The sequence below is a fragment of the Onychostoma macrolepis genome, chromosome 01 (genome assembly GCF_012432095.1).
Source record: "Onychostoma macrolepis isolate SWU-2019 chromosome 01, ASM1243209v1, whole genome shotgun sequence".
Classification (NCBI taxonomy): domain Eukaryota; kingdom Metazoa; phylum Chordata; class Actinopteri; order Cypriniformes; family Cyprinidae; genus Onychostoma; species Onychostoma macrolepis.
Genome location: NC_081155.1, coordinates 19,627,892 through 19,684,009, shown reverse-complemented (window position 1 = coordinate 19,684,009; position 56,118 = coordinate 19,627,892). Strand labels below are relative to the sequence as shown.

Genomic DNA, 56,118 nt, shown 5'->3' with positions numbered 1-56,118 from the left:
TAAACAAACCAACTAAAGTACCGTATCCAGACACAATATTTTAAACTAACCATTCGGAGACGTCCTGCTGTAGCCGCTGAATTGCAACTACTTCATCCGGTGCTTCTCCACCCGGATCAGATTCTGGGTCAAACTGAAAAGCTTGAAGGACTGTGTTTCTACGAGCCATTGCGATACATCCACTGTCAACATTAGCGCATGGTAGCGCAAGCTGGTTAAGGCCACACACCTACCCTCCACCTTGCCCCGCCTCTCTCCTCCTCATTAGCATTTAAAGCTACAGACACAGAAATGGCACGTCCTAAGGAAAGCTCATTGTGAGACTGGCTCGTAGTGGCTGAAATTCTGCACCAAGGCTGAATTTCGGGAAAGAAACATCAGATACAGTACTAGGGACCACTTAGGCCTATATAAAAGCATCCAAAAAGCAGCATGTCATGGATGGGACCTTTAAATAAATTCAATGCACACAGACTGAAGTAGTTTAAGTCTTTGGTTCTTTTAATTGTGATGATTTTGGCTCACATTTAACAAAAACCCACCAATTCACCATCTCAACAAATTAGAATATGGTGACATGCTAATCATCTCAACTCAAAACACCTGCAAAGTTTTCCTGAGCCTTCAAAATGGTCTCTCAGTTTGGTTCACTAGGCTACACAATCATGGGGAAGACTGCTGATCTGACAGTTGTCCAGAAGACTATCACTGACACCCTTCACAAGGAGGGTAAGCCACAAACATTCACTGCCAAAGAAGCTGGCTGTTCACAGAGTGCTGTATCCAAGCATGTTAACAGAGAGTTGAGTGGAAGGAAAAAGTGTGGAAGAAAAAGATGCACAACCAACCGAGAGAACCGCAGCCTTACGAGGATTGTAAAGCAAAATTGATTAAAGAATTTGGGTGAACTTCACAAGGAATGGACTGAGGCTGGGGTCAAGGCATCAAGAGCCACCACACACAGACGTGTCAAGGAATTTGGCTACAGTTGTCATATTCCTCTTGTTAAGCCACTCCTGAACCACAGACAACGTCAGAGGCGTCTTACCTGGGCTAAGGAGAAGAAGAACTGGACTGTTGCCCAGTGGTCCAAAGTCCTCTTTTCAGATGAGAGCAAGTTTTGTATTTCATTTGGAAACCAAGGTCCTAGAGACTGGAGGAAGAGTGGAGAAGCTCATAGCCCAAGTTGCTTGAAGTCCAGTGTTAAGTTTCCACAGTCTGTGATGATTTGGGGTGCAATGTCATCTGCTGGTGTTGGTCCATTGTGTTTTTTAAAACCAAAGTCACTGCACCCGTTTACCAAGAAATTTTGGAGCACTTCATGCTTCCTTCTGCTGACCAGCTTTTTAAAGATGCTGATTTCATTTTCCAGCAGGATTCGGCACCTGCCCACACTGCCAAAAGCACCAAAAGTTGGTTAAATGACCATGGTGTTGGTGTGCTTGACTGGCCAGCAAACTCACCAGACCTGAACCCCATAGCGCTGGGCTTCCATACCACCTCAGCAGTGCCACAAACTGATCACCTCCATGCCACGCCGAATTGAGGCTGTAATTAAAGCAAAAGGAGCCCATACAAAGTATTGAGTACATATACAGTAAATGAACATACTTTCCAGAAGGCCAACAATTCACTAAAAATGTTTTTTTTATTGGTCTTATGAAGTATTCTAATTTGTTGAGATAGTGAATTGGTGGGTTTTTGTTTTTGTGAGCCAAAATCATCACAATTAAAAGAACCAAAGACTTAAACTACTTCAGTCTGTGTGCATTGAATTTATTTAATTCACAAGTTTCACAATTTGAGTTGAATTACTGAAATAAATGAACTTTTCCACGACATTCTAATTTATTGAGATGCACCTGTACATACTAGACATGACTAGCTAATTGTCTCCATGGAAGCATGCCATGAATTTCCCAAATTTGTCTAATTTGCCTGTCATTGGTTGTCTGTTATTTATCTGTCAACATTGGTCAAATGTTGTCATCACATAAAATTTTGACTCAATATTGAAAGCAGACTAAAGCATGCTTCAAGTTAATATACATCCTCATCTTCTCAAATAGACTTATATTTACAGTGAAGGTTTCTACGGCACCCAAGATGGATAAGTTATTGTTTTTTTAGTCACTGAAAAATGAAAGCTTGGGTTATTGCGCACATTCGGTTACAACATCCTTTCTCTTTACACCATCTCATGTTCACCAATAGGTGTTGTCATGCACCACAGTTTATTCATTTAATCACAAATAGCATTTCTTTTACACAAATTGTACATTGATGTAAACACTCTATAGATTAAAATACATACTTCCAGTTATTACACTAGATCAATAATCATATCTTTCGTCCTGAGCTTTTAAAATAAATTTAACAAAAAACTAAAGATGTGTTTCAAGGGACACAGTATGTAGATTTGAGCTGCAAATTTCATATGCATAAACCATCATCTAAAAACTTCTCTACGCTAACTGCTATGGCTATTTCAAACCCCGTCCATACAAAAGGACTTAAGAGATTCACATTTGTGATCTGGTTTTTCTCCATCTTAAAAAAAAAAGTATCAACTTAAAAACAACAAATATAGACAACCAAATTTTAAGAGGAAAAATAAACTTTGTTCCAGGCAATTTACCCCTCTTACGTAGTAATTCAAACACATTTTACATTTAAATACACAAAAATCTTATCATACCAATAGTCGTACATAACCTCTTCCACATTAGAGGGGATATACGAATTCAATTTACAATCTATTTTCACTTCGAGTGCTAGCAAACACAGAGCAAAGCAATGCGTCGCCCATGCAAAAGGAATGATTTTAAACTGATTAAGTGGCGAGTGTATGAAAGCGAGTGTCTTTCGGAAAGTATGGACTGTTGGACCGGCATTGTATAAAATACCCAGATGTATCAATTTTAGCAAGTTGGACAATAAGTAATTTGAAGTAGCTGAACTCCAGGTCTGCGGACTAAAAGATCTGATCTTGGATCTGCTGAATTCCGGAAGTGCAAGAGATATTTTAATAGTGTTTGCATCATATTTAAGAACATTCACTATATGTTCTTTAGTCAGTTTGTTTATAGCTGAAAATTCTCTATATTAGAATATAACGTTACTAATGATGGAAACGCATCGTCAGTTTTGACCGATAACCTTTGTGACCAGCCTCACAGTTTTGCCACAGTAACATTCTTTGATACCAAATGAAGAGCATTTCTACATACAAAATATAAAGACAAGCTTGCATCCATATAGACTTTTAAGACGTTAAGTGACATACCGTGAAACCAGTCAAATATTCTGATGGTAGGACTGCTTTTCTTTTTTTAATTACAGATTCTGGTGCGCTGTGGTTCTTGTGGCCACATACTTGAGTGGACGTGCAGCCTTTCTTGGATTGGTCCCACTGTCTCTAATAACTATGAACTACTTGGGACAATGTCCTCTGGTGTTTAACGTTATAGTAACTGCCACATATATCCAATCAGAGATAACTGTTTCTTGTTGCCATGCATCCTGGTGTGTAATGTTCCGATAAGTGTGATGTCTTCTGCTCAGGTACTGTTACCATCTTTTTGATGCCTAATTTGCAATGGAGGTCCTAATGATGCATTACTGTTTTCTGTATTATAGTGACGTATCTTGATGAATGCTCTGCAAACAGCAAAGTAACTGGTAATACGGACTACCAGGTGAAGCCACCATCTCAAAGACAGACTGAAAGGCCCTGCGGTCTAACTCCTCGTCGATCTGGTGCCGGTAGAAATCCATAGCTACCAGACAAAAGAGGCTAATGTCCACTGTGTCAGACTTCCCCATGCGACTGATGACATGCGGCAGGCTAAAGGGAAGTAAGGCATTAAGGAAAACAAGGATGAAGAGAAAAAACAAAAGAAAATATGGAATAGGAAGTGTGCTTTTACCAATACAAGGGTGCAATACCTGCACCAACTGAAAATCATATGCGTTTAAGGATACAGGGCGGAGATCCACTGGCTGGTTGAGGCACTGACAAAGAAACAAGACAGGCTCCACATTGCCATGGCGACAGGCGTCCTCTGTGTGAAGTTCGACAGCGAGAGTAGCACCCAATCACGAACCATGGAGGACTGCCCAGTTGCATGAAGTGTCTGAAATACCTGCATCAAGAAATATATGCACTTACATGAATATATGTGACCTTGGACCACAAAACCAGTCTTAAGTCGCTGGGGTATATTTGTAGCAATAGCCAAAAATACATTGTATGGGTCAAAATTATAAATTTTTCTTTTATGCCAAAAATCATTAGGATATTAAGTAAAGATCATGTTCCATGAAGATATTTTGTAAATTTCTTACCGTAAATGTATAAAAACTTCATTTTTGATTAGTAATATGCATTGCTAAGAACTTCATTTGGACAACTTTAAAGGCGATTTTCTCAATGTTTTGATTGTTTTGCACCCTCAGAATCCAGATTTTCATGTCACATATAGTGAAAGCCAATGGGGTCCAAAACAACACTGAACTGTACTGATTTTATTATAATGTACAAAAATGTTTCAATTAATTTTTTTACAAAATATCATCCTTCATGTTCCACAGAAGAAAGAACGTCATACAGGTTTGGAGCGAAATGAGGGTGAGTAAATTATGACTTAATTCTAAGAATAAAGATGCGAACACATTTACTGATGTTCGGTGAATTTTCACAGGCGAAATCTCATCATTTCTTTGGAAATTTCACATGAGTGAAAAATGTCCCCTTGCAGATTTTGCAACAGGTTTTCACAAGCTTCTTTGCAGTGCAGAACTGCAGTGCACTTTTAAGAATCAAAAGCATTTAAGATCACAGAGTACCCGAAACATTATAGGGTTAGTTCACCCAAAAAAATGTCCTCATGACGTTCCAATTCATTTTCGGAACACAAATTAAAGATATTTTTGTTGAAATTCGAAAGCTTTCTAACCCTGCATAGACAGCAAGGCAACTGACACATTCAAGGCCCAGAAAGGTAGTAAGGACATTGTTAAAATAGGGTAAATGTACCTATTAAGCTCACCAAAATCTACATTGAGACATTTTTAGTGCCCAAGATATTGGTTTCGGTACAAAAAGTTATGTTAAAATCAAATATTAATCTCTCGCACAAAAATATTTAATTTTATTTTAAATGACAAAAGCATCATTACATCATTAAATTCCAAAAGTCTGTCCCTGTCCCCATTAAACTCACATCATGTTTTATTAAAAGAATCCATACAAAATCAATAAACTTAACTTAAAGTGACAACCATCAGTTAATATTTGAAGTCTGTTTATGAAGTAGACGTTACATAGACGTTCAATGTGGAAGAGCTTAAAGAGAGCACACTGAGCTTAATTGGAGCAACAACAATTTTTAATAAATTTAATGTAATATTTATTAAAATGACAGGATTTTTGCTAAATAAATAGTCTAGGTTGTGTATTAAGTTCATACATATTTTAATATGAACAACTATTATTAACAATAAAATTATACTTTTTCTTACTGATGTCACACTGAAGCTGTGTGATTTTCATAGTAGTGCAGCCTTTAAGCTCAAATCTTTAAAAATTACAGCACTGTAAAATGACAGACCAGCAATAAACTGTCAATTAATAATATTATGGATGTTAAAGTACAAGCCAGTAATACCTGTGAAGTAGGGCTGCACGATATATTGCATGCGATATTTAATGCACATCTTGTCAGTAAAGCAGGTTCTGTAATGGTACTCTTGTGAATGCATGTTGAAGTTTGACAAGGAAGAGAAGAAATTGTTGAATAAAGTCATTTTTGTTTTCTTTTCACAAGCTTCATAACATTATGGTTGAACCACTGATGTCACATGGACTATTTTAACGATGTCCTTACAACCTTTCTGGGCCTTGAACACATCAGTTCTGTTGCCGTCTATGGAGGGTCAGAAAGCTCTCGGATTTCATCAAAAATATCTTAATTTGTGTCTTACGGGTTTGAAACGACATAAGGGCGAGTAATTTATTCATTGTTGGGTGAACTATCCCTTTATGTAAGATATCAAAAAAATTCTGCACCCAAAAAGTGGCACTTGCCTTGTATACCACTGTAGCCATGAATTGAGGGTAAGGCTGCTGATTGGACAAGAACTCCCCAATGACTTTGTTCATGACGTCCTGCAGTGGGAAAAAGTCATCCAGGAACTGAGGAAGGATCCGGGCTACCACACGCGCCTCACTTGGAAAGCCTTTGCGAATCCTGCAGCAAGAATTTTTCACAGATGAATTAGTGGAATGCAAAAAATGGTTTTAGCTAGGGCAAGTTTCTTCAAAAAGAGACAAACATACCTGTCAAATAGAACGGATACACGCTCCATCGCGACAATGACCGATTCGCTGTCAGGAGCTGTGGGGTCTGCATCAGCAGGGAACCCAGGACTTCCCTTCTCCTTCCCTGTTGGGTAAAATTATGGCCACCAGTAAGAGGAACAGCTCCATAATGAATCAACTCAGATAAAACATCTCCGGTTACTGTCGTAACCTCAGGTTCCCTGAGAGACATGGAGGTAAATGCCTTGGGGACTTCCTTCCTTCCTAACCTACCTGAAATCTTATTGCACAACGCCAGAGAAGTTGCAACTCTCACTGGCCAATGCCAGCCAAGACTGCTAATAGGGGCGGGGCTCCCACTGCTATAATGCGCTGTTTTGGCAGCATAAGCTCAGAATCTTCCGACTGAACCAACAGCACAGCAGACCTGAGACATGTCTTGTTCCCGTCTCTCAGGGAACCGAGGTTACAACAGTAACTGGAGACGTTCCCTCTCGAGAGCGGTCTCTCGACATGGCGTAAATGCCTTGGGGACTGTATAGAACAACGCCGTGGAAGCAGCGAAGTAAGAAGGCTCAACCTCGGCGGAGCTAACATGAACAGTTCTTCAAACACTAATAATAATCCCCAGCAATCATATACGACCCTGTGACATGTCTCGAGAGGATTGAATGTAGGTTCCCGCTTAGGGATCCAATCAGGTTACACAGAATCCCTGCCTGACGGCAGATCTCTTAATAAGAGAGCGATGCAGCGCCGTTGCCTTACTAAGGCTAAAGCATTATAGTCAACAATGCATACATACAAGCATGTAATGTAACAGTGTAACCAAGCATGTGAACGGTAAGTTCGGGCACAATACTATAACAATATATACACTTAGAAAACTGTCGCATCCGGGGCGCCACAGTCTTAATATGACGATGGCCATGCCCCTGATCCCTCTAAATGACCTAGTCGAAACCACCAGCACAGTCGAACGCTAGTGGTTGCAGGTAGAACCAAGGGTCGTACTCACCGACAGGATCTGTGAGGCTAATGACCACACGTCCAAATTGTAAAACCTGGCAAAGGTATTCTGCGAAGACCATCCAGCCGCCATACAAATATCTTTGATCGAACTGCCCTTAGTCCATGCCCACGAGGAGGAAACCACCCTCGTTGAATGGGCTTTGACACCAATAGGACACTCCACTCCCCGGCTCGAATATGCCAAGGCAATAGCTTCGACCACCCAATGTGATAGCCGTTGCTTGGAGACCAGCTGCCCTTTAGTGCTGCCTCCGAAGCATACAAATAGCTGCTCGGATTGCCGAAACTGGGCCGTGCGGTCGATGTAAACTCACAAAGCCCGCACTGGGCACAACATCTGATTAGGTGCGGCATCCGATGAAGTCGCTGACTATGGAGTGAAAGCAGAAAGCACCACCACTTGCACACTGAACAGTGTCGAGAGCGATTTCGGCACGTAGCCTAATCTCGGCTTGAGTGTGACGTTACAATCACCTAGTCCAAACTGCATGCAGTCCGCATTCACAGAGAGTGCTTGTAAATCCCCCACGCGCTTGACCGATGCGAGGGCGAGCAGCAGTGCGGTTTTAAGCGAGAGCTCTCTCAAGCCGACAGTCTGAAGTGTCTCGAAGGGCGGAAGAGCTAGCACCCCCAGCACCCCCAGCACCAAAGCCAAATGCCAGGATGGCACTGTGTGGGGGGGTGGGGGGTTTAGTCTTCTCGCACCTCTCAAAAATCTGATAACTAGATCGTGTTTTCCCACTGAGCGCCAGTCGATGGCGGCGTGAAAGGCTGATATAGCTGCAACATAAACCTTAAGCGTGGAGGGCATACTGCCGCCGTCCATCCGTTGTTGCAAATAATCCAGAATGTCAGACACGGGGCAGTTTTCTAGGTCTCGATCATTTGATTCACACCATCTCTCAAAGACTGCCCATTTACAGGCGTACAGGCGCCTTGTAGAGGGGGCTCACGCCTCCGTAATTGTGTCCACCACGCGGCGAGGCAACGAGCCCTGGTTTAACGGTTCCCGCACACCATCCACACATGACGTTTCCACCATTCGGGGTTGGGGTGCCATACCGAGCCGTCCGCCTGAGACAGTAAATCACATCTCAATGGGGTTGGCCACGGGGGAGCCGTAAGTATCTCCAGCAGATCGGGAAACCAAGGTCTGTTCGGCCAGTACGGCATGATTAATAACACTGACGCCTTCTCCTCTCTGATTCTGTGTAGCACTTGTGACAAAATCTTCAGCGGTGGGAAAGCATACAGACGGGCATTCGGCCACGGCACCATGAGTGCGTCCCCACATAGGGGAGAGTGTGACAGAGAGAAGAACAGAGAACAAAATGAGTGTTGTCCTCCGTCGCGAACAGATCCACCTCCGCTTTTCCGAACTGTTCCCAGATCAGCCTCACTGTCCTGGGGTTCAACCTCCATTCTCCGTGAGGAACCCCGTCCCTCGATAGCATATCCGCGTCACTGTTCAGGCATCCCAGAACGTGTGCCACTTGAATGGAGAGCAGATGGTGATCGGCCCACAGCAAATGGCGTGCTGCCTGTTTGCAAAGGGCTCCGGAGTGTATCCCGCCCTGGTGGTTTATGTACGATACTACCGACATGTTGTCCGTGCACAACGCGGGCATGGCCCGTTTTCCATGACTTTCTGGACACCTGTGTTTTAAGCCATATCTGGAAGGGGGCACATATACAGCAGACTGTGGTGACACACTGTCGCGGCCGCCGCCATCCGTCCCAAGAGCCTCTGATATTCCTTCAGTGCCACGGGACGACCCAGTCTGAATGCATTCAGAACGGACATTAAACCTTGCATGCGCTCCTGACTCAGACGCGCTCTCATCGAGATCGAGTCCAACTGCACCCCAAGATACATGACTGGCTGGGGTGTAACACCCTTTATTGTTTGTTCACACAGAGACCTAGACTCTGTAGGTGAAGTAGTAAAGCATGTTCGTGGCTGTTGAGCACATCCTCCTAATGGGCCAACACCAGCCAATCGTCCAGATAATTTAGTATGCGTACTCCGCTCGTTCTCAGAGGGGAAAGCGCCGTATCCACGCATTTTGTAAAAGTATGTGGCGCCAGTGCTAGCCCGAATGGCATCACTGTGAATTGATACGCCGTGCCTTCGAATACAAATCTCAGAAAGCGCCTGTGACGAGGGGCGATCTGGATATGAAAATATGCGTCCTTCAGGTCAAGATCGCTTCCCCCGAGGCGGAATACGCTTTATCCACGACATGTGCGGTCAAGCGGCAGGGCTTTGATGGCAGCGTAGCACCCGCCTTCAGGGAGGCAGAGGAGGGGCAGAGGTGAGCGGCAATGGATTCCTCGACGGGCGGGATGCGCGTATATCCTCAGGCTTCCGCTCCGTCGACTCTGGTGAAAATCTCTGACCCGCCAGCGTGAGTATGAGCCGACTGGGGCGCAGCCCAAGCCTTAACAACCTCATCGTGCAGGTCGGGGAGGAACGGGGCTCGCTTCCTCGGAGCAGCAGCTCGGCGGCCCGAGTGAAGGAACCACGAATCCAGCTTGCTCTTAGCTGGTTCGTCAGTGGACTCCCACTCTAGACCGAGATCGCTCACGGCCTTAGTGAGAATCCTGACAAGCTTGTCCTGGAATGCGGCATGTCCCTCTACTTCAGAGCGCTCCTCTGGACATCGCCTCGTCCAGATCGTCATCGTTCTCCACCGCACCGAACAAGACATTCTCCGAAGTGCCAGGGGCGAGTTGAAGACTTTCCTCCGCGAAGCACACCGGAGAGCAGGGGGGGGTGAATCGCGCCTTTCTGCGTGGTGGCCCACGTGCGGCTGTCGTCCCAGCAGAGGCTCATTGGCAGCGGTGGGACGTTGCCGAGAGAAATCACCGAAGGCGACGTTCCTTCGGGCCCTAAGCACCCGCACTGAGAACTCCTCGCAGTGCGGGCAGCTTGACCCGTTGAGTGCTGCCTCCGCATGGGCGAGACCCAGGCACAGGATGCAGAACTCGTGAGTGTCCGGGAGCTTGATGGGTCCCGAACACAGTGTGCAAACGTTGGACATGCTGGAACGCCGAGAGGGAAATCCGTCTTCTTGCGTCTTCTCCACAGCTGTCTTCAGTAGGATGTGTGAAAGAGGAAGATTATGAGCTTATGCCGCCAAAACAGTGCATTATATAGTGACGGGAGCCCCACCCCTATTAGCCGTCTTGGCAGGCATTGGCCAGCGAGAGTTGCAACTTCACTGGTGTTGTGCCATAAGATTTCAGGTAGGTTAGGAAGGAAGGGAGTCCCCAAGGCGTTTATGCCATGTCGAGAGACCACTCTCAAGAGGGAACTAGATTTCTATACAACCCTATATTTTTATACAAAATCTCAGAGTTCGAACATTAATTTTAATGTTAATCTTCTTATCTAGTATTTTCACTACGGTTTCACAGGAACAAAATTAAACAACCTGTCACATAAGACACTTTTATGCTGAATTCATACTGAGGACTGGGCTACTATGTGCTCTGTTAGTAGGTGAGCATTTAAGGTGAGTCTGTTCTTATGGCTGTTGGTGTTAGTAGGGTGGGTAAGTATTAAAGATGAAGCTGAAATGTGTCCTGCCTTCCTCTCCAGCCACACCTGTGTACATGCAGGTGAGCATGAGACCCAGGGCAGCCATGGCACGGTGTGGACTGGGCATGTTCACACGTTCAACGCTCAGCTTGACTAGTGTCTCTGCGTCCATGCGTGACAACTGCTCAGACAAAAGCAACCGCTCCAGACCTCGCAGAATGCAGTGGTAGATAATGGACGGTGTGGCCTCCTCACTAGCAGACAGCATCATACAGCATATCTGGAAATGTAGAAAAGGTACAAGATCAGAGAGAGGAGGATAAGTGACGTATCAGTGTCCATGAATAGGAAAAATCTTTTAAAAATGTAGCACAAGTTCTTTCTCTTTATATTTGCGTTCGTTTTGAAAAAATTTTTACCATACAACACCATTTCCAAGAAGAGTTTAAATTTAAAGGGATATTTCACCCAAAAATGAAACTTTCTAATGAAACCAAACGGTTGCTGGTAGCCATTGACTTCCACAGCAGTTTGTTTTCCCTATACTATCAAGTCAATGGCTACCATACAGTTTGGTTTCCAACATTACTCAAAGTAACTTTTTTTTGAAAGAAAGAAACTAACACAGGGTTGGAACAACTTGAGGATGAGTAAATGATGACAGAATTTTCATTTTTGTGTGAACTATCCCTTTAATTAAACACTTGTGGTATGTTGTAACCATCAAGTAAAATGTAAAAATATGTTTTACTTAAACTTTACTTTATATTTATTTAATTATTTGACATGACTTTCCAAAAACTGAATTATATTTCTGAACTACTGAATTCTGATATTTGTAAAAATAAAAAATAATAATATTGTGTGTATATATATTTATATGACATGACTTTCCAAAAACTAAATTATATTTCTGATCTATTAAATTCTGACATACATATACATATACACACACACAAAATATACCTTGCCCTGTTGCAGGAAGGTCAAATTATAATATAATATCTTGTTTTGATGTTTCTGCATGCTTGTTCAACCACATGGCATTGTTGGTTGCACCACATGACTTTATAAATCATTTTTTTCTCTAAATAAATGTTATGGCAAACTACTTACCAAACTACAATAATTTTCTGAATGAATATACTTATTAGAGGTCGACCGATTCATCGGTTTTGCCGATGAATCGGCACCGATAGTTGATTGCCACAACTATCGGTTATCGGCAAAAATCCATGCCGATAGTTTTCCGGTTTGCAACCGTTGCCGGAATGGCTGAGAAGGGTCCGCTGGCATTATACAGTACGAGAGCGGCCTCTAGAGGCGGAAATCACTGACAGCACGTGTTGTTTATTTTGACACGTGACACTGCGTGCTGCACAGAGCGGGAAACTCCAGCCGCGCATTTAAATACAGCCGACAGAAAAGCCTGCCGCAGAACAGAACGCCATTCACATATTTTTCTATTAAATTACATTATATTTGTCCCAAATCGTTGTGAATGTATATAATGACTTCACCCTAGGCTATAAATTATGTATTGTGCATTTTTCAGCAAAACGTTTGTCTTTCTGTGGCTCTAATAAAGTCTGTATGCTTCATGTAGAGAGCTGTAATAGATCGCGCGTTCTTTCCACTTGCTCTGTTTTTTTAAACACCGAACTTCAAACTCATTTATGCCACATTGTTCATTCTTGAAGCAAACTTATGTCCGTTTGGTGATTTAAATAAATTGTTTTAGACCGCCACTTGATCTGAACGCAAAGCGTCTGGTGTGTGTGTGCGTGTGATACCTCTGAGTTCTCCTAGACGCAGCGCGACTAACTTTTTTTTTTTTTTATTAGATAATTATCAAGTGTTAAAAAATAGAAGCAAATAAAGTGTGTGAGTACACATACAATATCCATATGTATGTAATTTTAATGCTATGGCCTTGTGTAGATATTTAAACATGGCCATCTTTAAGCATGACTGTTGAAATTAAATGGTAACATTTAACAATAAAAGTCCATTCGTAGCATTAATGAAAACTGTAGAAGTATTGTTCCTTGTTAGAGTGTTTTCATTTCAACATTCACTATTAGCTACCAATAGGCTATATTTTTACATTTTAAAGTTTCTTCTTTTAACATTAGCAAATTATGAAATAACTTTAAAGATCAATATAGTAAATAATATTAATATTTTTATTCATTTACAAAGTATGGTTCAGTACTGTTGCTGCTTTTTTTTTTTTTAAATAGTAAAGCACTAGCTCTCTTTCAGTATCCATTTTGAAAACTATCGGTTGATTAATCGGTATCGGCCAGTGTGGCCCAACCTAGCTATCGGTATCGGTAAAATCCACTATCGGTCGACCTCTAATACTTATAGATGGGGGGTTTTAATGAAATTGACTCATATTCAAATGTTGATAAAAACAGAATGCATGAAGCTAGCGGTGGCAACTGGCAACTCTTTTTTTTTTTAAAAACACTGGCAGGGAAAGAGTTACTATATCAACAAGTGTGGCCTCTACCCACCTGAATAATCCCAGCATTGAACTCGGACCCTACATCCAGGGGGTAGTTCTCCATCATGTAGAAGGCCACCGCACACATCACCAACACATGCTGCTGGTTGTGTAGATTCACACATCTGAGAGACACACACCAACAGTGTTAGGCATAAACACACTCATCTATTTTCAGTGAGGCTATCTGATGCTAATTCTAGCCCTGGTCTTTAATGAGGGATCTCAGATCTCAGTAAGACACCATACATTACAGCTAATGAGGAGCTGATGACCATGCAGTGTGCAGGCGTGTGTTGTGATTGCCAGTGTGAGCCTATTATTGAGTCTCCCAGCATGCCACAGAGACTTTGGCATTAACTTTGACTGCATGGGGCATAACCTCTTAAGAGAGATGCTAACAGTATGAAGTCTTTCATCCAATGCAGGACGCAAGCCGTTAACCTCTCATCCCATATTCTCTTAAATAAAACAGCAAATATTAAGAGTTAGTGGAACACTAATGATTGGTGTGGAGTAGGGGTTAAAGCTCAAGGCTGGTAATAGGAAGACTGTTAATTCAATCCCAGCAAAGACAGAGCGTAAAGCGTGTGTATGTATTCAGGTTGTAGTGTTACTCACTGTGCTATAGCTCTAAGGTTAGAGAGCAGGTATTCACTGACGGTAGGTATAAGCTGGCGTGCCGTATCATCCAGTAGGTCGCACTCCAACACGTACAGAACGCCGTGAAGAGCACCAATCCGACTGGGCAGATGAGTGCTGCGCAAGGTGCTCTCCAACAGACGGCACACAGGCTCTGCGATGGCTTTATCCTGACACAAATACAATAGTCCAAACTGTTAAATAGCTGTAACTGAATTTATTTATCTAGCTGTTGCATCAGTGCATATATATGCTCACCATGCCAAGCACTGCGGCTGCTTTGCAGATAGCTGGCACAAGGTACTGGTTGAGAATCTCGTCTTCTGGTGGATGGACCTTCTGCAGCTCAGTCAGAGTGGAGAACATCATATCAAACTGATTCCTCTCGGTAAAGAGATCAGACACTGCCAGCAGCTTGAAGACACAGAGAGACAAAGAAAGGATATGTGTTAACTGCATAGGAAGAGCAGAGGTAAGTGTATAGAAGAAAATTTGAATGTGTACGATCTTAAAACACAATGTTCTAACTATCAAATGTTTATTTACTCTGCTGGGCAACAAATGTTGAAATATGTCTATTGAATCACTAAACAAATACACAGTATGACTAATAGTCTGATTCATGAACAAATTACTCCTGTGACCCAGTTCTTGTAAAGAATCACAAAACAACTCCGGAGTTATTAGTCTGAATCGGTCTTAATAAAATAAATGCTGTACTTGATGAAACAGCGGTTACTGAATTTACATCTGACTCATTTCAGTTATGTCTGATTTGAAATGAGGCAAGAACTGTTTTGTAAACTTTAGCTTTGTGAAACGCAAGAAATTATTACTGACTGGTTAGTTCATGACAACATTCAGCAAAATATTTCACTTAAAGATTTCTGTAAATTCTAGCTTAATTTAAATGATCATGAATTCAATGTTTAAAACATTAAACAAAGTATGCAAGTTTCACCGCTAGACGTCGCTTTAAAATATGTTGTCAAAATAGCACTTTTTGTGTAAATTTCCTAATTCATTGATTTTAAATGTTCATTTTGTGTACATTTAGTAAAAAGCAGTGAGTGGCACTAAATCTAGATTTCTTTTAACAAGTGTTAATTTTGGTTGGCGCCAATAGCTTCATGGGCAGCACGCAACATATAGCGCTGTTGCACTTTGGGCGTCCCAAGTTCGAGTCCCGGCTCACAGACCTTTCCCGATCATGTTCCCCCCCCTCTCTCTCTCTCCCACTTCGCTTCCTGTCCACTTAATTTTGTATTCCAATAAAAGGCAAAAACGACAAAATAAATCTTAAAAAAAAAAAAAAAATGTTGATTTTGCAGTAAATTGGTAGGTATTTTGCAACAATAGCTGTTCTATCCAGATCATGGCTGTTTCATTGGGGCCAAAAAAAAAAAACACCATTTTACATTTTTTGTGAACAAATGGAAAAATATCAATATATATTGATTATCATGAAAATTTGAAAAATATTGAGATGTACAAATTTAGCTCTATTACCCAGCCTTACTGTACTACAGCTTAAAGGCTGATGAATGGACTCACCGATCTGACCACCTCACTGAGGAGCACAACGGGAGTCTTCCTGCTACTGGGGCTGCCAGGGAGGATCCACTGACTGTAGAGCTCCAGAAGGAACTGAGAGCAGGAATGGATATCAACCCCAGCACGGTGCTTCCTAGACAGGACAAGAAGAAAGACAATGCAGAGTGTGAAGTCTGAAAGGGTTGCTGATTTTAAGGAGCTATTCTGTAGTAACTTTGCAAGTCTGACCTGGAGTTGATTGGCGATAATGGTGGTGAGGAAGGTGCTGGAGCATCTGCTTCATCTTCCTCATCCTCACCCCATTCTTCCTCCCTCAGAGGGGTGATGTTATTTCCCAACCAAACTGAGTGAATTGACACCTACAAAGTGTACAGGATTGATATTGTAAGTAATGATGTGCCTGAAGCCGAATACCATATTTGGAAAGGCAAGGATTATGGCCTTAAAATGAATAACAAAATCCATCCATAGAAAAAATATTTGTCATACACTCCTTGTGTTTGCTGGACAACAGGTAAGCTAAAAAATAGCGCAATATTATACATCAACCTCTAAAATTACTACGCAACAGTGAGTGTGTGAAGTGAATGAGTGTAAACTCTAAATAAAATATGTTTATAAAATCAAGGTTTGTAGAGTAGTCCGTTCACTAACTTGACCCAGTTTGTAGTCCATGTTGCCAATCTCCCTCTCCGTGTTAATCTGCAGCAGGAGTTTCTCATGGCTGATGAGGGTTCCTGAATATTGCAGATACACACACACACACACACAAAGGTCATGAATATGTCAAGATACACACTGCACATATAAAACAAGAGGATCTTTCGGCTGACCACTGACCTGCCGTTGAGGATGATAAGGATGGCACGGGGTCCCAGGCCTGATAGGGGAAGTGTGTGGCAATGTTTTCTCTCTTTGACACCATGGCCTGAATCTCACGCTCAACCATGCCTCTAATCACACTCAGCTTACGACCAAACCTACAAAACACACACTTAAACTTATGATCACATCTAAACCTAGAGTCCCAACAAATGAATGAAATAAATGTATACAAACCTTGTGTCCAGAGCTTTAAGGATTTTGTTGCGGGGTTGCTGTTCAGGGCAGCTGACGGCTGGATTTCCTGCTGTCGGCAGAGTCATGGCACTCAGCACCAGAGAGGTGATGGCCTGAACCGCCAGTACATTTATCTGAGTCCTCTCCATATCCTCGTGTGACACAAACAGACACATCTTATCTATCACTCACAGTATCCAAAACATGGACGAGTGTTTTGGCAGAAGTTAAATGATTTACCTCTTGCTGGGTTTCCTCTTCTTGGTCCATCGTGATTGGCTGAGTGACCAGCACTCCCAACAGAGTGGCCCACGTCTCCTCAAACTGTGTCCGACTGCTCCAGCCTGCAAGACCACATGAATGAATCAAACTGCTTAAAAATCATGTATTATAAAAAGGACTACACGTTTGCCTGACATCAACACAGTGACAGATTGTATAAAGCTATCGAAGTTTGACTAATTTCATTGTCTACTAATTAATTTAAACATTTCACAATCCAAATGGTGCTAAAAATGTTGTTTCTCACTTATGTAAAAATGTATGCAAAAATACACTAAATAGGTATTTTATATAGGACAGATTTTTTTTTAACAATCAGATGGGTTTATGTATTTTTAATGTTTGAAAGATGAAAGGGATGCTCACCAAGACTACATTTCACTGATCAAAAATCCAGTAAGAGTAAGGTCGTGAAATTTTATTACAATTTAAAGAACTGTTTTTTTTTTTTAATTTGAATATATTTTGTAACTTATAATGTAATTTATACCTGTGATGGCAAAGCTGAATTTTCGTGTCACATGATCCTTCAGAAATAAATCTAATATGCTGATTTGGTGCTCAAGAAACATTTCTTATTGTAAATGCTGAAAACAGTTTTGGAAATTTTTTTGGAAACCATGATACTTTTTTTCAGAATTCTTTGACCAACAGAAAGCATTTATTTGAGGAAAAAATGTAACAATGTAAATGTCTTCACTGTCACTTGTGATCAATTTAATGCATCCTTGCTGAATAAAAATATAAATTTTTTAATACTGAAAAAAAAATCTTACTGACCCCAAGCTTTTGAGCGGATGTTTTCAATTGTTAATTGGAAAGAACAGCTTACCTATTTAATGTATTGTAAATACATTTGCATACATTATTTATAATATATATATATAGAGAGAGAGAGAGAGAGAGAGAGAGAGGGAGAGAGAATCTATTTTCTCCATTTTTTTTTTTTTTTGCATGAAGAAACGAGGTGACAGTGATGTAATGAAGAAATCAAAGATTCTGTGAGATAACTCAAAATCGCATTTCAGAACCACTTTTAAAGAGACAGAGGACTCTGAAACTAGTCTCTCGTACCCAGAGTATTAATGCGGTAGAGGAACTCTCTGAAGACATCTTTCTCCTGCAGGAACTCTACAGGGATCTCAGGCAATGCTGTGCCAAATTCTCCACTCGGCCTGGGGGACCAGCCCAGCTTCCAGACCTATTAAATCAAGCACATCAATACTTTCATACACTTCTAAACACACATATACACAATGAATGCATAAACACTCGATCACACTCTCTCACCAGTGGTGGGATTCTGGTGTAGCTGTTCACGATGGGCAGCCTGGCCAGGCTGATGATGACATTCCGTAGGGTAGGTGTAAGGAATGCTGGGAAGTTCTTGTTTCTATGGTGACCCAGAGCCAGCACACTCTGCAGACCTTCAACCAGCTCGGCCATGATCTCACAACACCGCCATTCAAGTTGTTCTAAAAAAAAAAAATTTAAAAAGCGAACAGAGAAATTAACACTTGCTGCTGTGGTCATCATGGATCAGTGTGTAACATGTATGTGTCAGCTTACTATCTGCAGAGTCCAACTCGTCTTCTGACTGCTCTGATGTTTTCCGCTCTGGCCTCAGAAGCTGGTCACCAGGACCAACAGCAACTACATAAAACATCATAATCACAAAATAAGAATAAATTTTCAAATTTATAGCACTTTTACAAGGTTTCAGTAGGCTGTGTTTTATAGAGTTTTTTAACACACACCTGCGTGGATGAGGAGCTGTATACAGTGGATGATGGAGCAGGTGTGTGTAATGTAGGTTTGGGAGGCAAAGTGTGTCCACACCGCCGGCTGCTGGAGAGCCAGACACAGACATGACAGACTCATCTGCATGTCCACACTCAGAGGCAGCTGATCCTGCAGCAAACGCCAAACCACCACCTACAGAGATAGAAAGAGAAATATGAGCTGAGTGCCTTTTATTTATATAGAGCTCCATGATTTCTGCAATGAGGAAAACAGAATCATAGAATCCAGTTATAGAACTTTAATGTATAAGATGGTATATCATCTAATTTGGGTAAGGCTGCACCCTTAAAGGGATAGTTCACCCAAACTACCCCATAATTACTCACCCTCAAGCCATCCTAGGTGTATATGACTTTCTTCTTTCAGACGAATACAATCGGAGTTATATTAAAAATGTCCTGGCTCTTCCCTTTATAATGGCAGGAATGGAGCCCAAAGAAGTGTGTCCATTCATCATAAAAAGTACTCCACATGGCTCTGGGTGGTTAATAAAGGCCTTCTGAGCTTACACAATGCCTACACTAAGCCACTCCCTCGTACAACAGCTAGCCGAAGCTAGAGATCACTGTTTATAAAGTTTTAAATATGGTTATTTTTCAAATGCATCACTTCAGGAGGCCTTTATTAACCCCCTGGGCCGTGTGGACTACTTTATGATGGATGGATACACTTTTTTGGGCTTACAAATGTTCAATCCCCATTCACTGCCATTATAAAGCATGGAAGAGCCAGGATATTGTTTTATTATGTAGCAGCCAGAGCTTCTAACAGCAGCTGCAGAGATGCCATGACTTTACCAATTGCCGAATGGCTCTTTTACTGAGAAGGCAGGACTGTTCCACCAAATTGTATAATGCACTTTCTCCCATTCATAAGTAACAGGAGTGCACTGTCTTTGTATATATAACTACTTCTGTACTTTATTTACTGGCATCGCCCAGAAAGTATTGTGATATCATGTAGGCCTGTATCTGTTTATATTAGCGATCGTCCATTCTGTCTTCTAAGATGTCGGCATTAGCCATTAAACAATCCATATTGGTCAACCACTAGAATATTTCATATAAAAATCATCCTATTTGGAAAGGACGCATCAGTCTTACCTCTATGGCGAGGGTGCTGAAGGTGGTAATGAGTGTCTCTCTGTCTTTGGGAATGTGCAGTGAGGATGGCAGTTTGGACAAAGACATCAGGTACTGACTCAACACGCCACACAGACTCAACACCGTCTGATAAAACCCAGGCTCACCTGCAACCACACACATAAACGCATGCAATGAGAGAGTGTGTTCATTACCACTTTATTATAATTTGCAGAATATGCCACAAAGGATAATTCCTATGTACTTACACCTACGAATGTTTAGACACACCTACTCATTTTTTATTATTACTATTTTCACCATATTGGAATAATAATAATAATAATAAAGTCATCAAAACAATGAGATACCACAAATGTAAGGATAGGGATTTTGCAGTGACCACAGCAATGTTAAACTTTGCCTTGATTATAGTATTGTACACATTTGTATGTTGATCAGCGCCACCTAATGTAGAGGAGCAGATTTGATTGTCATATTGCTAAGCTAATAATGAATTAAAATGAATGTAAAATTATTATATTTTATTCAATTAATATTATTATATTCAATTTGATTAGGTTCATAAAACATCAATGTGAGCATTAAGCAAAATCTATATAAATATATATAAACAAACTGATAAAAAAGCCCTTGAATTAGCAAAACTAATAAATTTTTTGTGCATGAGTAGGCATATTGTTTGGAGTAAATAAGCTCAATTCTGATTGCGACTCACTGTAGACTTGATTAAGCTTCTGCCAATAGTCGGCACACGTTTTGGAGGAGGGTAGGAGGGGCTGATGAGGGGAGGGGAGGAGCTCTACAACACCAGCCAATCGCTCGAAGGCCACCTGTTGAACTGTGTCAAATAAAACCGTCCCATGATCCTTACACACCCTCTGTACGCCAACACTCAGACATGATGCCAGCAGACACAAGTTAAAGTCCTGCAAATACAATAGCACAACTTCAGTGTCTGTTCGTGTTAAATAATGAGAGATATGAGGAGATTCCCCCCTTCCATGTTAAGCGCTTTGAGTACCCAGAAAAGCAGTGTATAAATGTAACAAATTATTATTATAATATGCATGTATTTGGTCTTTACCTTGCAGGTCATGATTGCGTTTAGGTCAGATTGAGGAAGTTTTGTCAGCAGCTCTGTAGTTTCATATAGAGCTCCTTCACCTCTCAAACAACACTGAGATTTCACAAGAGCAACATACCACTCCTGCAATACACACACACACACACAAAATGTTTTTGCCAAGAAGTTTTCAACAATTTTCACCTAGAAAGCATCATTGTAAGTCATACTTTATCGGGATCCACATTTTCAGGGGGAGGGGGCGGGTCCCCATCCAGTGGGTGTGAGGTAACGGGGGCGGCAGGGCCCGTGGTATCTTCAGCAATGGTGGCTCTGAACCTGTCCAGCAGAGAGTAGAACCGCTGATGCCTGACATAAGAAAAAAAAGGATATTTTAAAAATCAGAGTTGGGAGATCTTATCAACAGCGACAAAACAAGTAGACTGATGATGTGCCTTACCTTTGCGCAAGGCCACTGGTCTGCAAGTACTGCTGAATCCTGTCCAGCTCCTCCAGTGGCAGCTGAGCGACACTATTCTACAGCAGGAGGAGAAAACATGACCCTCAATAATCATTTAGTGCAGTTTAGTGCAAAAAAACGACGACAGCTGTGGTTAAACGCGATAAAACGAGCGGACTGGACAGAAACGATCGTCAAAAATGCTCGCGTTTGCAGCACATACTTCTTATCAGAAAAGGTTCAATAAAGTATTGTATTTTGTTGTTATGGGCACATCTGAAGATTTCTTGCATCTCACGAATATGTCGTGTATTTAATAATGTCTGTGTGCACGTGTGTAAAACAACAAACTGACGATTTATAATCATTTGTAATTGCATATACATTGTCGTGATTAATTGTGGTTGGAGGATGGATGGGACATTGTGCGGGGCACGGGGTAGTGACTGAGTAGTTCGGACGTCACATTTTTATGGAAGTCGCAAGGGCTTGTGAAAAAGCACAGCTACTTTATGCAGGCTGTGCACATTTTACTGTGGACTGACTGTTTTGAAACTTATATGGTAGTTACATAGCCCCTAGACCTCAGTTATCATGAAAAAAGCCAGGAAATTTCAGTTTTGACAATATGAGACCTTTAAGAAGTCAATCTTAAGAAATTTTCTTAATAGATATTTTCTAGATATACCAGGCTCCAAACTATTTTAGCAGGTAGAATTTGTTATTTGTGAGTAAAAAAAATTTAGAGTCATGTAAAAGACGTAAATTTATTGGTAATAAAAATAATACACTGAAGAACATTCAGTTATTGAATCTTTTTATATATATATATATATATATATTTACTTTAAAAATATTTTAAACAAATATTTTAAATAAATGTACAATATTTATATACAGTTTTAAATATTTAATTACATTTATTCAAATTGCCTCTCTCCTAGTTTCTGTCTATAACAGCAGCCTTGTTATTACAGCAGAAGTGCCAAAAATGTGTTGGGGGGGAGCTCTAAATGTTGTCTTTGGCAACATGGGACCTCTGAGTCAGAAAGGGTGAGGATAGTTGATTTGTTTTTGACAAAGTGAGACATAATAAATTTTGAAGAAAAATCTTAAGAAATATATTTGTGACCCTGGACCACAAAACCAGTCTTAAGTCGCTGGGGTATATTTGTAGCAATAGGCAAAAATACATTGTATGGGTCAAAATTATAATTTTTTCTTTTATGCCAAAAATCATTAGGATATTAAGTAAAGATCGTGTTCAATGAATATATTTAGTAAATTTCTTACCGTAAATGTATCAAAACTTAATTTTTGATTAGTAATATGCATTGCTAAGAACTTCATTTGGACAACTTTAAAGGCGTTTTTCTCAATATTTAGATTTTTTTTGCACCCCCAGATTCCAGATTTTCAAATAGTTGTATCTCGGCCAAATACATTTATTCAGATTTCAGATGATGTATAAATCTCAGTTTCAAAAAATTGACACTTAATACTGGTTGTCGTCCAGGGTCACATTTAGAAAATGACTGGAAAGCCACTGGCTGCTAAAAAATAATTATTTAGAAGCCAAATATTCCAGAATTGCTTTATATGGATTGGTGGTTAAGTCACCCGTCCTCAAAACTATTACAGTTGTAGAAGATCCCCAGAAAGATCTCTTTAATTTTAACTAGGGGTGTCAACATTAACGCGTTAACGCATGCGATTAATGATTAATAATCAAACAATTTTAACATGTTAATATTTTTTTAACGCAGATTAATCGCTTGATAAGGTTTGACCCCAACTTCCCGTCATCGCAGCGCGGAAGGTTATCCATTGTGTGATGAGTGTACAGCGAACCAGTGTTGCCAGGGTAACGATAGCGGCACAAGTGGTTTAGTTTGAAAATACAGTCGCGGAAAAAATTACAGAGCCGTGGCGGGTTGCGGTCTTTTGGGCTACTTTTATAATGTACCGCGGCCGCCCAAAGTGTATATAGACAAATAAAAATTAAAATAGATCCTTTTACTAATGTGTATTATACTTGGAATGTATCCCTGGCAACTTAAGAACTGAGAGACGGTAACATCACAAACAACATGAGTTTCAGCAGACCATACATGTTAAGGCTTTTACACAGCAGAAATAAACATGACAACAGCCACTATAGATTATATACAAGATAATACACACACGATTACGATAGATATGGTCTGTATGTGATTTTCTTGAGAATGTGCACGTCTGAAATGCTAATTTGTGCAGCGATATAAAAGGCTATAAATAGCATATTTTAACAACAGTAAACGACCAAATTCCACATGTGATCGAAAAATGAAGTTATTACAAACACTCGATGGTGGTTTGAAGTGAGTTCTGAGAAAAAGTGTACTATTAATCTCATAAATTGTCTTATGAAGCATGTTAGCTCTAATACAGCTGCAGAACAGGTCCAATTCTTCTTCATAATGCATTTTGTCATAGTAACGTTACTTCACGTAAGGTCGCAAGAAATGTTTTGATGTATTTATTTAGAAATACTTTTGATAATACTTGGGTAAATGTATACTGGGATTGAAGCGATGTGGTTTGGTAAACGTTTTATCGCCAGTTTAAAGGTCGATTTATGGCTGAATAAAAACAAAAGAATAATGATAAAAGAATAAGAAGGATTATGTCTCATACCTGGCGGAAGTGTGAAAGGTTCTGTTTCCTTAAACTAGTTTGCCATACATTTCTTTTTCAACACTTTTATAGGTAAATCCTAGTATTTTAAATTTGCGATTGGTCATGATTAATCACAGTCCATGACTGTGATTAACGCGATAAAATTTTTTCATCAATTGACAGCACTAATTTTAACTATATTTGAATTTTTCGTAGTAGTAGTAGTAGTAGTAGTAGTAGTATTTTAATTGTGTCTTTTATTTGCAATTATTTTAGTTTTATTCAATTATAGTCTTTTACACCAAATGGCACAGACAGTGAAATAAGCTGGTAGTGAGTGTGAGTGTGTGTGTGAGTGAGTGAGTGAGTGAGTGAGTGTGTGTGTGTGTGTGTGTGTGTGTGTGTGTGTGTGTGTGTGTTTTACCTGCAGGGTCTCGGCAAGCAGCATCTCCACACGTCTGCAGGCGAGTGTGTCCACCATGCGAGCCAGCACACGGAACGGAGTGTTGAGAAGCTTGTCGACGTATAGCATGAGCAGAGCCCCAGACTGACTTAGATGAATGCCTTCCAGACACTGCAGGGTCTTCTTCAGCATTACCGGCTGGAGATTTACACAATTAATATGTAAGTAACAGAAAAGATCATCACAGCATGAACTCAAAGAAGATGCAGTGCATATGTATACACATACAGTAGAAAGGTTGTCACAGCGTGATTGTATAGCCTGTATGAAGAGTCCGCTGGCTGCAGAATTTCGGTGCACAGCACTGATGAGATCCTGCACTGGAGGCTCATGGGAAAGACTGATCAGATCGCTCACATGATTCACTGTCAGCCAAGTCAGATGCTCAGAGTCATGCAGGTTTTGACACTGAGAGGGGAGGAGAAAAAACGGTAACACTTTAGAATAGGAAACACTTATTAACTATTAACTACGACTTTTCCCTCAATAAATTCCTAATTTGCTGCTTATTAATAGTTAGTAAGGTAGTTGTTAAGTTTAGGTATTGGGTAGGATTAGGGATGTAGAATAAGGTCATGTAGAATAAGGCATTAATATGTGCTTAATTACTACTAATAAATGGCTAATATTCTATTAATATGCATGCTAATTAGCAACTAGTTAACAAGTTAAGAGACCCTAAAATAAAGTGTTACCGAAAAAACAAACATGCCTAATATGTTTAAAAAGGCCTAATATGTTTTATTAGAAATATGATGAATGGTAATCTTGGCAAACAGAGATCAGTTATCAACCGACTTAGAGATTTTTTTTTAATTATCAGAATCAGATATATATATTGGCCGGTACATTCACATTAAATAGTTAGTTCACCCAAAAATGACAATTCTGTCATTAATTACTCACCCTCATGTCGTTCCAAACCCGTAAGGCCTTCATTCATCTTCATAACACAAATTAAGATATTTTTTATGAAATCCGAGAACTTTCTGAGCCTCCCATAGACAGCAAGGGTCCTAACATGATCAAGGCTCAGAAACGTAACAAAGACATCGTTAAAATAATCCATGTGACATCAGGGGTTCAACTGTAATTTTACGAAGCTACGAGAATACTTTTTGTGCGCAAAGAAAAAAATATAATGACTATTTACGCGGAGGACACGAATTGTTGAATAGTCATTATTTTTGTTTTCTTTGCGCACAAAAAGTATTCTCGTAGCTTTGTAAAAGCCCCCCTGACCTACCGTTTGATTTTTTATCCCATACTACAGAAGTCAATAGGGACCAGCAACTGTTTCACCCACATTCTTTAAAATATCTTCCTTCTGTTTAGCAGAAGAAAAACTCACACAGATTTGGAACAATTTGAGGGTTAGTAACTGATGACTGAATTTGTGTTTTTGGGTGAACTAAGTAAAAGTATTAATTTCCTAAAAAAAAAATGTAAAAAAATCTTAAGTAATGTGGAAGTTAGGGGAGATAAAATAAAACTCAAGCTCATGACACAGCTTTGAAAAGGGCACACATTGCTTAAGAAATCTCACCACGTAGTCACAGAAGAGGATAAGTGCTCCTCGTCGGACGATCTCTCTGTTACACATAGCCAGCTTCCCCTCAGGCCTCTCCTCCTCTCCAGATGAGTGCGGGCTCAGCAGCTTAGTGCTGGACAGACTGTGCCTCCTGATGGAACGATAAAGGAAAAACAATTTGCTTAAAGGAAAAGTAACATATTTCAATAAACAACAACAGATCTACAACCACAGGCTTTTATCTCTTACAAAGAGCAATTTCAAGCTTCACTTAACCAACATATAACTGTATTAACTCATAAATTGCTGTATGTAAGGGCAAAAACAAATTGGCCTTTGTTTTTGCCCTTAGAAGCAGCAATTTATTCTAAAAATTACCAAAAATTTTGCTTAGCCTGGTTGTAACAGTTGGATGAGGATTCATTAGGCTGCTAGCTCATAGTCTGACCTGGGTGTCTGATGCACCTCAGACCACCAGGTGTAGTTGGTGTAGTTAATGATGAGAAGGACCTGACACCAGAGCAGGACCAGAGATGGGTGTGTAGTGATAAGCTGGAGCACCAGGCTGTTCAAACCCTCCAAGGTATAAAAACTACCCCCTTCGCCTCCCTCTGCCTTCAGCAGCCTGCTGCCCGCTGCCGTGATACGCCGGAACATTCCTGGAAAGGTTAAGGGAAACGGGAATTTATGGAGAACATTGAGTCTGCTGAACTTGTGAACCCTGACATGTGACTGTATATGAGTTGAGACATGTGAGATGTGGGCTCTGCCTACCTGATTTGAAGATGTGGATCAAACACATGAGCAGCGTGCCCAGCTGCTGACAGTAGAATGTGTGCTGTTGTTCACTCATGTCAACTTTCACTTGCTTAGTGGCGATATCATCCAGCAACACCCCCACTAACTGCAATAAGAACCTGACAAACAAAAACAGATTAATAACTGTATTTATTAAGAACTGTGGCAATGTCTCCGAGATGCTTCAAGAGACCTACTTGCAAAGCTACCTGAAAAGCTATGTGCAAGTGCACAAAAGCTGCTATAAGCGCAAAGGATGGTCACTCCAAATGTTGATTTGAATTAGTTAATAGAAGTTAATTGATAAAGAAAATCCATTTATGACATTATTTTTGACAGCATCCTCATTTTACAGCATTTTTACACAAGTGTCTAAAACCTTTAACAGTAATGTAGCTTTGCAGATAGGTTTCTTGAAGCATCTTGGAGACGTTGCCACAGTTCTTCTGGATTTGGTCGGTCTCAGTTTCTTCATGTCATTCCAGACAGACTGGATGATGATCAGATCAGATCTCTGTGTGGAGCACTGGCTGTTTTCAGATTATTACAATTAATGGCAAAATTAATGTTTGGAAATGTAAACTGATATTTCCTACTGACACACTACAGTAAAAGATAGAAATAACTGACTTAAAACCATTTTTTAGCTGGTGAAAATACTAGTGCTCTAATAATTTTGGCCACCGCTGTAATTTATTTTATTACTTGAAAATGTAGCATTCATTTTTCCACACACTGACTGACTTTATTTCCAATGACCAGCAATTACCTAGCAAAAGTTTCCTCCGGAGGGACGCGTTGCAGCTCCCCATTGGCGTCTTCCATGGTGGTGGGCGGAGCTTCAGGAGGGGACGGGTTATCGTCACACAGTTGACGGATGGCGGGACAGGAGAGGAGGTAAGGCGACAAAGAAAGCTCCTGAATACGAGACAGAATGATGTCCTCTGTGGATTGTGAGATGAGGACACGTAGAATGGCAAGAATCCCAGACACCCACAACTGCACCGTACCCACTGATGCCTACAGAAGAAAACAGGAAAACAATGAGCCAACTAATAGTATGAAGGTAAGCTTGCATTCAGTTAGACCCATTGCCACAGGAGTATAAAATCAAGCACCTAGCCTTGCAGTCTGCATTTATAAACATTTGTGAAAAAATGGGTTGTTCTGAAGAGCTCAGTGAACTCAAGTGTGGTAATGTGAAAGGATGACACCTTTGCATTAAATTAGTTTTCTAGATACCGCTAGATACTCCACGTCAACTGTAAGTAGCCTCTCTTCATCCTAATCACCTAATAATAATATCTACTGCATGTGGAAAGTAATCTATGCAATGTGTGACCGGAGGTTCTCACTAGTGTAGAAGGCGTGATGAACATGCTCTTCAGTAGCATGTCCACAGGCCGCAGAGAGGAGGGAGCCACCGTCTCAAACAGTGTGTTTAACACGCCCAATGCCTCGTGGGAGTCCAGGTGCATCTGTCAAGCACACAGACACAAATCTGTAAAACACACTTATTTAAAAAATTTAAAAAAAAAGTTTATTAGATTTTATTCAGAATTTGAGATGAAACTCTTAAAAGAAGAGTCAGGAAGTCGATTAGACCGAGCCGCACATGCTGTTTGCCGATCATTGGCAGTATGATGTCAGCAATCTGCCGTGAAAGCCTCTTCCATTTATCTTCATTCTCTTTATGGCACTGCTGTAGGACTAGAATAAACATCTCCAGCACCTACACACACAAACATCCATTATTTTACATGAATGCAATAAAAGTACAATGTTTTTCCAAACTAACAGAGACCAGCACAAAGTGTTACCTGATGGTGTTGTATGAGGCGTAGCAGCATGGACACCACCACCTCCTTCTGCGTGTCCAGCTCCTTCCCTGCATCTGCTTTATTAGAGCCACGCAGCACAAAGAGGTCATGTACTATAGGCTGCAGTGCAGGGATTGCTGGGAAATAAAGAGAAGAATAAGAATGAACAATTCACTTTTTTAAATGATTAGATTAATGATTAATCTATATGTAATATTATGTGACATTTTAAAGCCAAAAAAATTTGTTTTTGTTTGTTTTGTTTATTCAGTATTAGTAAAGTAGAACATTTGGAGTGGTGGGTTTTTTTTTTTTGAAGTTTTTTTAAGTTAAAGTTTTTAAGTCATTAATTATTCTGCTCAAGGGATGTGAATATATTTTCGTATTGTGATTCTACACACCGTGTGTTACTGCCTTCCTGTCGCTGGCCATGATGCCATCGCACAGCTGAATGATCTTTGGGATGCTGATGATCTGTTTGGAGTGGTAGCGCTCATAGGACAGCAGAACCAGGAAAAAGAAAATGTTGGGCACAATCCCTTCAGAGTCCCTACACGGAAAAAATAAATCAGTTAACTGCAAAATAAAAATATTATCATTATCTATATATCTGAGCATGTGCATTTGAGTGTACACTACAGTTCAAAAGTTTAGGGTCAGTAAGATTTTTTTTTCCAATAACACTTTTATTAAGCAAGGGTGAAATAATCAAAAGTTACAGTACAAATACATATTATATTATATTATATTATATATGATGAGTTCAGATGCAAAAGCCTCTGTTGGTTTTCTTTAAAATTAGCATTTCTTTCTGGCTACTATGCATAGGTTTCTATGTAAGTACTGGTACTTCTGAATGGGTTGAGGCTGAGATTTAGCGCATTTGAAGTGAAAGTACTTGATGAACATATACTATGTGTGGAGAGCTTACACTCAGTATTGTTATCAAATTTTTGACCAAGATGGTTTTTAGAGGCTTTTGCACTGGAACCAGGGGTGTCATGTGACACACAGCAGCCACAATATCACTTGTTTTTTTTTTTTCCTGTTTATTAAAAACATTCCCAAACGCATTAACTATATCATGAAATATCTCAATTCTCACATTTATAGATTGTGATGGTCAAAGTAGCCTAATAATTAGTCTATTAACTATGTACAAAAACCTGTCTGTTTACTTAAGTAACAGATATGGGTGTCATGCCATAACATATTTTTAATACGACTGACTTTATATTTAATGTGAATATTAAAAACATTGTAAGTTAGGCTGCTTATCATAACACTTTCATTGTACAGAACGAAAGCAAAGAACGTTTACATTATCAAAGAACATTTTCACTGACAGTCTAGAGTTCAAGCACTCTCAAAAACTCTTGTTTCTAATGAGAGAATTCGCTAGAAAGAGGTATTTAGTCAGCGAGTCAGCGAAGAAAACACAGGCATTTCAGCGATGACTCATCTGAACACCTCTGATTGGTCATTGCATTCATAAGCTCAACAGAATCGTGTGTGATTGGTTATAATGTGCAGTGCTGTAAAAACGCTTCTGTCTCTGGCTCCGCGCCAGCCAGCAAACGAAGATTTGAATTTAGCAGCTGAACGATTTAATCACGCTGGTGTTATTATTCGGCTATTTTTTTAATCTTTCGGAAGCTGCATTCAAAATCCACTTGGCTCATAAATCTGAGGGGGCACGTGCCCCCTCACTTTGAATGGGCATGACGCCTCTGATTGGAACTCTTCATGTATATATATATACATATTAGTGCTGTCAAATGATTAATCGTGATTAACCGCATCCAAAATAAAAGTTTTTGTTTACATAATATGTGTGTGTGCGGTGTGTGTGTGTGTGTATATATATATATATATATATATATATGTGTATATATGCTTGGCAATGGTTAAAATGTGTAATTGCGATTAATCGTGTGCTTTTCTGCAATTAATCGCATTATGCAAAAAATTCAATAATGAATTCAAAAGTAGTGTATTGTGCACTTTTTTATTTAAAAGTACTGCTATATGAACAAAACTGCAATAAAGAAAACACTTTAAATAAATAAGGTGCTTTTTTTACAGCAGTATTCCTTTTACATAGTAGCAGTTAAAATATTTATTGTAAATCTCAACTTATAACATTAATGTAATCAAACTAAATATAAAACCAAAGCCATTTGCCATTAACGTTTTTATAGAAAATTTTATAGTTTGTTACAGAAAAACAAGTTATGCTCAGACAGAGTCCAGAGCCTCCATCATGACATTATAACAGGCACCTTTCGAGTAGAGACCTGCACGATCGCAGGACCCGCACGATCGCAGGACCCAACGCAACAGAGTGCAGCGTGGGACAACATTAATGGGTGAGTGCGGGCGTGTAGAGACTCGTGTGTGCGAAGTGCGGGATGCTGGAGAATAAGGGTGTACTCACACTAGGCAATCTTAACCATGCCCAAGCGCGTTTCACCTCCAAAGCCCGGTTCATTTGACTAGTGTGATCTCTCCGTGCCGTGCTCGGTTGGAAGAGGTGGGCCTTGTACTCACTTGTACTCGGACGCGGTACGCATTTAGTGTAAGCGCTAACCGCACCGGAGCACGAAACTTCTGATACCTGCAGCATGATTGCGTTAACATTTCTGAGTGGCAAAAGTGATAGATCTGTAAAGCAATATTGTGAGAGGGCCGTGTTATCCCGCGTTCCACACTACTCAAGATAATAAACCACAAAGTTAACAAAACTAAGCACTCCACTGTACTGAGCGAGAGCACTTCTCTGCTGTCTTCACGTGCTACCGGAATCTTCCTATTTCCCACTTATGAAGTCGTGAGCGTTCCTGCAGTCTAATAAAAAAACTGCGTTAACGCGCGAAAAAATAATTGTCGTTATGATCATGCCATTTTGGCTATACAGTTGTGCTTAGTGTCGCGTAGAACTACCGGTTTTCTTCCAATAAGTTAATATACAGCCTATTATGATAATGCTGTAAATAAGAATCTTAAAAGAAAGAAGCTTTAAATAAATATTTTAATGTGGGTGAATAAATCCAACTTCCCCTATAGATTAAAGTTTCGCTTTCTAATCCGTCACCGACAGAGGAGCAAATTGGCGGCAGGGATTTAAATCTTTAACAAGACTCAAATTGACACAGGCAGAGTGGAAGACTTCATTTTTTTTCGATCAGTAGGGTACAACAAGTGATTTCAAAACGTTTCAGTCGGTTTATTTATATTGTGTATATGTTATTTATCTCGTATAAGATGCATTTGGTTGAGTTACACTACAGTAAAGCGCTTCACTGTAGTACTATACGGTGATTATCTCTTCAGCGTGCGGTGCAAGCAGAACAACAATGCAGAATATTAATAACTATGACTGTCATATACATAGCATTATAATGAGAACAGTATTATAATAAAACACTGTGATTTTTTAGTGTTTAGTTGTGTTTCTGCATGTTATTGCGTGAAGAAGAACGCGTCCACAAAAGGAGTTCATTCAGAGCCGTGCAGACGCGTTCATGTGCATTCGGGGCATTTTGTGCAGATAGCCTATAAGTTGTAATATTAACGTTATGTTATATAAATAACAAAGCGTATTCTATGCGAGATAAATTAGTTAAATCCCACTGATTAAAAACCTGCTATCATATGCTTCATTCTACTGGTCATCTTCAACGCGCGCAGCTCAAAGCAGAAATACATAACGTTATAACTACAATCATATACATAATGTTATATTGAGAGCACTATTGTAAAAAAAAAAATGTTGTGAATTTTTAAGGGTTTCGCTGACATTTATTGTTAACTATCTTTTAATCAAAACATAAAACATTATTTACCCCGTTTGTATCTGCGAGGTGTCCGTTACACATTTTCCCTGTGTATTTATGACTGTCAAATGACTGACTTGACTCTTGGTAATGTATTTTGCCCCGCCCCCAAATATATGATTTGACTATCAGCATGATTCGAAAATTCCGATTCGACTATGAAAATCCTTAGTCGGGGACACCCCTAGTCGGCATTAAATTAATGCATTAACACAATAACAACAGGTTAACTTGCCCAGTCCTAATATATATATGTTTTTTTTGTTTTGTTTTTTACGTATCACGGTTTTTCACAAAATTTTTATGCAGAACAACTGTTTTCTACATTGATAATAAAAAAAAGCAATATCCAGCATCATGGAGAGCAGTTCTGTAATAATATTTCACAATATATAGAGACTTATTTCATAAATATTTAAAAAATCTCACTTTAAAAAGTCCCCAAACTTTTTAATGGTAGTGTATGTTGTTGTGGACTATGTCAGATTGTCTTACCTGAACTGCCCCACTTCAATATACTCAAACTGCTTCAGCACGAAACCAATGAATACCTGAAACAAACAGGGTACTAAAATATAACAACAGTGTATGTCTAACGCAGAAATAAAATAATAGCAAGATTTGTTTTGATTCTCAATTAGTTGAGTAAAGTAGCATTTTGACTCAGTCAGAGTTTGATCCACAGCTCTAAAAGGCTCACCTGGTCTGAATCAAGCAAGCAGTAGTTGACCCGGAGCTGCACAAGTTGGGCGAGAAGGTCCAGCACCTGTCTTTGCAGGGCCACTGAGGTGCTGGTGGTGTACTGCTTCAGAGCCTTTATCACCAGCGGCTCAAACAAACGGATGTGATTATGAATGGCATTCTGAAACACACACAAGTAGTCTACTATTAGACACTTTAACTGTAGTAAGTTGTCAAGATGTCATTGTTATGTTTTTTAATTATAGCCATGAATTATGAGGCAGCCTACCTTGTCTCCTCGATGGCGAGTGACATTGGTGATACTCGACCTTAACTGGTTGGAGACTTTTTGCATGACATCAAACCACCTACAGGATCACAGAGTTGACGTTTAGTCATAATGGTACTCTTAATTTTGTTTACTATATTTATAGGTACATCTTTCTGAGGAAATATTATACACAAGTCTTCTCTCACTCACCCAGAGGCGTCCTGTTCTTGTTCAGCTTGCACCATGTTTCTGAGGCTGGCATCTGCGAGGGCCTGGGTAAAGTGAGTGTATGGGGCCATGAAGCAGTAATGGTAGAGGCCGGGTCTGACGCTGGTCGAGCCGAGCCGGAGGGCCTTGCCCTGGGACCGACACGGGTGAGATGAAGCCCCCTCATACTGAGATGCAAGATTGGTCCCAAACAATGCCTTCAACAGCTGTAAACACAGAGCAGATGGTGAAGCCAAGGACTTTGTAATGTCATGGATTAAAACAGAACATTTACATTTATTCATTTTAGCAGATGCTTTTATCCAACAGAAGAGTTAAGCGTGTCTAACCTGCTGAACACACACAGTGGCCATAGTGGGTTCCCGAGAGAAACACGACTTGAGGTAACCCAGGATCTCTTCAACACACTAGACAGATAAAAACAGGGTTAAAGTTAGTTATTGACATTAATTTTGCTTCACTCACTGTCAAGAATTAGGCTTTGACGTCATACTTTGCCAATATCATACAGGGTGGCCAGCTCAAGCAGCTGTGAAAGGACATCAAGCGCTGACCTCAGGAAACTCCCAAACTTCTCATTGGTGTTGTGAAGGTCTAACGTGACCTTGGAAAAGAAAATAATAATTATAAGCAAAATGAATCCAGTAAGAATGGGCATTTTGTTCATCTTGTCCACCTGAATTGAGTGCTTTTAATGAGAAAAAAACATTTATAAACATATTAATTGTGATATCTTGTTTTGCTTCCCTTTAACTAGCTACTAAACTACTAAAAATGTTACAAAAGTTAGGGGTGGGTATAAATGTTTAATGTTTTTGAAGGTCTCTTATGCTGCCCAAGGCTGCATTTATTCAATTACAATAAACCCAGTAATAACAGTAACATTGTGAAATATTTGCACAATTTAATTCATAATTTATTACTGTGACATCATTACTCCAGGCTTCGGTGTCACATGATCCTTCAAAAATCATTCTAATATGCTGATTTGCTGCTCAAGAAACATTTCTGATATCCAATTTTGACAAAGGTTGTGCTGCTTAATATGACTTTTTTTTTCAGGATTCTTTGATTAATACAAATTTTAAAAGAACAGCATTTATTTGAAACAGATTTTCTATAAGAATTTGAATGTCTTTAATGTCAATTTTGATCAATTTAATGCATCCTCCCTGAATAAGAGTATTAATCTCTTCCAAAAAGGAAAAAAGATCATGCTGAGCCTCAAACTTTTCAACAATAGTTGCTATATACAATAGACAAACCAAAACGCTTGACTGCAAACTGACTTTGTAGTTAGCATGTGTAGCTCTCAGTGCATCATAAAGCTTCAGATAAGGAGGGAGGTGATAAAAGCTGCCCAGAGTCGTGGATTTGTTAACCGCTGGTGTCGCTGTGCTGTCCGCTGCTCTGCCTGTACAGAAAAACAGTACAAGATACCTTTAAATATTCAATGAATAAAATAAACTTATTTTTCTTGTTTGCTGACAGTGGTATTATTCATATGTATGGTCAACAGGTGGCACTGCAGGTGTGAATGTACCCATGTTGGCTTCTCCTCCTTTCTTTGGGCTCATGGGGGTGGTGCTCGGCTCCGTCATCTCCTTCTCTTTACCCTTCCGTCTGATTGGACTGAGAGAAGGAGTGTTGCTCAATGAGGGTAAAGTAGCCTGGAAGAAAAGATTAACAGAAATAACAAAGCTTTTAATCCCATTGCGATAAATTTTACTGATGTGATGTGATAGCATTATGGTAATCAGGATCTACTGAATGCTTCGTTTACCTTGACTGCAGGGCCTGGGGGTGTGTCATCCAACACATGGGCGCAGATGTTGAGGATCTTCAGCAGGTGTGAGAACAGCTGCTCCACCATAACAACCAGAGCGCGGTCGTTAAGAGCAGGCCACGACTCCTCCACCTTCGAGGGGGCGGGGTTGGACTCCTCCTCTCCTGCCCATGGACTCTTCATGCACTTCGGTGCAACGGCTACAAAACCAGGTAGAAAACAACATTTTAAATACAAATGGGCCTAAAACAAAGTAAAAAATAAATAAATAGCTCCAAAGATGAGACTTTCATTAGACTTGGATGAACGGAATAAAATCACACTTAACACTCCGAGGCTGTTTGGTCATTTTTAATTTGTGTTTATTTTATAAAAATTAGGTTTCCTTAATCTGAGTGCTTTAATATTTGGTGACATTTTTATGTATGTAACCTGAGGGAACAAAACAAATAACTTCATTCAATAAGTGGACATAAAGGTGCACGTTGGCGGTCAAAACTGACTGGCCACAGGAAATAAGAAGGAAAGATCATAATGCAGAACACTTGTGTAGTAAATAAAATCTAAATATCAACCAGTAATAAAATCTACATATCAATGTTGAACAAACACACATAGAAATAAAAGGACAGCGACTATAAAACATCTAAATTGCAAAAGATTCACTTAGAGGGGTGTAGATTTTTACTGTAGTGAAGTTCCAAACGTTTGCTTATTTGCTTATACAAATGATGCTGCAACTGAGAAATTTACACATAAATAAGACCTAAATAACCTACAATTATATATGCATACTTTTATTCTTACTACTTTCATTTAAAACAAATTACATGTATACTGTTCTGAGTCAACAAAAGACCCCCAACAGAGGGTTTAAGAGGGGTAAAAAAGATAATTTCTTTAAAACAAAAATAAATAAATAAATAATAGTTCTCAAAAATGACTGCAAACAGCCAAGGCGTGACTGTGGCTAATCTAATCTAAATGAGTTTGTACCAGCGAGAAGGTTTCCAGCCAGTAGCAGAGCAGCCTGATGGGCAGAGAGATCAAGAGGGAACCAGGCAGAGGAGATGAGAGACAAAACCATACTGGCCACACCGACCGTCAGAGACCGCCGTACATCTTCACTACCACCAGGCTGAGAGAGACTACAGAAGAAGAGAACATTATACTACTGCAGCGAGTGAAACAGACACATAAAACATGGAGATTTGCTTTTTATATTCTTTCTACTAACAATATGATCAAGACATCGAATGTACTGTAAGCAGGTTTTATTCTTGGTCCTACAGGAAGACTTTACTGCTTTAAGGTTCAGATTTCTCCAAACAAAAAAAGTGTGTACCTAAAAGAGCGTCCTCGGCTCCGGTACTGGCTGGAGCGGTTGAGATGAAAGACAGACGAGCTCACAAAGCCACAATGCCAGCCTGTGCTCCAAGTGCACACTGGGAAGGTGTTGGACAAAAGGCACAGAGCCTCACAACAGCCAAACTAGAGAGATGACATTAAGTACAGAGATTAGATCTTGGATTCAAATAAGAGCAGCTGTCTGTTACTTCTGTACCACCAAACAGAAGTGTTTCCAACCACGCAGAAACCCACAGAGGACTTTCTGCTTTGTTTCATTATGGTACTTCAAGAAAAAGTAAGTGATAAATCTAGACAAAATTAAACTTAAAAAAAAAAAAAAGTCCTGATCTTTTAAAATCATAAAAAACAATAATGTATTGCTTCCGTGGGCTCTTGCAATTTGGAGACGGTTCAATAAAAGTAAATATTTTATAAGAATTTGACTCAGAAGGTTAAGGCACTCACAGTCGCGGCTCTGGAAGTGGAGGAGGTGAGGGCGTAGGAGACGGCAGTGATGACCCGAGACAGGTTGTTCTCCACGGTAACATCTGGTGCGCTCTGACCCAGATTGTAGCCACGGTATGTTCTGCAGTGAAGCACATCATATAAAGAGTTAGATTTAAGCCAAGTACACAACCATTCAAAACTATGAGGTCAGTGAGATTTTTTTAAGAAGTCTCTTATGCTCACCAAAGCTGCTGTAAATTACAGTAATACTCTGAAATATTAGTAGTAAAAAAGTAATATTGTCTAATACTCTTATAATTTACTGTTTTGTATTATAATTTATGGTCAAATTTATGGTAACTTTTTAACTTACTCCTGTGATATCAAAGCTGAATTGTCTCATGAAATCTTTCTAATATGCTCATTTTCTCAAGAAACATTACTTATTATTTTCAATGCTGAACAAAACAATGTCCTGCTTAATATTTTTGTGGAAATTGTGATGCACGTTTTTTCAGGATTCTTGATGAACAGCATTTATTTGAAATAGAAATCTTTCATGATATTATATTTACTTAATTTCTTTCAAAACAATAGATAAGTAAATACAAATGAAAGCTACCATTTAAATATGTCATGCAAATGAAGAAATTGTACCGTGTAATAGTGCTGACAGTGAACTGTGATGGAGGCTGGGTCTCGTGCATTAGCAGCTGCAGGTACACACTGCTCTGATCTCGAGCTATGGCCACAACCGGGTCTGTCTGAGCCTGGTCACAGTCATAGAACAACCTGGGCACCAACCTGAACAGAGAAAGGTTGATCAAAATCAAGAGTGTGAGACCTGTGATGTGCAGTCAGGAGATGATGAGTCAGAGATGAAATGTCTAAATACCTGCTGATGGTGTTTGCTGCCACATGTCTCACACGCGGGTCCTCATCGCCCAGTAGATAAAGCACAACATCATTCAGAACCCTGTCCTGGAGCCTCAACAACTGATAATATGAAAAATACATTATTCAAATATTAATTACATAGAACATTAATTATAAAATTAATGAAATGTAAAATATAAATTATAAAATATTAATTTTATTTTTATTATAATTATATGTTTGTAAAATATAACTATGTCATATAACATAAATAAAATATTTATTAAACAACCATATTCAGGAAGTGTAGCTGTTTTTACAGTTCAGTGTGTGTGTGTGTTTTACATATAACATGTTGCTGAACTGGCAATATATAAAATCATGTAAATTGAAAATCAAATTTTTGATGATTTTATTTTATACTTTCATTCGTTTTTTTTAATACTTAAAATCATGGCAGGTATATTCTTCAAAAATGTATCCTTGTGTGTTTCATGAAAGAAAGTAATACGAGAACACCATAAAGAAGAGTGAATTATGACAAGTGAGTATTCTTTTTAATCATTATTTAATACTAGAACAAATAAATAAACAAATCATCTTAAATTGAGTAAAAAAAAGAAAGATGATATACCCCAGTATAGTGATGCTCTCCTTTGTGCAACTTCTCAGTTTTTCTCTCCAAAAAACTTACTAACCTGCCAAACGCAGAAACAGTAGTTGATTTTAATAATTATATGTTTGTAATTTTTTTCCACAAAGTTTCAGCAGTTATATAGCAATTTTGAAATATGAAAGATTGCATCAATATGTGTTTTACAAAGTTTTCAAATACAAGTAACGTTTGTGTCCACCTACCGGAAATCTATCTCAGCAAGCGTCTCCAAAAGCTCAGTGCGAACCAGCCAATAGGAGCAGTCCTTCAAGGTCAGCAGATCAATGAGTAGTTGCAGGCCAAGTTCACTTAGACTGCCATTGCACAACGCCATGATACAGTGCTGTAGTTGTGTAAAAACACAATATTTATAAATTCCTCTAAAACTATCAGACAAACATAAACTAGCATTCTTTACATGTTTAAAATGATCCGAGGGACATGCATATACATATATATTTTCTCACCCTAACAGCAGCACAGGCCATTTTACATGTGACTGAAGATTCATCTTTCAGACTTCGCTGCAGCAGAGGCACAAAGTTTTTGAGTGTCACAGAGTTTCCTGAGAAAACGAAGACAGAGATTGTGAAGACAGGCTTCGGAGTGTGTGTGATTCATTAGATCGAGCTGTAGCTGTAGCTTTCACCTGTGACAGAGTGGATCTGGGACAGCCATGTTTCCGTGTTGTAGCGTGTCTTGAGCTGGATGGCTTGGATTAAAGCCCCACACAGGATGGCTGTGGCTCCTCTGATCTGTGGATCCCCATGTTCAATGTACTGCAGTATATCACTGATGTACTGTTGCTCTGTTCACACAAAGACAACAAGTTCAGTTATCTAATTTGGTATCATTTCAGTTTTGAGGTCTGAGCCCCTTGTTATTTCTTCCCTTTTTATTCTCCTTGCTCTTTGCTCAATACCAGATTGTCATCTAATGTTTCTGTGGTCTTGTTGGTTTCCAGTGTGTCCTGCCCCACTGCATCGTGTCTTATCTTGCCGTGGCTAAGTATTTTCCCTTACAGGGTAGTTTTTGTTTATTTTTGTTTTATTTTTTAATTATGATAAAGACTGTTGAGCTCTGCGCCTGAGTCCTTGACTCATCCCTACCAAAAATGAGACACATATGTACAAAAAAGACAGAAACTAAATAAAAGGTCACCTAAAGACAAAACAAAACATGTCAAACAAAAGTAAAAGCAAATGTAGAATTTATAAACACAAAAAAAAGACAAAAAAAGCAAACCCAATCAAAACAAACTGAACCAAAACAAAAATAAAACAAAAAAACAAAACAAAACAAAAGACACAAAAGCAAGAGTGTGATTCAATGGACCCATGAATTAACAGAATCCTTGGACAGTGGTCAGGGTTTTTCTCACCGTCTGGTTGTTGTCCTTCTAGTGGCTGCAGGTAAAGTTTGTTAAAGAAGGCTTCAGGTAGAAGAGTTGCTGCTGCCCCCACACAGCTGACGGCTAACGCCTTAACGCTCACACGGACCTCATTATCAGGAACCAGCCCTACAACACACACACACAGACTAATTATTTAATGAAGAAAGACACTAATGTTCAACTAGCAAACACCAACAACCAAAAGCACTCGGATGCTATTGTGACAAATACAGAGTCAAGCAACACATGAGAGTAAATGTCTTGTTTCCCACCATTTCTTTGGCCGGTGAGCAGGAAGGAGGCAGCCAACAGCCGGACACAGTGCACCAGAGGCTCTTCCTTTAGGTCAGTATAGTGCCCAATATCTCCTTTAATCCTAGATGGCTAAAACACACAGAATGCATACTAAATATTCACAGGATTTGCAGTTTAACTACTAGATCTCTGTAAGGAATCTGTGAGAAACTGATATGAACAATATTATTCATTTGGATTATAAAGACTATGTACATGTTTACCTTGTTGTCGAGTTCTGCGGGTTCCAGAACCTCTTCCTTTGGTATGAATCGATCCACACTGCTATCAGATGATTGCCTGTTGTGACCTTTTCCCTCCAGGAGATGGGGCTTACTTAAAGCTGACGACAAGAGAAAGCAGAACTGTGAGCTAAAAGGATGACTAATAAACATGTGCACTTGGCACACAAGTTAGACCATCAGAGCAGGGTGTATTTCTGAGCAAGAGTACAAAATGTGCATGTACCCAGTGCCGACTGAGAGAAAGGTTCTGGTATTTTGTCAGGTTGCGGAGCTGTGCCCTCCTCCTCCTCATCCTGAAGTGTGCCAATCTGCATCCCTGAGTACTGACTCTCACTGCCGTCCAGCACCTAAACATCACACACACACACATATATATATATACACACATATCAGTATATATATTATACACACACAACAGAATGGACCAAACTCACAAACAAGCATAAACATTCACATCAACTCATTCATGCAAATGCACACATAGAACAGTAACAGTCAGACATGCAGTATCACTTTAGGAACTCAAATATTGCTTGATCACAACTTTCTTTTGCATAATAATATGTGTGTCAAGACAACTTTGGGCCTCACAAAAACCAAAAGTAGGGTTTTAAAGCCAGCTGCATTACCAGAACATATTGAGGATTTAATGGCTGACTCTCTAGATATTAGTTTATAAATTTTAGTCTCCTAATTTGGCAGAAGGGAGCTTGTGGCCAGAGATCATAGCTTTTATCAAAACAGGGAAATAGCTCAAATTCAATCCAATGTTATTTTAGTATTATATATATAATTTATTTATTTTTTCATGTTTTATTATGTGCTGTGTAACTCATTTTTATTAGTTTTTGTTTTCTTTAATATGTCTATTTAGCTTTAATTTATTTATATTTCGGTTTTAGAAATTGTAATACTTAAACTTTAGTTGTCAAATCAACATTCAATCAACATTAATTTACCAAAAAATTATTTTTAACAGTTTTAGATAACAATAACAACACTGATTTATGATCAAATGAAGCCCTTAAAACTGATGTAAGATCAGCATCAGTGTTGTTGGGACAAGGTTTTTAATCACAGGTCCAGAATCAGGGAAATAAAAGGGCGTTCGAACACCTCAGGAAAGAGGCCGTGCATGTGGGGGGTGGAGCAAATGAGGGGCGGGGTTCTATCGGGGCGGGGAAGAGCAACAATAGCCTCACCCCCCGTCCTCTGCTGACCTGGTCACTACTGCTAGAGGAAGAGATGGCAGAAAAGGTGGAGGAAGAAGACGAGGTAGAGGAGGAAGAGGATGGCCTGTAGAAAGATGACTCGCTGTCGGAGTGCGGGTCCGGCCCTTCTGTGGGAGTTGGGGAAGGTGGTGAATAGTTCCGATAGCGTCTGCTGGTGCTGGTGACACTTACGAGCTCGGCGCAGTCTGAAGGCGTCACGGCGGAGTCCGGCCCCTCCGTAGTCGTCTGGGAACTGTCACTAGGGGGTGACGATGACATGGCTCCCGTCAATATCTGGTTGCCTTCAGTTACTAAGTCACCGGACGTGCTGACGACCCCGGCGCCCCCGCTTGAGCTGCGACTTAGCATGTCCTCCTCATCTTCCTCATCTGGAGTATCAGGCCCTACGCCCTGCTCTGATGCACTCAGGTCCACCGAGTCTCCCGGCTGCAAGGCACGCTGGGAGGAGCGTGGCTGCTCTGTGATAATGTCAGACGTGCCAAGAGACGAAACGCCCGATGAGGAGGGAGCTTCACTGGAGCTGTCACCACCAACCGAGGCTTGAAGAAAGTGACAGAGAAAAACAAAGCATTAACCGTGCCTTATACTACTGAGCCATTGAATGCTTGAATCTGATTGGCTGCCGAACGTTCTAAGGTGTGCAATTATTTTCAGGGAAACGCACGGCGAACGTAGTTCCAGGCAGCTCTTGACCGCATTACATGACCATATCACTTCGCAAAATGATTTCTGTTATTTCAAAGGTCTTTCAAACCAAAACCCACAACTACACTGGACAAACAAATAAATATAGTAAACAAAAGGATAAAAACGACAGACCATGTCCATGTTTTTGCCACAAAATTACGCTTTATTATGAACGGAAAGCACATACTCGATCTCTCCCGCTCTCTCTCTCCCTCACAGACCGCACATACATAACAGTTTGCACAAACACTAGCATACATCGTGCTACTCTGACGATTTTATCAATAAACAACTTAAAAACTACATGACTTCTCACAAGCGAGGTAACAACAGCGGTGCTGTTCGTGAACAAAAGGAACTAAGTTTCACTATAACTAGAGACATTGCTGCTGATCACTATTGAGAGACGCACAGAAGTAATCTCTCTCTCTCTCTCTCTCTCTCTCTCTCTCTCATAACTTAGTTATTAACTGTATTATTAGACTGTTATCAACGGCTCAAGCCTACGTTACTAGGTTTAAAATGACATTTAGGAATTAGCAACGGAGGTGTTGGATAAAATGCGGAGGAAATAATCCTACTCACAATAGCGATTTAAGTAGAAATACCGGACGAATGCCTTGAAATATATCGTCTGATCGATGTCTTGAGATGTGGCAACCGTAGTATAAGCGGAATAATTGACTTCGGTCCGTTGAATTATTAGAAAAATAATGCACACCCGAGGTGTAACAGCCACTCCGCTTCGCGTCGTGACCGCATCACCACGTCAGGTGTGCATTATTTTTCTAATAATCCAACGGACCGTCGTCATTTATTCCTTACATACATTAGATGCAATGCATTTTTTTGAATGTACAAATTAATATGAACTCATTTGTTTTATAAAGAAAGCAAAATTCAAGGCTATGATACTCCGGGCTACGGGAATTTTGTTTGTTTGTTTGTTGACCTTTTGGTTGTTAAGGTGCTCAATCAAAACAACAAATCCTAATATCTACTCTAGAAAAATTAGCATCCAATTTTTATGGTTTATTTTTTTTTGAAAGAAGTTTCTTATGCTCACCAAGTCTGCATATATTTAATAAAAACTAAGGTAAAAGCAAAAATATTGTGAAACATTATAACAATTTAAAATAACTGTTTTCTATTTGAATATATTGTAAAATCTAATTTATTCCTGTGAGGGCAAAGCCAAATTTTCTGGAACCATTACTCCAATCTTCAGTGTCACATGATCCTTCAGAAATCATTCTATTAAGCTGATTTGGTGCTCAAGAAACATTCATTCATTCAATTATGTATTTATCTATTGTGCTCAATAAAAATGTCTTAATATCAATGTTGAAAACAGTTGTGTTTGCTTAATATTTTTGTGAAAATCATAATACATTTTTGTCATGACTTTTTGATGAAGTTCAAAATAACAGCATTTTATAAAATTATAAATTAAATATTTTTAACATTATAAATGTCTTTCATGTAACTTTTAATCAATTTGTTGCATCCTTTCTCAACAGAACTAAATCTTACTGAATTTTTTGAACAATATTGTATATAACATACTGATTCCTTAATATGACTCTGGTCCCTCTTTCAGGTTACTTTATGAGATGTTAATGCTGATTTTTTTTCATCTATCAGGAGAAATTCACAAGTCTTCCAACGTAACAGTACTCCTCTCCTCAACTTACCAGAGAACGATCCTGTGGTGACCTCTGCCCTCTCAGGGTCATCCTCCAAACCCTCTTCTTCACCTGACAACAGCTTACCTGAGATAAGTACAACATACAAGGCTTATTACAATACAACAAACATTTTTCTATTTTAAACACCATTCTAAATTTCTTTAACAGTCTAAAACTCCAACTGCACATTCAGTATCAAAACTGCTCTAATAACTTGCCACAGACAGCCCTCGAAACAAACACAGAAACATGTCAGTAGGTTAGATGCAAAAGAAGGGCACCTTTCTGCTTCCTGAGGAGGAGAGGACTGCATGTCGACCCACCGGCTGTATGCAGGAAACAGGAAGTGAAGAGAGCAGAAAAAGCCCAAAAATTCATTTTGAGGGTTAGAGGAAGGAAGAAGCAGAGAATGAAGATCACATGCATAGTGAAAATTACTGCAGTGAATTTTGAAGTAGTTATCAGTTATCAAACAGAATAGGCAATATTAAGAAGCAGTGTGGGAAATATTAAGAGGGCTTGTCATTAGTAACAAAGATTTGAATTAAAATACAAAAAGAGAACTTTAACCATTTAACAACTTCAGATAATAAATCCAAACATTACAGATGATTACTCCACAAATGGAGGTTGACTGATAGTTACAGTTTTACCAAATAAATGGGTCATCGTAAAATCTTTGTGATACTTTTTTCGCTCCATGTTCTTCTGCCTGACCTTTTCTCTCACCCTTTCTTGTACATCATGTAAATATTTCATGACAACAAAATAAAAATAATAAATGTGTCAAGTGATTTTATGTATAAAAAATTATTTATTTTAATAATTACAAACATTATAATGGATTCATTACTGTTAATTTTATAATAAAGTTTGCCAATTTTTAACATTAAGGGAATGGTTTTCATATTACCGATTCTAAAAATAATCGGCCGATTAATCTGTTCCATTTTTAGTTATATTTTTATTTATACTTTATTTGGCCTTCTAACTCTAGCACTCTCTATTCTAAAATAGTCCCTTTTAGACTTGCACTCTATTTATTTTACTGCTTGTTTACTATGTTAAGCTAACTGAGACTTGTTATAGCACTTGCATATCATTGCTGTTTTGTTGATTTTGATCGCTTCCATTGTCCTCATTTGTAAGACTATACAAGACTATTTGTATGACTAAATGTAAATGTAGTTATCGGTATCAGCCACTATCAGTCAATCTCTACTTATGGAAGTCCCTTACATACCCAACACAAACCTTATTTTCTCACAGGATGCTTCTCCACTGACAGTGAAACAGAGACGGCTGACCAAACTATTCCAGCATGATCACTGATGAGATAAATGCAACGGACTGTATAAATGCAATATTTACCAATAAGCTCGAGAATGCTGCCACTGCGTGCGCGGCTCTCAGTCTCTTCTCTGAAGACACTGATGTGTGATATTTTGCCACATGTGATGAGTGCGTTCAGGAGCTCAGGGGGAGGAGTGCGAAACACCTGCTGCAGAAGCTCCAGAGATGCAGTCACCACATTATGATCCCAGTGCTGCGTGTAGTGCAGGGTCAGTTCATAGACCTAAGAAACAAAGAGTTTACATGTACACAAACACACAATGAATCACAACAACATAACAAAACTGCTGAAAATTCAGCTTTACTGAATGTAGCGTAGGAATTTCAATAAATGATTAAATCCTGTTTTCCATCATACCAGTAAGTCAAATCACAAGAATACAATGAGCTTTTTCAGCTCTGGTACCTGAATGAGCTGCTCAGGTGTAGGGGTGACGTCTGCCTCTTTACGAACGAGCCCAAAGCTGCCCTTCAGACTTGTGTTAGGAGCCTGCTGCTGAAGAAGAGGCATCAGGTAGCGCAATGTCAGTAATACACCCAGAATCAGGTGACTGGAATGTTCCTCATCCACCGGCACTACCAAACCTGAGAGAGAGAAAACAGGAAGATGAATTAAGACATCTGAAACACACCACTTTGACCATGTTTTTCCAGTGTATGTGTGTGCGTGAGCGTCCTACCGAGCAGCACGTTGAGGAGCCAGGTGTAGAAGTAGTGTGTTCTGCGTGAGTACTGGCAGACGCTGACAGCCGAGCTGGCCGCTGTTCGGCGAATAGTGGGAGAACTGGACTTCAGATTGGCAACAAAGGCCTTCAGCAGCATCTGCATACACATTCACAGAGTGAAATCATAAGAGCCACATTCAAAGTGATCGGGATAAGAATCATTTATTGAATATGATAAGAATGTGAATGAGTAATTTAAACAGGAAGTGAGATTATGAAATCGTATTGTTTAAATCGCTTTATTAATTATAATACTTAAGTTTGTTTTTTTCATTTTGTAAGAAAAGGACTTAAGAGAACTCTAGGAACATTAATTAGTGTTTTCCCTTGCAAATCTGTGATCCCTCTTCTGCAACAGATCGTCATCTGAAGAGGTACATTAGAATTCAAAGCACAATTTTTCTTTAGAAATTAATATTTCGTTTTCAAAAGTGACCGACATACATAATTAATAGTTTTAATTAAAAAAAAACTATTCTTTTGAACTTTCTTGAAAAAGTATTATGGTTTCCACAAAAATATTAAGCAGCAGAACTCTTTTCAGCATAAAATCAGCATATTAGAATGATTTCTGAAGGATCATATGACTCCGAAGACTGAAGTAATAGTTGCTGGAAATTCAGATTTTCTATCACAGGAATAAATTGCATTTTAAAATAATATTTCACAATATATTACAGTTTTACTGTATTTTTGACTGAATAAATGCAGCATTGGAGAGCATAAGACAAAAAATTGACTAAATTGACATAAAACAATTTTACAGACACGGAGCTAAACTTTTGAAAGGTTGTGTATTCTGTACAATCTTTAAACTGTTAGCCGATTAAGCACTCCTGGAGTTTTTGCATAGCTACACAAATTTGTCTTTGTCTCCTGTCTTTCCAAGGACCTTCAATTGACCTTGCATGTGAAATGTGTGTATTAATGACTTTAGCTGGATTTAAACATAAGTAAACAACACTAAACTGACAAATCTCCTGTCTTAAATGTAAATGTGTTCTTGGCAAGGGAAGATGCTCTTTCCGTCTCCTACTGATGTGAGGGAGAGGAGGCTCATGGATAATTAAATCCAGACTGAGTCACATTCCATATTGAGAAGATGATGTCACCACTGCGCCTTCACAGCTTCAGACAGTGAGAGAAGATAACGGGGACGGAAATCCTGCACTGAGGTGCCAAATCACAGAATTGAGGCCAGGGGCCATGGTTAATATTGTGGTGGCGTGACATTTGAGTCAAATGATTTCCACGTCAAAATCAGGTGATGTGGTTCTTTAAAGCCTTTAACTGAGACAAACATTCAGCTAAACCATAAAACATAGTATAAAGTTTTTTAAATCTGTTTCTTTCTTTATAGTACTGAACTCACAGACTGCAGTTATTACCTTGATCTCTCCATCGTTGGCAAAGTGTCCCAGGGCAGCCATGATTTTAGGAATTGAAGAAGAAAGAGTTTCCTGCACAGTCTCCTCCTGACGTTTAGTGATACGTGTCAGACATGGCAGCAGATTCACAAGGTATGGCCTGAGGAGAAAAAAAAAAAAAGATAAAAGAGGAGGATTCATGTGTGTTTTCTGATCATTACAATTAGAAGCACAATTTTCATTTTGCAATTACTAACCCAATATCAGTTTCACTTATTCCTGAGCAGACCAATAGAATTAATTGACTTTACGTCAATAAGCATACCTGCATTTCTGAGGACGCACTAGGTGAGCAAGCTCAGCAAACCTCCACAAGGCTGCCCGCAGACTCCGAGAAGCAGCGTTCTGTGAAAATAGAGCTTTATGAGTGATCTGTACATTTCCCTAGAGAAAATATACGGTATGCCATTTCCAAAAACACTCTCACCTAGAAAAAAACAAAGCATTGTTTGTACCAAGAACAAAGCAAAATGAATCACAGATTGAAAAGAAGAACAAAAAAATAACCAATCAGACAATATATTCCTTGTGCTCAGAATCCTATACCAGAATTTCATGACTGAACTCTCTCTCATATGTGACCCTGGACCACAAAACCAGCCTTAAGTGTCAATTTTTCGAAATTGAGATTTATACATAACTGAAAGCTGAATAAATACGCTTTCCATTGATGTATGGTTAGTTAGGATCGGACAATATTTGGCTGAGATACAACTATTTGAAAATCTGGAATCTGAGGGAGCAAAAAAATCAAAATATTGAGAAAATCGCCTTTAAATTTGTCCAAATGAATTCTTAGCAATGCATATTACCAATCAAAAACGGCGTTTTGATATATTTACAGTAGTAAATTTACAAAATATCTTCATGGAATATGATCTTTACTTACTATACTAATGATTTTTGGCATAAAAGAAAAATCTATAATTTTGACCCATACAGTGTATTTTTGGCTATTGCTACAAATATACGCCAGCGACTTAAGACTGGTTTTGTGGTCCAGGGTCACATGTGGAATCCTGTTTCCGCCACTGAATAAAAATTTTTAAAAAAGGTTATTGCGACTTTTTATCTCACAATTCTGACATCTTTTCACAGAATTGCATGATATAAACTCACAATTGCGAGTTATAAAGTCAGAATTACGATTTATTAAGTCACAATTGCGAGATTCTGACCTTTTCTCTCGCAATTGCAAGTTTATATCTCTATAGTGTTGTCAAAAGACCCGGTACTTCGGTACCAAGTCGGTACTAAAAAAATGAAAACATCACGGTACCAGGTTTTTTTAAGTACCGGTGGTACCGAGTACCCGGTCAACCCGGTTCTTGACGCGTACGGCCCTATGATTTCCGCGATGCAGAAAACACGGACAGAATCTCGGAATCCAGTTATAAAAACGGAATTTACAATTTAGCACGGAATGTCACGGAATTTGTCAAAGTTTGGATGAATTAATCAAAAGCAGGTCATTACACTTAAATCAAATCGCGATGTGGACTAGTATCTGTAAATATTCAGCCACAAAAGTCGATTCAGATATGAATCCCGCATGTTCTGCGAGTCTCTGTGTGAATGAATGAATGGCAGAGACGCGCGTTTTTTGTAGTTTTTTTTTTTAACTACACACACTGAAGCGCGCCTGACGCTCGCTGTGATTTCAGCTTCTGCAGTCTCAATGAGGACATAAATACATAAAGTGTATTTAAAAGAGTCACTTCACGAGCATTTTACCGTTTCATTGAGTAAAACCAGCGTCATATCATATAGCTACACACAGAAATAAAAGGTATTCTCGGCAACCCGTCAAAATAAACGTTTATCTTAAAGACATTGTGCCAGAAATATATTACTATTATTTAGTAGAATGTATGTGATACTATTACTACTATTGAAAAAAGTTCATATTTATTTTTAAAGAAATAATCATACAATATTTCTTCCATATCCCCTTTATTTACCAAAAAAATAAAATGTGTTTAAATTTCATTAATTAAAAGACAAATTAAATCTGGGTGAAACTTTACTGCTTACTGTTTTTCATACTTTTATTAATTGCGGAAAAACTTGAAACAATTTAAATAAGTATAAAGAATGGCATTGATTTTTGTACATTTTATTTTTGTTTGACTTTATTATTTCAAAATAGTGTGTTTTTTAAGTAGCATGTGGTACCGAAATTGGTACCGAGAACCGTGGATTTTCATTGGTATCGGTTCCGAATACTGAAATTTTGGTACCGTGACAACACTGTATCTCTATATGACTTTTTTTCTCAGAATTGAGTGATATAAACTCACAATTGTGAGTTAAAGTCCAGTTTTGAAGGGGGTAAAAGACTTATATGTTCTCAGAATTGCGAGTTTATATCTCACAATTCTCACTTTATAACTCGCAATTGCGAGTTTTATCACGCAATTATGAGAAAAAAAGTCAGAACTGTGAGATAAAAAGTCGCAATTACCTTTTTAATTTTTTATTCAGTGGCGGAAACGGGCTTCCATTCTGTCAACCTCAATGTCAAATGTAAAAAAAAAAAAAAGGGGGCGGACAAGACGAATTGTTGTTACATCCAAATCGCATAAGAAGAATACAATCTTGTTCACCTTTTTAATCTCTTTGTACAGTTCGAGCTGCAGCCTAGGCAAGTTGGAATCCATCAATGCCTGCAAGAAATTATTTAATGTAAATATAATGTAATGTAACTGTAATCATCATTAGAGTCTATATGTATATATATGAGATATATAAAGTGTACATGACTTACTTTGATGATTTTGTTGAGGCACTCATCTGCCACCATCCTGACGTCAGACTCTTTGTCGTCGCTGCACAACAAGAACATTTCCATCGCAATTCCGAGAAGTTTCTGGAACTCTGGAGATGTCCTGATAAAGTCACAGTGGAATGACATACATTACATACACAGCTGTGACAACAATACTAGCTTGCTAACAAAATGTAGGCTAAAACTTTCAAATTAGCAGCGGCCCAGATAAAATATGTGCATTATGTATATTTTGTCCCAACAAAAGCAATTTGACTTTGCCACTAATTCAGATTATAATAGAAAAGAAGGAGACTACACATTTGAGTGTGGTCTGTTCCTCTTTAAAGCCAGCTGTTACTATCACCATAATTACCCTCAAACACTAACAGCTCCAAGAGAATGTTGTTGTGAAGCTGTTGTGCAGTCTAGAAATAATACCGCTGGCCAAAAAAGTAAATGCTAACTGAAAAACAAGGTTGTGGTTACACAGTTAAGCAAAGAATGAAGCCCCTTGAGTCTGATGCAGCAAAATGAATAAACTTCATATTGCTGCATTGTGTATATGACCTGTACTGTTGATGATGCTCCAGATTCGTTAGGATGAGTGCAGCAAGGCCAGCAAAGCCAAAACTGTAGGAAATGAGCTGTTGACTATAATGCTACTAGTTGGTTGGTATACTAAATGACTATAAGACCATTTATAAGTAAATTCTACCATTAAAATTTCCAAAAACTATGTCAAAGCTCAGGACCATTTTCCTCAAGTTCAGCCAGGATTTCCAGGATTTTCCAGAATTGTATTGTCCTTAAACTTTTGAACAGTAGTGTATGTGCTGACCTACAGGTGACGGACAGCACATTCAGAAAGATCCAATCAAAAACGCTTTTTAAAAGTTTACAATAATCTTTCATTTACTGCCATTGTTTTTCCAAACTGATTTATTTTGAATTCAAGTGTAGTCAAGCTGAGAGAACTTGACTTCGAGCGTGCTGGCACTCACATTAAAATTTGCTAGGCCACTTGTAACAATTCAGGATTTTTCATCTTGAATACCTTCACTGAATTTGCATTGTAAGGGTGAAAAAGCCAGCCTAGCCTCAGCATCAACAGGCTTTTGTCAATGACTCATAAGACGTGACCAATCTGATTATCCTTAATCTGATGTGTCCGTCCATCGACTACTGCATACCTCAGCGACTGTGCCACGATGTTTTCACATATCGTCAGGCAATGAGTCACTCTGTCCTTTTTGGTTGTAGCAAGGTCTTTTTTTCTGTAAGAAAACACAATATTACTGGGAATGTCACGAAAACAAACATAAACTGAATTTATAACATTTAATTAAACACTTGAATAACATCTCCATATTTTCTTCATAAACATACGAAAGAGCTGCTAAAATGCAACTCAACATGAATTGAAGCAACTGAGTTGCAAATGTGACATTAATCTGTAAAGTCAGTGAGTACATTATGTTGGGCCACAGTAGTCAGCCAGATACGCTTTATTTTCCAATACTGATTACCTAAATCCATTAGGTTAATGCAATATGGCTAACAATGCAGCAATAAAGCTGTTCTTCTGGACCACAACACATATAACATCACTGTTCACTCGTGGTGATCAACAACAAATCTGAATTTATTTAAACACAACCAAATGACTTCAGCAGATGAGTGTTCAACCTTGAAAAACTAAATATGTAATAGGTCATCTATTACAGTGGTTGACGTATGATCACTTAGAGGCTTGGCAGACAGGTCCCTTAACATCAAAAATAGTACCAAACAGTTTATCTTGGGACATTTTAGAATCAGAACGAGCTTTATTGCCAGGTATATTTACACATACAAGGATTTTTTTTTTTTTTTTTCAGAAAAATGTCAATCTGTCTCATTAACAGAACATTAATTAATTAATTTTCATGAATTAATATATGCTCATTGCTGATCGAATGGAAAGTCAACTAGGCTATTCAAATGCTTCTGGTGTCTTAAATGAGGAAATCGCTTCATTTATTTACACACAATTCCAATCCGATGTATTTGTAACGCATTTATTTACAAGTGCTTATTTACAGTGTATTTATGCTGTACATGTTTGAATTAAATGTCAAACTTTGAAATAAATCAGTGATGATCACTAGAACATCTTTATTTCTTTACTTTTCTCTTTTATTAGAATTATATCACATTACCACTCAGTACTTGAAAACTGACTTTACTCAGACTCAACACAAGAATCGAAATACATATTCAGCTTATTAAAAAAAAATGGTACCTTACACCAGAAAATTAAAATTGCTTTTGCATTTTATAAGTACGTAACAGACAAAACTTGGTGATTCTGCAAGATTTTCAGTATGACTGTGGTGACGATTCAATACACGGAGCTGAAAATTGGCTTGAGGCAATCTGTCAATGCGTTTAATAAATATCTGACACAAAAAATGTTTGTATCTGATGGTATTGAATCACGTTGAGTGGCATGCAAGGAAATACACGTTTTGTAAGAAGATGTAAAAAATGAGGAGATCATAGAAATACTAATTTACACACAAGCATTTCCCAGTATGTGTTTTGGTTCAGCAATCAAGAATTATGGAGGTACTTCTAGCTTTCTTTATACGCAACAGCTTTCTGGACTGTTTTATCTCGACACAGACGCAGAGTCAAACGAGCCTGTGTGACACCTCTAACGTGTTGAGCTTCATGTGATTTTAAGCCCAAGACAACAACAATAACCAGCTTTATACGAGAAAACACACAGCCCTCCTGCATGTGATGATTGCTATAGCGACTGTGTCAGGTGATGAAGATGAAGAAGAAGCAGCAGCATTAACATGAGCTCAGCACTCACTGTTTCTGGACGAGCTCCTCGGCCGACAGCGGGCCTTGCTGCTGCTGGAATGATTTGAGCGACTCAAACGCCTTCATCAGCTTCTCCATGGTGGCCATTTTATCAGAAGCACTGGTCTAGATGGAGTCTGACCGGAGAGCTGGTAATATTTACAAACTCAGCGCTGCAGCCAGAGTAAGAGCTCCGCTGTCGAGCGCTGTGCAGAGCGCCGAAGGGAAACTGAAGCTGTCGTCGAGGTCGGACGCCGCTTACAGTGGACAAAACCCCCTCAAATGAGATCTAATTTCCACACACCATCCGATTATGACCGATATTCAAACCAAATATTCAGAAGGTAGTTGAAAACATGTCCAGTTCTGAAAGCCATCTTAAAGCAGTGTTAGGGGAGCAACGGTTCTGCTGTATTTCCGGGTTAATAAAACTCCTGTCAAAATTAAAGTCCTCGTTGTCATAATAAAACCTATCCACGACGACGTTTATATCTGTGAGGAGTTTGAGTGACATGAATTTTGAGTCTAATACAAGACTATTGCCAGATCGGTTACTAATGTTAGATCTGACTTGCCTTCAATCACTGCTGTATGCAAAAATGTATGTAAAAAATGGAAAATGAACAAACTTTATACACCTAGTTGTGTTTTTGTCTTTTTATCTTTTCATGAAAAAGTTTTAAAAGCAAAAACAATTTTTTTTTCATTATTAGGCTATTGTTTGAATGCAAAGCATAAAGTATTGGCTAATGTAGAACACATGTTTGCAATTATCCACTTTGAAAACTGTATTCTGTCCATAAAGGAAGAGCAACACAGCAGACTAATAAATCTAAATTAGGCTTCAAAATTCAAGAATCAAATATAATATAAAGGTCATTTCTAATGTGCATCTTTAGCAGGTGTGATGCTGATGTTATAATTCCATGTGAATACTTCTTTATTCGGGAATAAAAACAAAATCGGACAAAAATCACTTACAAAAACCGTTCAAATTATTTTAAATAAACAGCATGTGATTTTGAATGTTGTGTCAATGAACTATGTCAGAATAAGAAGAGGCATAGCAATTTATCATATTATAGGAGTACAAAATGTCTCTCTTGACTTTCAGACATATTACTTTTTTCTACTGATTCTTTAACTAAAAAGGCATGTATAATGCTTTCATGGCTTAAAAATAAGCATTTAATATGCATATTCACAAATGGATTGTTTTTTTTCTTCACATGAAAGGTCGTTCCAGTTTTCTTGGCTTGGTCCGCCAGTTAAAATCTCTGCACAATCTTCAATTCCATATACATCATTGGGTTCTCCTGTTGCCCAGTACCTGAACATATCAGTTTTAATTAGAAGACATCTCTATAAACTTTGTAAACCATTGAGTTTCCATATATTTTTAGAATTTGTGCTTGGAAAAAAAAAACTGATATAAGTCAGATCTCACTCTTTGATTACTTCGGTGTTGTCCACCCATTTCCACACTCCCTCAGTAACATTTAAAGAAAGGCCAATCCATATGTTTATTTGGAAATTAGATATGAATTCCTGTTGCAGCCCATATGTAAAGAAATGGTTAGCACCCAGGTGGGAAAAATTATTTGAAACCAATGATAATGGTGCATATTGTACAGACACAGTTATCTGAGATACCATCACGTTTCATTAACTCTTAACTCTAAGGCTTGTCTCTTTTTGCACTCTCACTCACCTGTTCCTCTGGACTATTTATGATCACAAGATAAGCTCCTTTCTCAGCACAGCTGTGTCTGCTCTCATTCCACGACAACATCGTAGCAGAGACACAATAAAGATGAGAGGAAAAGTTGCTCCTTCCTGTCATGCACCCTTAAAAGAACATAGTTCCTAAAAATGACTGTGTCACAGAGCACAGTGTATGTACAAATACGTAATGCTGAGGTGAAACAAACTACAATATGTAGACAATATTTACCTACCAACTAGTAGCAGCTTTTCTAAAGTCTGTACTTTTTTCATTTGGATTTTTTCACTGGCCTGAAGCTGATCTCTCTCTGTAGTCAGATTGTAGTAACGTCTGTTCAGATAGTCCTGATCATCCATACACTGGTCATAGTCAGTCTTGAACTGGACTGTGTCTGTACTGTACTTGAATGCTAGAGCTATGAGACCAGCCAGCAGGATACCAAACAGCAACGCCAGGCACACAACCACCACTTTGCAGAACTTTGAAGAGCCTAAATGAAAAAGAAAACATAGGCTAGTCTACATTTATAACACCATTATCATTCAAATTTACTATATTTTGTAGCCTACCTGTTTCCTGAGGCTCAGTCCTAGCAGTGAATTCTTGATTGTATGTAGCCACAGATGTGCTGCTACAGTCGACTGTGTTCGCTCTGTCCATTTCTGTATCTTTCCTGCTGAAACTGATTTCAGTTTCAATCCTACCTGTGTGAAAACCAGCCTGCAGTTTCAAACTTCATGCCTATTTAGGTAGCTATATTCTGTATGCATCTGATTAGCTGTATGTTAACATTAAAACATTTACAATGGCAGAAATATGTACATAAATGAACAATAAGCCAAAATGATCAGTGATAATATAGCTACTTAAAACTACTTGTTTACGATTTTGGTTGCTCTGTTTTGATTTCACATTAAAACAAATGTAAACTCACTACATTGTAGACCAA

The 56,118-nt window shown here is 39.0% G+C and overlaps 2 protein-coding genes across 4 annotated transcripts; both read right to left on the bottom strand.

The window, feature by feature from the left end:
* Nucleotides 1-2,198: 2,198 nt before the first annotated feature.
* Nucleotides 2,199-53,839, bottom strand: htt (huntingtin). Of its 3 annotated transcripts, none has more exons than XM_058770502.1 (67): nt 53,454-53,839; nt 51,784-51,867; nt 50,591-50,711; nt 50,430-50,489; nt 48,089-48,168; nt 47,785-47,923; nt 46,352-46,493; nt 46,078-46,256; nt 45,690-45,894; nt 44,600-44,644; nt 44,325-44,402; nt 42,115-42,482; nt 40,935-41,058; nt 40,691-40,809; nt 40,445-40,556; nt 40,161-40,298; nt 39,429-39,587; nt 39,247-39,344; nt 38,983-39,122; nt 38,759-38,822; nt 38,144-38,244; nt 37,906-38,052; nt 37,267-37,387; nt 36,797-36,942; nt 36,448-36,599; nt 35,449-35,651; nt 35,209-35,335; nt 34,955-35,079; nt 34,159-34,269; nt 33,995-34,072; nt 33,648-33,871; nt 33,456-33,534; nt 33,186-33,347; nt 32,981-33,036; nt 29,051-29,199; nt 28,650-28,786; nt 28,445-28,561; nt 28,185-28,307; nt 27,599-27,849; nt 26,806-26,948; nt 26,480-26,690; nt 26,047-26,182; nt 24,729-24,908; nt 24,462-24,638; nt 21,380-21,456; nt 21,150-21,288; nt 20,941-21,063; nt 20,572-20,782; nt 19,854-19,999; nt 18,705-18,882; nt 18,517-18,600; nt 18,238-18,422; nt 18,022-18,148; nt 16,906-17,009; nt 16,666-16,817; nt 16,447-16,586; nt 16,261-16,343; nt 15,835-15,965; nt 15,607-15,739; nt 14,311-14,466; nt 14,032-14,222; nt 13,421-13,535; nt 10,947-11,178; nt 6,341-6,446; nt 6,089-6,251; nt 3,985-4,145; nt 2,199-3,847 (listed from the first exon to the last, which is right to left on the bottom strand). In XM_058770502.1, exons 1-67 carry the CDS (start codon nt 53,549-53,551, stop codon nt 3,634-3,636), a joined length of 9,360 nt encoding a protein of 3,119 aa, XP_058626485.1. In that variant the 5' UTR covers nt 53,552-53,839; the 3' UTR covers nt 2,199-3,633. The 3 variants fall into 3 exon arrangements, with proteins under 3 accessions (XP_058626485.1, XP_058626493.1, XP_058626502.1); XM_058770510.1 differs by having other exon boundaries at nt 10,965-11,178; XM_058770519.1 differs by lacking the exon at nt 44,600-44,644.
* Nucleotides 53,840-53,980: 141 nt separating this feature from the next.
* LOC131537219 (C-type lectin domain family 4 member E-like) lies at nt 53,981-55,863 on the bottom strand. Its single transcript, XM_058770531.1, has 5 exons — nt 55,739-55,863; nt 55,402-55,659; nt 55,155-55,291; nt 54,891-54,991; nt 53,981-54,773 (listed from the first exon to the last, which is right to left on the bottom strand). The coding sequence occupies exons 1-5, from the start codon at nt 55,827-55,829 to the stop codon at nt 54,632-54,634; spliced, it is 729 nt and encodes a 242-aa protein (XP_058626514.1). The 5' UTR covers nt 55,830-55,863; the 3' UTR covers nt 53,981-54,631.
* Between the last annotated feature and the right edge of the window lie 255 nt (nt 55,864-56,118).

What these genes read in the sequence shown, in the direction of transcription:
- htt (XM_058770502.1), bottom strand. Translation starts at nt 53,551, where the DNA reads ATGGCCACCATGGAGAAGCTGATGAAGGCGTTTGAGTCGCTCAAATCA. An exon ending in GCTTGCTTGATTCAGACCAG is followed by an intron (nt 33,037 to 33,185) that starts GTGAGCCTTTTA and finishes TGTTTGTTTCAG; the next exon opens with GTATTCATTGGTTTCGTGCT. An exon ending in CTACCGCATTAATACTCTGG is followed by an intron (nt 17,010 to 18,021) that starts GTACGAGAGACT and finishes GTGGTCTTGCAG; the next exon opens with GCTGGAGCAGTCGGACACAG.
- LOC131537219 (XM_058770531.1), bottom strand. Translation starts at nt 55,829, where the DNA reads ATGGACAGAGCGAACACAGTCGACTGTAGCAGCACATCTGTGGCTACA. An exon ending in AGAAAAGCTGCTACTAGTTG is followed by an intron (nt 55,292 to 55,401) that starts GTAGGTAAATAT and finishes TGTTCTTTTAAG; the next exon opens with GGTGCATGACAGGAAGGAGC. An exon ending in AACACCGAAGTAATCAAAGA is followed by an intron (nt 54,774 to 54,890) that starts GTGAGATCTGAC and finishes TGATATGTTCAG; the next exon opens with GTACTGGGCAACAGGAGAAC.